Source organism: Streptopelia decaocto (assembly GCF_964273445.1).
Source record: "Streptopelia decaocto genome assembly, chromosome: 31".
Lineage (NCBI taxonomy): Eukaryota > Metazoa > Chordata > Aves > Columbiformes > Columbidae > Streptopelia > Streptopelia decaocto.
The window spans coordinates 79,363-151,451 of record NC_138686.1 but is presented as its reverse complement, the minus strand read 5'-3'; the positions used below and the strand labels follow the sequence as shown (position 1 = coordinate 151,451).

Here is a 72,089-nt window from a genome sequence, read left to right as displayed (position 1 = left end):
GACTTGGCCCCAAACTGAGGGACCTGCTGGGACCCTCCCCTCCCCCCACCGGGGACCAGCCCCCCAAGGTTGAGGCTTAAACTGGGGGGCCCGGACGCCTGGGTCCCTTTTTTTTAGGGGGGAGGGTCTTGTGGGACCCGGACGCCTGGGTCCCTTTTTGGGGGGGAGGGTCTTGTGGGACCCGGACGCCTGGGTCCCTTTTTTGGGGGGGTCCCCAGATGCCTGGGTCCCTTTTCAGGGATCGTGGGGGACTCGGACGCCTGGGTCCCTTTTTCTGGGTGGGGGGTCTTGTGGGACCCGGACGCCTGGGTCCCTTTTTTTGGGGGGCCCCGGACGCCTGGGTCCCTGCCGCAGGGCATGCTGGGAACCCTGACTCATGGGGCGCTGCCGTCACCTCCCCCCTTGACCTTCCGGGCTGGCCGGTTCCCCACCCTGGGGGGGGGACCCAGGCGTCCGGGGGGACCCAGGCGTCCGGGCGGCCCCACCCCACCCTGGGGTGTCTATAAGAACCCGGGGGGGCCCCTCCCAGTGCTCCCAGTGCTCCCAGTACTGGACACGGCTGCCACCGCCTGCAGGTAGGGCCCCCCCGGACGCCTGGGTCCCCTCCCGGACGCCTGGGTCCCTTTGTCTGGGGGTCACTGGTGAAAATGGGAGAGGGTTGGGAAGTGGCCCCGGATGCCTGGGTCCCCTCCCGGACGCCTGGGTCCCCCGGACACCTGGGTCCCCTGGACATCTGGGGCCCCTGGACACCTGAGTGCCCCCCGGACACCTGGGTCCCCTCCGGACGCCTGGGTCCCCTGGACACCTGGGTTCCCTGGACACCTGGGTCCCCTCCCGGATGCCTGGGTCCCTTTGTCTGGGGGTCATTGGTGAAACTGGGAGAGGGGTGGGAAGTGGCCCCGGATGCCTGGGTCCCCTCCCGGACGCCTGGGTCCCCCTGAACACCTGGGTCCCCTCCCAGACACCTGGGTCCCCTGGACACCTGGGTCCCCTCCCGGACGCCTGGGTCCCCAAATCTGGGTGGCACTTCGGGGGGACACTGACCCCGGATGCCTGGGACCCCTTTTTACTACAGGGTTGGGTGTCCCGGACGCCTGGGTCCCTCCCGGACGCCTGGGTCCCTCCTGGATGCCTGGGTCCCCTCTTTACTACGGGCTTGGGTGTCCCGGACGCCTGGGTCCCTCCCGGACGCCTGGGTCCCCTCTTTACTATGGGGTTGGGGATCCCAGACCCCTGAGTCCCCCCCAGACACCTGGGTCCCTCCCGGACGCCTGGGTCCCCTCTTTACTATGGGGTTGGTGTCCCGGACACCTGGGTCCCTCCCGGATGCCTGGGTCCCCTCTTTACTATGGGGTTGGGTGTCCCAGACGCCTGAGTCCCCCCCGGACGCCTGGGTCCCTCCCGGACGCCTGGGTCCCCTCTTTACTATGGGGTTGGTGTCCCGGACGCCTGGGTCCCTTCTTTACTACAGGGTTGGGTGTCCCGGACGCCTGGGTCCCTCCCGGACGCCTGGGTCCCTTCTTTACTACAGGGTTGGGTGTCCCGGACGCCTGGGTCCCCCCCGGACGCCTGGGTCCTCCCCGGACGCCTGGGTCCCCACCCTGACCCCCATCTGTCCCCTGTTCCCCCCCCCAGAATGAGCGACGGGCGCCCCACAGCCCCTAATCCGCCCCGGACGCCTGGGTCCCCCCCCCGGCAAGGGGACCCCGATGTCACCGTCCCCCCCATCCCAACGGCCCCATGGCCACCGCTGCCCAAATGGGAGGACGGGGACAGTGACGGGGACACGACCCCCCCCGAGGGGACATCGGGGACATCGGGGACATCGAGTGGCCAATGACGCTGGCAGGGGGAGGGGACACCGAACGATGTCACCGAAGTGTCACTGAGATGTCCCCAAAGAGTCACCAAAGTGTCAACGAAATGTCCCCAAAGTGTCACTGAGATGTCCCCAACGTGTCCTCAAGATGTCACCGAAGTGTCACCCAAATGTCATCAAGATGTCACCAAATGTCATCGAGATGTCACCAAAGTGTCACTGAGATGTCGCTGAAGTGTCACCAAAGTGTCCCCAAGATGCCAAAGTGTCACTGAGATGCCACCAAAACGTCACCAAAGCATCGCCAAGCTGTCACCAAAGTGGCACCAAATGTCATCGAGATGTCACCAAAGTGTCACCAAGATGTCGCCAAAATGTCACCAAAGTGTTGCCGAGATGACACCAAAATGTCATCAAAGTGTCACCAAAGTGTCCCCAGGAGGAGCCTTTGGTGTCACCGACCACCTCCGGACATCGTGGATGTCACCGAAATGTCCCCAAAGTGTCTCCAAGATGCCACCCAAGTGTCACTGAGATGTCCCCAAAGTGTCATTAAAGTGTCCCCAAGATGTCCCCAAAGTGTCACCCAGACGTCACTGAACAGGAGATGATGCTGCTCCTGCCGCCTTTACTGGGGACACTGGGGACATGGGGATGGGGACGTGGGGACATTGGGGACATTGGGGACATTGGGGACAATGGGACATTCGGGATGCGGTGACGTCACGGGATCATCTGCAGCTCCAGCGAGTGTCCCCAGCCTGGGAAGGGGACAAAGGGACGGACATGGGGTCACCAATGTCACCCCCATGTCCCCAATGTCCCCAACATCCCCCTCAATGTCCCCATGTCCCCAACATCCCCAATATCCCCCCATGTCCCCAATGTCCCCAAAGTCTCCAGTGTCCCCAACGTCCCGAAAATCCCCAGTATCCCCCAATGTCCCCACTGTCCCCAATGTCCCCACTGGCCCCAATGTCCCCAGTGACCCCAATGTCCCCAACATCCCCATAATGTCCCCCATAGTCCCCAATATCCCCAACATCCCCAATGTCCCAAATGTCCCCAACATCCCCCCATGTCCCCACTGTGCCCAATGTCCCCACTGTCCCCAATGTCCCCACTGACCCCAATGTCCCCAACATCCCCCTAATGTCCCCCAATAGTCCCAAATGTCCCCAAAATCCCCAGTATCCCCCAATGTCCCCACTGTCCCCAATGTCACCAATGACCCAAATGTCCCCAACATCCCCCCCAATGTCCCTATGTCCCCAACATCCCCAATATCCCCCCATGTCCCCAGTGTCCCCAATGTTCCCCGCGTCCCAAATGTCCCCAAAGTCCCCAGTATCCCCCAATGTCCCTAATGTCCCCACTGTCCCCAATGTCCCCACTGACCCCAATGTCCCCAACATCCCCCTAATGTCCCCCAATAGTCCCAAATGTCCCCAAAGTCCCCAGTATCCCCCAATGTCCCCACTGTCCCCAATGTCCCCAGTGACCCCAATGTCCCAAATGTCCCAAATGTCCCCAACATCCCCCCATGTCCCCAATGTTCCCCGTATCCCAAATGTCCCCAAAGTCCCCAGTATCCCCCAATGTCCCCACTGTCCCCAATGTCCCCAGTGACCTCAATGTCCCCCCTGTCCCAAATGTCCCCAACATCCCCCCCAAAGTCCCCAACATCCCCCCATGTCCCCAATGTTCCCCGTGTCCCAAATGTCCCCAATGTCCCCATTATCCCCCAATGTCCCTAATGTCCCCAGTGACCCCAATGTCCCAAATGTCCCCAACATCCCCCCAATGTCCCCCAATAGTCCCCAATGTCCCCCCATGTCCCCACTGTCCCCAATGTTCCCCACGTCCCAAATGTCCCCAAAGTCTCCAGTGTCCCCAACGTCCCCAAAATCCCCAGTATCCCCCAATGTCCCTAATGTCCCCAATGTCCCCAATGTCACCAGTGACCCCAATGTCCCCCGTGTCCCAAATGTCCCCAACGTCCCCCCATGTCCCCACTGTCCCCAATGTTCCCCGCATCCCAAATGTCCCCAAAGTCCCCAGTATCCCCCAATGTCCCCACTGTCCCCAATGTCCCCAGTGATCCCAATGTCCCCAGTGACCCCAATGTCCCCAATGTCCCCAACATCCCCATAATGTCCCCCAATAGTCCCCAATGTCCCCAACATCCCCAATGTCTCAAATGTCCCCAACATCCCCCCATGTCCTCACTGTCCCCAATGTCCCCAGTGACCCCAATGTCCCCAATGTCCCCAACATCCCCATAATGTCCCCCAATAGTCCCCAATGTCCCCAACATCCCCAATGTCTCAAATGTCCCCAACGTCCCCAACGTCCCCAACATCCCCAATGTCCCCAGTGACCCCAATGTCCCAAATGTCCCCAACATCCCCATAATGTCCCCCAATAGTCCCCAATGTCCCCAACATCCCCAATGTCCCAAATGTCCCCAACATCCCCCCATGTCCCCACTGTCCCCAGTGACCCCAATGTCCCAAATGTCCCCAACATCCCCCCATGTCCTCACTGTCCCCAATGTCCCCAGTGACCCCAATGTCCCAAATGTCCCCAACATTCCCATGTCCCCAACATCCCTCAATGTCCCCAACATCCCCCTGTCCCCAACATGGCAAATATCGCCCCACGTCCCCATTGTCCCCATTGTCCCCTCACCGTCACTCCCGCTGTCCCCGACGTCCCCGGACTCATCCCGGCTCCCGCTGTCCCCGATGTCCCCAAGGTCGGGTCTCGGTGCCACCACCCGGTGCCACCACTCACCCCATGTCCCCAATGTCCCTTGGGGACGTGTCCCTTGTTCTGGGACGTGTGTCCCCAACCCTTGGGGACCTCCTTTGGGTCCTTGGGGATGTGTCCCCTGTTCTGGGACATGTGTCCCCAACCCTTGGGGACGTCCATTGGGTCCTTGGGGACGTGTCCCCTGTTCTGGGACGGGTGTCCCCAACCCTTGGGGACACATCCCAGGTCCTTGGGGACACATCCCCAACCCTTGGGGACGTCCATTGGGTCCTTGGGGACGTGTCCCCTGTTCTGGGACATGTGTCCCCAACCCTTGGGGACGTCCATTGGGTCCTTGGGGACGTGTCCCCTGGTCTGGGACGTGTGTCCCCAACCCTTGGGGACACATCCCAGCTCCATGGGGACACGTCCCCAACCCTTGGGGACGTCCATTGGGTCCTTGGGGACACATCCCAGCTCCATGGGGACACGTCCCCAACCCTTGGGGACGTCCATTGGGTCCTTGGGGATGTGTCCCCTGTTCTAGGACATGTGTCCCCAACCCTTGGGGACGTCCATTGGGTCCTTGGGGACACGTCCCAGCTCCATGGGGACACGTCCCCAACCCTTGGGGGCGTCCATTGGGTCCTTGGGGACACGTCCCAGCTCCATGGGGACACGTCCCCAACCCTTGGGGACGTCCATTGGGTCCTTGGGGACACGTCCCAGTTCCATGGGGACACGTCCCCAACCCTTGGGGACGTCCATTGGGTCCTTGGGGACGTGTCCCCTGTTCTAGGACATGTGTCCCCAACCCTTGGGGACGTCCATTGGGTCCTTGGGGACACGTCCCAGCTCCATGGGGACACGTCCCCAACCCTTGGGGACGTCCATTGGGTCCTTGGGGATGTGTCCCCTGTTCTGGGACGTGTGTCCCCAACCCTTGGGGACACATCCCAGGTCCTTGGGGACACATCCCCAACCCTTGGGGACGTCCATTGGGTCCTTGGGGACACGTCCCAGCTCCATGGGGACACATCCCCAACCCTTGGGGACGTCCATTGGGTCCTTGGGGATGTGTCCCCTGTTCTAGGACCTGTGTCCCCAACCCTTGGGGACCTCCATTGGGTCCTTGGGGACATGTCCCAGCTCCATGGTGACACGTCCCCAACCCTTGGGGACACCCCTTGGGTCCTTGGGGACATGTCACCAATCCCAGGAGACGTGTCCCCAACCCTTGGGGACGTCCATTGGGTCCTTGGGGACGTGTCCCCTGTTCTGGGACGTGTGTCCCCAACCCTTGGGGACACATCCCAGCTCCATGGGGACACGTCCCCAACCCTTGGGGACGTCCATTGGGTCCTTGGGGACGTGGCCCCTGTTCTAGGACATGTGTCCCCAACCCTTGGGGACGTCCATTGGGTCCTTGGGGACGTGGCCCCTGTTCTAGGACATGTGTCCCCAACCTTTGGGGACGTCCATTGGGTCCTTGGGGACACGTCCCAGCTCCATGGAGACACGTCCCCAACCCTTGGGGACGTCCATTGGGTCCTTGGGGACACGTCCCAGCTCCATGGGGACACGTCCCCAACCCTTGGGGACGTCCATTGGGTCCTTGGGGATGTGTCCCCTGTTCTAGGACCTGTGTCCCCAACCCTTGGGGACCTCCATTGGGTCCTTGGGGACACGTCCCAGCTCCATGGGGACACGTCCCCAACCCTTGGGGACACCCCTTGGGTCCTTGGGGACATGTCACCAATCCCAGGAGACGTGTCCCCAACCCTTGGGGACGTCCATTGGGTCCTTGGGGACGTGTCCCCTGTTCTGGGACGTGTGTCCCCAACCCTTGGGGACACATCCCAGCTCCATGGGGACACGTCCCCAACTCTTGGGGACGTCCATTGGGTCCTTGGGGACACGTCCCAGCTCCATGGGGACACGTCCCCAACCCTTGGGGACGTCCATTGGGTCCTTGGGGATGTGTCCCCTGTTCTAGGACCTGTGTCCCCAACCCTTGGGGACACATCCCAGCTCCATGGGGACACGTCCCCAACCCTTGGGGACGTCGATTGGGTCCTTGGGGACGTCCCCATGTTGTCCCCACACCCGGGGGTGGCCCTGGGGACCCCGATGTCCCCGAGGGTGGTGGCGGCGGGAGGAGCCGCAGCAGCCGCAGCAGCGATGTCACCGTGTGTCCCCAATGGCTGGGGTTGGGGACAGGGATGGGCTGGGCGGGGCCTGGGGGGGGGCGGGGACATGGGGACGGTGATGGGGACACAATGGGCGCATGTGTCCCCATGGCCCCATGTCCCCCAATGTCCCCATGGCCCCATATCCCCCCATGTCCCCACATCCCCCCATGTCCCCCAATGTCCCCATGTCCCCATATCCCCCCATGTCCCCCAATGTCCCCATGTCCCCATATCCCCCCATGTCCCAACGTCCCCCCATGTCCCCCAATGTCCCCATGTCACCATATCCCCCACTGTCCCTATGCCCCATGTCCCCCCCGTATGCCCATTGTCCCCACTGTCCCCCATTGTCCCCATTGTCCCCAGTGTCCCCATATCCCCCCAGTATGGCCATTGTCCCCACTGTCCCCATCGTCCCCACTGTCCCCATTGTCCCCACTGTCCCCATTTTCCCCATATCCCCCCAGTATGGCCATTGTCCCCACTGTCCCCATTGTCCCCACTGTCCCCCATTGTCCCAAACGTCCCCATTTTCCCCATATCCCCCCAGTATGGCCATTGTCCCCACTGTCCCCCATTGTCCCCATTGTCCTCCATTGTCCCCATTTTCCCCATATCCCCAAATTATGGCCATTGTCCCCACTGTCCCCATTGTCCCCCATTGTCCCCACTGTCCCCATTTTCCCCATATCCCCCCAGTATGGCCATTGACCCCACTGTCCCCATTGTCCCCAATGTCCCCATTGTCCCCAATGTCCCCATTTTCCCCATATCCCCCCAGTATGGCCATTGACCCCACTGTCCCCATTGTCCCCATTGTCCCCATTGTCCCCACTGTCCCCCATTGTCCCCAATGTCCCCATTGTCCCCAATGTCCCCATTTTCCCCATATCCCCCCAGTATGGCCATTGTCCCCACTGTCCCCCATTGTCCCCACTGTCCCCCATTGTCCCCACTGTCCTCCATTGTCCCCATTTTCCCCATATCCCCAAATTATGGCCATTGTCCCCACTGTCCCCATTGTCCCCCATTGTCCCCAATGTCCCCATTTTCCCCATATCCCCCCAGTATGGCCATTGTCCCCACTGTCCCCATTGTCCCCCATTGTCCCCAATGTCCCCATTTTCCCCATATCCCCCCAGTATGGCCATTGTCCCCACTGTCCCCCATTGTCCCCACTGTCCCCACTGTCCCCATTGTCCCCACTGTCCCCATTTTCCCCATATCCCCCCAGTATGGCTATTGTCCCCACTGTCCCCATTGTCCCCACTGTCCCCCATTGTCCCCAACGTCCCCATTTTCCCCATATCCCCCCAGTAGGGCCATTGTCCCCACTGTCCCCCATTGTCCCCACTGTCCCCATTGTCCCAAACGTCCCCATTTTCCCCATAGCCCCCAGTATGGCCATTGACCCCACTGTCCCCATTGTCCCCATTGTCCCCACTGTCCCCATTGTCCCCATATCCCCATGTCCCTCCGTGTCCCCCTATGACCCGCATGTCCCCATATCTCCATGTCCCCCAATGTCCCCATGTCCCCCCATATCCCCAAATGTCCCCACTGTCCCCCATTGTCCCCAATGTCCCCATTTTCCCCACATCCCCCCAGTATGGCCACTGTCCCCACTGTCCCCCATTGTCCCCATTGTCCCCATATCCACACGTCCCCCCATATCCCCATGTCCCCCCATATCCCCAATGTCCCCATATCCCCCCATGTCCCCAGTGTCCCCTTGTCCCTATGTCCCCCTGTGTCCCCCTATGACCCCCATGTCCCCCTGTCCCCAAATGTCCCCCTGTCCCCCCATGTCCCGCTATGACCCCGATGTCCCCTCACCCCCCAGCAGCAGCAGTGTCCCCAAGGCCACCAGGCGTGTCCCCGTCACCCCCATGGTGTTGTCCCCACTGTCCCCTCCCTTGGCCCCATTTATAGTCCCCTGGGGACGTCCCCTGGGAGGGGACAAGGGACACGGTGACCCCGGGTGACAATGGGCACCTCCCAATGGCCCCAAACAGCCCCTGGTGGCTCCAGTGTCCCCCCAATGTCCCCAATGTCCCCAAATCCCCCCGGTGTCCCCAATGTTCTGATGTCCCCAGTGTCCCCAATGAATCCCCCAATGTCCCCAAGCCCCCCAACCCCCACAATGTCCCCATGGTGTCCCCTTGGTGACCACGGTCCCTTTGTTGGGGACAAGCCCGGACGTGCCTGTGGCCACAGCCCCATAACGGCCCCTCCCCTGCTGCCAAGGGACCCAGGCGTCCGGGTGTGCCCCCCCAAAGCCCTGTGAGTCCCCATGACCCCTCAAGGGACCCAGGCGTCCGGGACCCCTCCGTGACTCCCCTGTGACCCCCACAAGGGACCCAGGTGTCCAGGACCCCCCAGGACCCCCCATGACCACCCAAGGGACCCAGGCGTCCGGGACCCCACCCAAACCCCTTGTGGCCCCCCCAAGGGACCCAGGCATTCGGGTGTGCCCCCCCAAAGCCCTGTGAGTCCCCATGACCCCTCAAGGGACCCAGGCGTCCGGGACCCCTCCGTGACTCCCCTGTGACCCCCACAAGGGACCCAGGTGTCCAGGACCCCCCAGGACCCCCCATGACCACCCAAGGGACCCAGGCGTCCGGGACCCCACCCAAACCCCTGTGAACCCCCACAACCCCTTGTGGCCCCCCCCAAGGGACCCAGGCATTCGGGTGCCCCCAGCTGACCCCCAAAGGACCCAGGCATCTGGGTGGCCCCCCCATGACCACCCAAGGGACCCAGGCGTCCGGGTGCCCCAAGCTGACCCCCCCCCCCGCCCCGTGACCCTACAAGGGACCCAGGCGTCCGGGACCCCACCCAAACCCCTTTGAACCCCCACGACCCCTTGTGGCCCCCCCCAAAGGACCCAGGCATCCGGGTGGCCCCCCACGACCACCCAAGGGACCCAGGCGTCCGGGTGACCATGGTGGGGTTTTATTGTCACCCCCGTGTCCCCAACTGAACCCCCCCCCCCCCACCGCAGAGGCTCATGGGAAGGACGCTGCCCCCTGCTGGACCAGGAAAACTCGGATGTAGTGAACGGCCTGTGGGGGGAAGGGAAGGTCACGGGGGACCCAGGCGTCCGGGTGACCTCCCGTGACCCCCCTGTGACCCCACAAAGGACCCAGGTGTCCGGGACCCCCCATGCCCCCCCAATGGACCCAGGCGTCCGGGACCTCCCCCGTGACACCCCCTATAACCTCACAAGGGACCCAGGCATCCGGGACCCCCCATGCCCCCCCCAGTGGACCCAGGCGTCCGGGACCCCCCGTGACCCCCAAGGGACCCAGGCGTCCGGGACCCCCCATGCCCCCCCCAGTGGACCCAGGCGTCCGGGACCCCCCGTGACCCCCCAAGGGACCCAGGCGTCCGGGACCCCCCGTGACCCCCAAGGGACCCAGGCGTCCGGGACCCCTCATAACCCCCCAAAGGACCCAGGTGTCGGGGACTCCCCATGCCCCCCCAGTGGACCCAGGCATCCGGGACCCCCCGTGACCACCCAAGGGACCCAGGCGTCTGGGACCCCCCGTGACCCCCAAGGGACCCAGGCGTCCGGGACTCCCCGTGACCCGCCAAGGGACCCAGGCGTCCGGGACTCCCCATGCCCCCCCAGTGGACCCAGGCGTCCGGGAGCCCCCGTGACCCCCAAGGGACCCAGGCGTCCGGGACCCCCCGTGACCCCCAGGGGACCCAGGCGTCCGGGACTCCCCATGCCCCCAAGGGACCCAGGCGTCCGGGACTCCTCATGCCCCCCCAGTGGACCCAGGCGTCCGGGAGCCCCCGTGACCCCCAAGGGACCCAGGCGTCCGGGCGTCCCGTCTCACCGCCGCCAGCCCTGCGAGCAGCAGCCCAACCAGCAGGAGGCAGCCGACAGCCAATAGGATGGGGGGACAGCCGGGGGGCGGGGTCAGGGGCGGGGCTACGGGAAAAGGGGCGGGGTCACAAACAGAACACACCCTCAAGGGGCTGGCCCCGCCCCCTGTTTCCTGGCCCCGCCCACAGATCCAAGACCCCACTCCATAGTTCAGGCTCCCCCTCCTTGTCCCAGACCCCGCCCCCAGGTCCTGGCTCCACCCCTTGGTTTCAGGCTCCGCCCACAGCTCCCAGACCCCGCCCCACCCTTTTCAGGCCCCACCCCCTGTTTCCAGACTCCGCCCCATGTCCTGACCACGCCCCCTGATTCCAGCCCCCGCCCACAGTTTCTAGACCACGCCCCCCAGTCCAGGCCCCGCCCCCTGTTTCCAGACTCCGCCCCATTTCCCGTCCACGCCCCCTGATTCCAGGCCCCACCCACAGCTTCTAGACCACGCCCCCCCTCCAGGCCCCGCCCCCTCACCTGGGCCACCCCCTTGTTTCCCGCCCTCCTCAGGCGGGTCGGCCATGACGTCATCGGTGACGTCATCGGTGATACCACCAGTGACGTCATCGCCTGGCTGGGCTGGTTGCGGCCACTCCTCCTCGGCAATGACATCATCGGTGACATCATCGTCTTCAGGGGTGACATCATCAGTGATGTCACCAAGGGCGGGGGCTCGTGTGACATCATCTCTGACGTCACCCTCAGGAAGAACATCACTCTCGGGAATGACATCATCGGTGACATCATCAGCAGCATCACCCCCGAGACGGGAGGAAGTGACGGCGCTCTTGGCAACGACGTCACCGTCGCGGGGACAGGAAGTGATGTCACTGGTGATGTCACCGGGGACATCGGGGGTGGCCTCGTCAGCGGTGACATCATGGATGATGTCATCATTGGTGACATCATCAGTGACATCATCGTCCTCCCCGGGAGGGGCTGTCACCGTGATGGTGATGACACCAGTGACATCAGTGTCCCCAATGCCACCAGTGTCTCCAAGGGCTGGGACCTCCCTGTCCCCAATGTCCCCAATGGCCCCAGAGGTGGTGACGTCCCTGTCCCCAACATCTTTGTCCCCAATATCCCTTAGGACTGTGACATCTCTGTCCCCAATGTCCTTGTCCCCTGTGTCCCTTAAGACTGTGACATCTGTGTCCCCAAGGTCTTTGTCCCCAGGGGTGGTGACATCTCTGTCCCCAAGCTCTTTGTCCCCATAAGATGGGACTTCCCTGTCCCCAATGTCTTTGTTCCCAATGTCCCTCACACCTGTGACATCTGTGTCCCCAACGTCCTTGTCCCCAAGAGATGGGACATTCCTGGCCCCAAAGTCCTTGTCCCCAATGTCCTTTAGAGCTGTGACTTCCCTGTCCCCAATGTCCTCGTCCTCAATGTCCCTTAGCACCATGACATCTGTGTCCCCAAAATCCTTGTCCCCATAAGATGGGACATCCCTGTCCCCAACGTTCTTGTCCCCATAAGATGGAACATCCCTGTCCCCAATGTCCCTGTCCCCAATGTCCCTGTCCCCAATGTCCTTTAGGGCCATGACATCTGTGTCCCCAACGTCCTTGTCCCCATAAGATGGGACGTTCCTGTCCCCAATGTCTTTGTCCCCAATGTCCTTGTCCCCATAAGATGGGACGTTCCTGTCCCCAATGTCCTTGTCCCCAATGTCTTTGTCCCCAATGTCCTTTAGGGCCATGACATCTGTGTCCCCAAAGTCCTTGTCCCCAATGTCTTTGTCCCCAATGTCCTTGTCCCCATAAGATGGGACGTTCCTGTCCCCAATGTCCTTGTCCCCAATGTCTTTGTCCCCAATGTCCTTTAGGGCCGTGACAACTGTGTCCCCAATGTCCTTGTCCCCATAAGATGGGATATCCCTGTCCCCAATGTCCTTGTCCCCAATGTCCTTGTCCCCAATGTCTTTGTCCCCAATGTCCTTTAGGGCCATGACATCTGTGTCCCCAAAGTCCTTGTCCCCATAGGATGGGACATCCCTGTCCCCAATGTCCTTGTCCCCAATGTCCTTGTCCCCATAAGATGGGACGTTCCTGTCCCCAATGTCCTTGTCCCCAATGTCTTTGTCCCCAACATCCTTGTCCCCATAAGATGGGATATCCCTGTCCCCAATGTCCTTGTCCCCAATGTCTTTGTCCCCAATGTCCTTTAGGGCCGTGACATCTGTGTCCCCAAAGTCCTTGTCCCCATTGTCCTTGTCCCCATAAGATGGGATATCCCTGTCCCCAATGTCCTTGTCCCCAATGTCTTTGTCCCCAATGTCCTTTAGGGCCACGACATCTGTGTCCCCAAAGTCCTTGTCCCCATAAGATGGGACGTTCCTGTCCCCAATGTCCTTGTCCCCAATGTCTTTGTCCCCAATGTCCTTGTCCCCAAGAGATGGGACATCCCTGTCCCCAATGTCCTTGTCCCCATAAGATGGGACGTTCCTGTCCCCAGTGTCCTTGTCCCCAATGTCTTTGTCCCCAATGTCCTTTAGAGCTGTGACTTCCCTGTCCCCAATGTCCTTGTCCCCATAAGATGGGACATCCCTGTCCCCAGTGTCCTTGTCCCCAATGTCTTTGTCCCCAACATCCTTGTCCCCAATGTCCTTTAGGGCCATGACATCTGTGTCCCCAAAGTCCTTGTCCCCATAAGATGGGACATCCCTGTCCCCAATGTCCTTGCCCCCAACGTCCCTGTCCCCAATGTCCTTTAGGGCCATGACATCTGTGTCCCCAAAGTCCTTGTCCCCATAAGATGGGACATCCCTGTCCCCAAGGCCCTTGTCCCCAGTGTCCCTTAGAGCTGGGACATCTGTGTCCCAAATATCGTTGTCCCCAAGAGATGGGACATCCCTGTCCCCAACGTCCTTGTCCCCAATGTCCTTCTCCCTTGGGGTGGTGACATCCCTGTCCCCAATGTCCCTTAGGGCCGTGACATCTGTGTCCCCAACATCCTTGTCCCCATAGGACGGGACATTCCTGTCCCCAATGTCCTTGTCCCCAATGTCCTTGTCCCCAATGTCCTGGTCCCCGTGTCTGGTGTCACTTGTGACCAAGACGTCCCCATTGTCCCCGAAGTCCCCAATGTCCCCGTCGTCATCGGCCGCGGTGACAGTGATGATGACGGTGACACCGGGGGAGGCGGTTGTCACCTCCCCGGAGTGGGGACAGCGCTCGGCCATGGGACCTGGGGGGACACAAAGGGGACATGGGGGGACATGGAGGGGACACAAGGGGGGGACATTATGGGGGACACAAGGGACATAGGGGGATATGGAAGGGACACGGTGGGGACAAGGAGGGGACATATAGGGGACATTATGGGGATACCAAGACACAGGGGACATGGGGGTGACACCAGGAGTAATGGGGGGACGTTATAGGGACATTATGGGGGACACCGGGAACCCCAGGAGGGCACATGGGGGTGACAAAGTGGGGACAAGGCAGGGGACACAAGGGACATGGGGGGACATGGGGGTGACAAGGAGGGGACATTATGGGGGACACAGGGGACACAAAGGAGACATGGAGGGGCCAAGGAGAAGGCACAGAGGGGACAGTATGGGTGACATAGGGGACAATATAGGTGACATAGGGGACCCTAGGGGGGACACAATGGGGAGACGAAGGGGGCACAAGGGACATGGGGGGACATGAAAGGGACATGGGGGGGACAAGGAGGGGACACAGAGGGGACATTATGGGGGTGACAGGTACCTGGTGTGGCAGGAGGTGACGATCCCGGGGGTCACATCGCGGTGACGACGACGGTGACAGCGCCGGTGTCATTAAAAGTGACGGTCACATCGCGGTGACGACGACGGTGACAACATCGGTGTCACCTCCCGCTGATGCTTCCCGGGTCCCACCGGCACCAGGGGGCGGAGCCCGGACGCCTGGGTCCCTCCCGGACGCCTGGGTCCTCCCCCGGACGCCTGGGTCCCTCCCAAATGCCTGGGTTCCCCTAAATTCCTGGGTCCCTCCCGAACTCTTGGGTCCATTGGGGCACTCCTGGGTCCCTCCCGAACTCCTGGGTCCCCTCCCAGACGCCTGGGTCCCCCCGGACGCCTGGGTCCCCCCTGAAGTCCTGGGTCCCCACTTGACTTTGGGGTTCCCCCCGAACTCCTGGGTCCCTCCCGAACTCTTGGGTCCATTGGGGCACTCCTGGGTCCCTCCCGAACTCCTGGGTCCCCTCCCGGACGCCTGGGTCCCCCATGAACACCTGGGTCCCCCCTGAAGTCCTGGGTCCCCACTGGACTTTGGGGTTCCCCCTGAACTCCTGGGTCCCCCCATGAACTCCTGGGTCCCCCCCCCCAAGACTTCTGGGTCCCCTCCCGGACGCCTGGGTCCCCCCGGACGCCTGGGTTCCCCTAAATTCCTGGGTCCCTCCCGAACTCTTGGGTCCATTGGGGCACTCCTGGGTCCCTCCCGAACTCCTGGGTCCCCTCCCGGCCGCCTGGGTCCCCCCTGAAGTCCTGGGTCCCCACTGGACTTTGGGGTTCCCCCCGAACTCCTGGGTCCCCCCATGAACTCCTGGGTCCCCCCCCCCAAGACTTCTGGGTCCCCTCCCGGACGCCTGGGTCCCCCCGGACGCCTGGGTCCCCTCCCGGACACCTGGGTCCCCTCCCACCCCCCATCCCCAACCCTGCATCTCGTAACCCGTCGCTCTAATTAACAAACATGAAGCTGGGGACTCATTAGTGGGGGGGCCGGGTTTATTGGGGGGCAGGGTCCCCCCGGACGCCTGGGTCCCCTCCCCGGACGCCTGGGTCCCCGTCCAGCGCCCGCAGCGCTTGGGTTAATCGGGCGAGTTCCGCACGGAGAATGGCAACCTGGGGGGGAGGGGGGGTGACACAAAAAACCCTCGTTAACGAGGGCAGCGCTAACGAAGGGGGATGCTAATTAACCTTCCCCCCCTTAATTAGGTTAATGAGGCAGCCCCTGAATGTCTAGAACGATGATTAATTAGCTTAACAAAGGGGGTCTTACCTGCTGGTGCTTGGTGGACGAGGTGTCCCCGGACGCCTGGGTCCACTCCCCGGACGCCTGGGTCCCCCCGGACGCCTGGGTCCACTCCCCGGACGCCTGGGTCCCCCCGGACGCCTGGGTCCCCTGGATTCCGCGCAGGCGCCGCTCGAGGCCGAGGACGCGGGTTTGGATTTGGCTCCGAGCGGCCGATGGGTCCAACAGCCCCTATGGGGACAAAGGGGGGACCCCCCAGGGTCCCCCAATGCTCTGGGGGTCACCCCCAAATCCCCCAGGGTACCCCAGTTCGCCCCAGTGTCCCCCACTATCCCACAATCCCCCAGTTCCCCCCAGTGTCCCCCAATATCCCACAATCCCCAGTGTCCCCCAGTTCTTCCCAGTGTCCCCCAATCCCCAGGGGTCCCCCAATCCCCAGTGTCCCCCACTATCCCACAATCCCCCAGTTCCCCCCAGTTCTCCCCAGTGTCCCCCAATATCCCCCAATCCCCAGTGTCCCCCAATCCCCAGTGTCCCCCAATCCCCCCAGTGTCCCCCAGTTCTTCCCAGTGTCCCCCAATCCCCCCAGTGTCCCCCAGTTCTCCCCAGTGTCCCCCAGTTCTTCCCAGTGTCCCCCAATCCCCAGTGTCCCCCAATCCCCAGGGGTCCCCCAATCCCCCCAGTGTCCCCCACTATCCCACAATCCCCCAGTTCCCCCCAGTTCTCCCCCGTGTCCCCCAATATCCCCCAATCCCCAGTGTCCCCCAATCCCCCCAGTGTCCCCCAGTTCTTCCCAGTGTCCCCCAATCCCCCCAGTGTCCCCCAATCCCCAGTGTCCCCCAGTTCCCCCCAGTGTCCCCCAGTTCTCCCCAGTGTCCCCCAATCCCCAGTGTCCCCCACTATCCCACAATCCCCCAGTTCCCCCCAGTTCTCCCCAGTGTCCCCCAATCCCCAGTGTCCCCCAATCCCCAGTGTCCCCCAGTTCTCCCAGTGTCCCCCAATATCCCCCAATCCCCAGGGGTCCCCAAATCCCCAGTGTCCCCCAGTGTCCCCCAGTGTCCCCCACTATCCCACAATCCCCCACTTCCCCCCAGTTCTCCCCAGTGTCCCCCAATATCCCCCAATCCCCAGTGTCCCCCAATCCCTCAGTGTCCGCCAATCCCCCCAGTTCCCCCCAGTTCTCCCCAGTGTCCCCCAATATCCCACAATCCCCAGTGTCCCCCAATATCCCCCAATCCCCAGGGGTCCCCCAATCCCCAGTGTCCCCCACTATCCCACAATCCCCCAGTTCCCCCCAGTTCCCCCCAGTGTCCCCCAATATCCCCCAATCCCCAGTGTCCCCCAATCCCCAGTGTCCCCCAATCCCTCAGTGTCCGCCAATCCCCAGTGTCCCCCAATCCCCCCAGTGTCCCCCAGTTCCCCCCAGTGTCCCCCAATCCCCATGGGTCCCCCCAATTTTCCACAACCCCCAGTTCCCCCCAATCCCCTGGGTCCCTCCAATGACCCCCAATTCTCCCAGTTCCCCCCAGTGTCCCCCAATCCCCCAGGTCCCCCCAGTGTCCCCCAGTCCCCCCAGTGCTCAGTGTCCCCCAATGTCCCCCCCAGGACCCCCCAAACCTGGGTCCCCCCCCAACCGCACTCTCACCTGCAGCCCAATGAACACGTGGGTGTCGTTTCCCGCCGGCGCCCCCACCCACCCGGGGCCCATGGGAGGCTCCGCCCCCGGGGGGAGGAGCTTCAGAGACCCCGCCCCTGCCAGCGCCTGCAGAGTGGGACCCAGCGCCGACAGCCAATCAGGGCCCGGGGCGGGGCAGCGCACGGCCACTGTGGGAACAGGACAATGGGGGACGCGCCCACCGCCAACATGGCCGCCCCCCATGGGAGCCGCCATCTTGGACAGCGCAGGGCATGCTGGGAATTGGGGAGCTGAGTGGCGGCCATATTGGCCACCCCAGGCCATGGTGGGATGTGTCATTTGGCGGCCATATTGGTTGCCCCAAGACCTGATAGGACTACACACCTTGGCCGCCATATTGGTTGCCCTAAGGCCTGATGGGAAACCCAATCCCTAGCGGCCATATTGGCCACCCCAGGCCATGTTGGGATGTGGCGTTTGGCGGCCATATTGGTTGCCCCAAGGCATGCTGGGATGTGTCATTTGGCGGCCATATTGGTTGCCCCAACGTATGCTGGGATGTGTCATGTGGCAGCCATATTGGTTGCCCTAAGGCCTGATGGGAAACCCAATCCCCAGCGGCCATATTGGTTGCCCCAAGGCATGCTGGGATGTGTCATTTGGCGGCCATATTGGTTGCCCCAAGACCTGATAGGACTACACACCTTGGCAGCCATATTGGTTGCCCCAAGGTGTGCTGGGATGTGTCATTTGGCAGCCATATTGGTTGCCCTAAGGCCTGATGGGAAACCCAATCCCTAGCGGCCATATTGGCCACCCCAGGCCATGTTGGGATGTGTCATTTGGCGGCCATATTGGTTGCCCCAAGGCATGCTGGGATGTGTCATTTGGCAGCCATATTGATTGCCTCAAGGTCTGATGGGAAACCCAATCCCTAGCGGCCATATTGGCCACCCCAGGCCATGTTGGGATGTGTCGTTTGGCGGCCATATTGGTTGCCCCAAGACCTGATAGGACTACACACCTTGGCAGCCATATTGGTTGCCCCAAAGCATGCTGGGATGTGTCATGTGGCAGCCATATTGGTTGCCCTAAGGCCTGATGGGACACCAAATCTCTAGCGGCCATATTGGCCATCCCGGGGCATGCTGGGATGTGTCATTTGGCGGCCATATTGGTTGCCCCAAGACCTGATAGAACTACACACCTTGGCAGCCATATTGGTTGCCCTAAGGTCTGATGGGAAGCCCAATCCCTAGCGGCCATATTGGCCACCCCAGGCCATGTTGGGATGTGGCGTTTGGCGGCCATATTGGTTGCCCCAAGGCATGCTGGGATGTGTTGTTTGATGTGTCGTTTGGCAGCCATATTGGTTGCCTCAAGGTCTGATGGGAAACCCAATCCCTAGCGGCCATATTGGCCACCCCAGGCCATGTTGGGATGTGTCGTTTGGCGGCCATATTGGGCACCCCAGGGCCTGCTGGGACACGGATCCCCCCCCCCACCCCGTCGGCCATCTTGCCCCGTGACTCACCGGGGGGCCGGGCCCCACGCAGGCCGAAGACGTCGCGCAGGCCCCGCGCCGCACGCACCACCTCCAACATGGCCGCCACGTCCGCCTCCAACCGCGGGTCGCACCAATGGGCCTGGGGGGGGACACAGGGGGCGGGGATGTGTCATTTGGCAGCCATCTTGGCCACCCCAGGGCATGCTGGGAATTGGGGGGCTGAGTGGCGGCCATATTGTATGTTGGGATGGGTGGTTTTGCGGCCATATTGGATGCCCCAAGGCCTGATGGGAAGCCCAATACCCAGTGGCCATATTGGCCATCCCAGGGCATGCTGGGATGTGTCCTTTTATGTGATGCTTGGCGGCCATATTTGTCACCCCAAGGCCTGATAGGATGTGTCATTTGGCGGCCATGTTGGATGCCCCAAGGCCTGATGGGACACCCAACCCCTAGTGGCCATATTGGCCATCCCGGGGCATGCTGGGATGTGTCATTTGGCGGCCATATTGGCCACACCAAGGCCTGATGGGATGTGAGGTCTGGCGGCCATCTTGGTTGCCCCAAGGCACAAGAGCCCCCCAGGTGGGGACATGGGGGGACACATGGTGGGGTCAGGAGGGGACAAAACCCACCCGGGAGTGGACATGGGGACACAGTGTGGGGGGGTCAAGGGAACATAGGGGATCAGGGGTCACAACCCCCCCCACAAAGGGGATATTGGGATATGGGGGGGACAAGGGGACACGAGACCCCTGGGAGGGGATGTGGGGGGACATGGGGAGGACATAAGGACCTGAGACCCCCTGAGAGGGGACGTGGGGACATGGGAGGGACATTGGGACGTGGGGGGGTCAGGGGGACACAACCCCCCCTAAGAGGGGACATGGGGGTGACATGGGGACATGGAACCCCCCAGGAGACGACATGGGGGTGTCATGGGGACATAAAACCCCCCAGGAGGGGACATGGGGATGCAATGGGGGGGACACAAAACCCCTCTGGAACGCCCCCCCCCAAACCTCCCATCCCACAGGGGTCGCCGCGTGACTCACCACGTGGGCGTGGTCGGGGAAGGGGGCGTGGCCCAGGGTGGGCGGGGCCCCGGGGGGGCGGGGCAAGCGCTGCCAAAGCTCCTCGGCCAGAAACGGGGCGAACGGGGCCAGGAGCCGCAGCCCCAGATCCGCACACGTCAGCAGCGTCACCCGCACGTCCCGGACGGACAGACGCGGCTTCGACGCCTCCTGCGGACAGACAGACGGACGCGGGGTCAGGGGCGGACGGACGGATGGATATGGGGTCAAGGATGGACAGACGGATGGATATGGGGTGAGGGATGGATGGATGAATGGATATGGGGGGGAGAAAGGGGTTTGGGGACAGATGGACAGACAGACACGGTGGGGCTGATGGGGATGTAGAAGGTCATGGGGATGGCCATGGGGTCAGGGATGGACAGATGTACGGACACGGGGTCGAGGATGGATGGACATGGGGTCAGGGATAGACAGATGGATGGACACGGGGTCAGGGATGGACAGACGGATAGACCAAGGTCAGGGATGGACAGACGGATGGACCAAGGTCAAAGGTGGATGGACTGATAGACTTGGGGTCAGGGATGGACATGGGGTCAGGGATAGACAGACGGATGGACATGGGGTCAGGGATGGACAGATGGATGGACACGGGGTCAGGGATGGACGGACGGATGGACACGGGGTCAGGGATGGATGGACGGATGGACCAAGGTCAGGGATGGATGGACTGACAGACTCGGGGTAAGGGATGGACATGGGGTCAGGGATGGACAGACGGATGGACACGGGGTGAGAGAGGGACAGACGGATGGACAAAGAGGCTACAAGGAAGTTTGGGACAGATGGACAGACAGACACATGTGGTTGGGCTGGGGAAGGTGTAGAAGGCAGTGGGGGGACAGACAGACAGACACCATTGACCATGGGTTGGGTTCAACACTCAAGTAGCCACCAGAGGTTGAGTGGGACAGACAGACAGATGGACACACTCAACCACGGGTTGAGTTCAATGGTCAAAAAGCCATCAGAGGTTGAGCAGGACAGACGGACAGACGCCATTGACCATGGGTTGGGTTCAACAGTCAAGGATCTACCATGGGGTGAGCAGGATGGACAGACGGACGCCATTGACCATGGGTTGGGTTCAACGGTCAAGGATCTACCATGGAGTGAGCAGGATGGACAGACGGACAGACACCATTAACCACAGGTTGGATTCAGTGGTCAAGGTTCTACCATGGGGTGAGCAGGATGGACAGACAGACGCCACTGACCATGGGTTGGGTTCAATGGTCAAGGATCTACCATGGGGTGAGCAGGACAGACACATGGACACCATTGACCATGGGTTGGGTTCAACGCTCAAGTAGCCACCAGAGGTTGAGTGGGACAGACAGACAGATGGACACACTTAACCATGGCTTGAGTTCAATGGTCAAGGATCTACCATGGGGTGAGCAGGACAGACAGACGGACGCCATTGACCATGGGTTGGGTTCAACAGTCAAGGATCTACCATGGGGTGAGCAGGATGGACAGACGGACGCCATTGACCATGGGTTGGGTTCAACGGTCAAGGATCTACCATGGAGTGAGCAGGATGGACAGACGGACAGACACCATTAACCACAGGTTGGGTTCAATGGTCAAGGATCTACCATGGGGTGAGCAGGATGGACAGACAGACGCCACTGACCATGGGTTGGGTTCAATGGTCAAGGATCTATCATGGGGTGAGCAGGACAGACAGACGGACGCCATTGACCATGGGTTGGGTTCAACAGTCAAGGATCTACCATGGGGTGAGCAGGATGGACAGACGGACGCCATTGACCATGGGTTGGGTTCAATGCTCAAGTAGCCACCAGAGGCTGAGTGGGACAGACAGACAGATGGACACACTCAACCACAGGTTGAGTTCAATGGTCAAGGATCTACCATGGGGTGAGCAGGATGGACAGACAGACGCCACTGACCATGGGTTGGGTTCAATGGTCAAGGATCTACCATGGGGTGAGCAGGACAGACAGACGGATGCCATTGACCATGGGTTGGGTTCAACAGTCAAGGATCTACCGTGGGGTGAGCAGGACAGACAGACGGACGCCATTGACCATGGGTTGGGTTCAACGCTCAAGTAGCCACCAGAGGTTGAGTGGGACAGACAGACAAGATGGACACACTTAACCATGGCTTGAGTTCAATGGTCAAGGATCTACCATGGGGTGAACAGGACAGACACATGGACGCCATTGACCATGGGTTGGGTTCAATGGTCAAGGATCTACCATGGGGTGAGCAGGATGGACAGACAGACGCCACTGACCATGGGTTGGGTTCAATGGTCAAGGATCTATCATGGGGTGAGCAGGACAGACAGACGGACACCATTGACCATGGGTTGGGTTCAATGGTCAAGGATCTACCATGGGGTGAGCAGGATGGACAGACGGACACCACTGACCATGGGTTGGGTTCAATGCTCAAGTAGCCACCAGAGGTTGAGTGGGACAGACAGACAGATGGACACACTCAACCATTAGTTGAGTTCAGTGGTCAAGGATCTACCATGGGGTGAGCAGGATGGACAGACGAACAGACACCATTAACCACAGGTTGGGTTCGATGGTCAAGGATCTACCATGGGGTGAGCAGGACGGACAGACGGACGCCATTGACCATGGGTTGGGTTCAATGGTCAAGGATCTACCATGGGGTGAGCAGGACAGACAGACGGACGCCATTGACCATGGGTTGGGTTCAATGCTCAAGGAACAACCAGGGGTTGAGTGGGACAGACAGACAGATGGACACACTCAACCATGGGTTGAGTTCAAGGATCTACCATGGGGTGAGCAGGACAGACAGACGGACGCCATTGACCATGGGTTGGGTTCAATGCTCAAGGAACAACCAGAGCTTGGGCGGGACAGACAGACGGACCCCTAGCACCCCACAGACGGGACAGACGGACGGATGGACACACCAGGTAGACGTCGCAGAGGTTGCGCAGCCAGAAGGTCTGAATGGCCAACAGCGCCCCCTGCAGCTCCAGCGCCGCCAGCGCCCGAGACGCCTCCTGAGCCGAACCGGCCAATCGGGACAGGACCCAGCGCGACATCCAATCGGTGACCTGCACCTGGTAGAATAAAATCAAACATATACCCCGGGGCGGGTTTTGGGGACCCCGATACCTGTTGGGGGTCCCGTGTGCGGTCCCTGGGGGTTGGGGACATTGTGGGGATGTTGGGGACACCAGGGGGATTTTGGGGACTTTTGGGGGACACTGGGGGGACGTTGAGGACATTTTGGGGATATCTGGGACATTTTTGGGACATTTTAGGGGTGTTGGGGACCCCGTTACCTATTGGGGGTCCCAGGTCTTGGGGACACCAGGAGGTTTTAAGGACATTTTGAGGGGGGTTTTGAGGACTTTTTGGGGAGTTTGGGGACATTGTGGGTGTTTTGGGGACATCGTGGGTGTCTTGGGGACATCGTGGGGGTGTTGGGGACATCGTGGGGGTGTTGGGGACCCCGTTACCTGTTGGGGGTCCCGTGTCTGGTCCTCGGGGTGCAGGGTCCCCAATACAAAGCGCAGGGCGTTCCAGACCTTGTTGCAGAAGCGGCGCTGGGACAGGATGGAGGGGACGGACAGACGGACGTCGGAGCCTGCGAGGACAATTGGGGACATGGGGGACACGTTGGGGACACCTTGGGGACACCGAGGAAGGCTGGGGACACGAGGGACGCGTTGGAGACACGTAGAGATATCTGGGGACATGGGGGACAATTGGGGACATGGGGGACACGTTGGGGACATGGGGGACACCTTGGGGACACCTTGGGGACATCAAGGAAGGCTGGGGACACGAGGGACACGTTGGAGACACGTAGAGATATCTGGGGACATGGGGGACAATTGGGGACATGGGGGACACGTTGGGGACATCAAGGAAGGCTGGGGACACAAGGGACGCGTTGGAGACACGTAGAGATATTTGGGGACATGGGGGACACCTTGGGGACACGCTGGGGACACCAAGGAAGGCTGGGGACACAAGGGACGCGTTGGAGACACGTAGAGATATCTGGGGACATGGGGGACAATTGGGGACATGGGGGACAATTGGGGACATGGGGGACACATTGGGGACATCTTGGGGACACCAAGGAAGGCTGGGGACACGAGGGACGCGTTGGAGACACGTAGAGATATTTGGGGACATGGGGGACAATTGGGGACATGGGGGACACGTTGGGGACACCAAGGAAGGCTGGGGACACGAGGGACACGTTGGAGACACGTAGAGATATTTGGGGACATGGGGGACAATTGGGGACATGGGGGACAATTGGGGACGTGGGGGACACCTTGGGGACACCTTGGGGACACCAAGGAAGGCTGGGGACATGAGGGACGCGTTGGAGACACATATAGATATTTGGGGACATGGGGGACAATTGGGGACACGGGGGACACGTTGGGGACATGGGGGACAATTGGGGACATGTAGGGATCGTTGGGGACATGAGGGACAATTGGGGTCATGGGGATGGTGTGAGGGACATTTGGTGACACTTGGTGACATTACTGGGTACATTATGGACACAGGGCCCTTGCACAGGGACACAGGGGACAGTTGGGGACACTGCAGGTGACACTTGGGGACATTACCATGTACATTATGGACACAGGGCCATGCATGGGGACACAGGGGACGGTTGGGGACACTGCAGGTGACACTTGGGGACATTACCATGTACATTATGAGCACACAGGGGATGGCTGGGGACACCATTAGAGTCACGGGGTGGTGCGAGGGACATTTGGTGACACTTGGTGACATTACCATGTACATTATGGACACAGGGCCATGCATGGGGACACAGGGGACAGTTGGGGACACAGCAGGTGACACTTGGGGACATTACCATGTACACTATGTGCACACAGGGGGTGGTTGGGGACACCATGAGAGTCATGGGGTGGTGTGAGGGACATTTGGGGACACTTGGTGACATTACTTTGTACATTATGGACACAGGGCCATGCACAGGGACACAGGGGACAGTTGGGGACACAGCAGGTGACACTTGGGGACATTACCATGTACATTATGTGCACACAGGGGATGGTTGGGGACACCATTAGAGTCACGGGGTGGTGTGAGGGACATTTGGGGACACTTGGTGACATTACCATGTACATTATGGACACAGGGCCATGCACAGGGACACAGGGGACGGTTGGGGACACAGCAGGTGACACTTGGGGACATTACCATGTACACTATGTGCACACAGGGGGTGGTTGGGGACACCATGAGAGTCATGGGGTGGTGTGAGGGACATTTGGGGACACTTGGTGACATTACTTTGTACATTATGGACACAGGGCCATGCACAGGGACACAGGGGACAGTTGGGGACACAGCAGGTGACACTTGGGGACATTACCATGTACACTATGTGCACACAGGGGGTGGTTGGGGACACCATAAGAGTCATGGGGTGGTGTGAGGGACATTTGGTGACACTTGGTGACATTACCATGTACATTATGGACACAGGGCCATGCACGGGGACACAGGGGACAGTTGGGGACACTGCAGGTGACACTTGGGGACATTACCATGTACATTATGAGCACACAGGGGATGGTTGGGGACACCATGAGAGTCATGGGGTGGTGTGAGGGACATTTGGGGACACTTGGTGACATTACTGGGTACATTATGGACACAGGGTCATGCACGGGGACACAGGGGACAGTTGGGGACACAGCAGGTGACACTTGGGGACATTACCATGTACACTATGTGCACACAGGGGATGGCTGGGGACACCATTAGAGTCACAGGGTGGTGTGAGGGACATTTGGGGACACTTGGTGACATTACCATGTACATTATGGACACAGGGCCCTTGCACAGGGACACAGGGGACAGTTGGGGACACTGCAGGTGACACTTGGGGACATTACCCTGTACATTATGTGCACACAGCGCCATCCTCAATGCGTCGGCACCGCACTCGGGGATCCCATGTGGAAACTGCCTCCTCTGTTTGGACCAAACCATTCACTTTCCCCCCCATATCTACAACTTTGAGCCCCGAACCCCCAATTTTTGGGGCCACCAGGTCACTTTTGGGGCCCCCAGGTGATTTTTTGGGGTCCCCAAGGTGGTTTTTGGGGCTAAAAGAGGCGATTTGGGGCCGATTGTACCTGTCCCTCGGTGGCCAGCGCCAACTCGCGGGGGTCAAGGCCGCGTTGGTTCAGTCGATCCCGCAGCTCCTGGCCCATAATGGGAGACCCCACGGTAAATAAGGGGGGTGGGGGGGTCCCCACGGGGTCCCCACGGGGTGTCCCCGTTGTCACCGGTACCTGGGGGGTGGCCCCGGTGATGACGTCACGGGGGTCGATGACGTTCCCCAGGGATTTGCTCATTTTGCGGCCGTGGGCGTCGCGGACCAGGGAGTGCAGGAGGACCTGGGGACGTTTGGGGACATTTGGGGACGTTGGGGACAGTGGGGATATTGGGGACAATGGGGATAATGGGGACAATGGGGACAAGACAGTGGGGGGGACATGGGGACACTGGGGACAAGGGTGACACTGGGGACAGGGGGACATTGGGGATACTGAGGGGGATATGGGGACAATGGGGGACAGTGGGGACAGGGGGACATTTGGGACAATGGAGGACAATGGGGACAATGGGGATACGGGGGATACTGGGGGGGACATGGGGACACTGGGGACAAGGGTGACATTGGGGACAGGGGGACATTGGGGATACTGGGGGGGACAAGGGGACAGTGGTGACAATGGGGACATTTGGGACGATGGGGACAAAGGAGATACTGGGGGGACATGGGGACAATGGGGATACTGGGGGGGACATGGGGACAATGGGGACATTGGGGGGGACATGGGGACAATGGGGACAACGGGGATACTGGGGGGGACATGGGGACAATGGGGACAGGGGGACATTGGGGATACTGAGGGGGATATGGGGACAATGGGGGACAGTGGGGACAACGGGGATACTGGGGGGGACAATGGGAACAAGGGGGACATTTGGGACAATGGAGGACAATGGGGACATTGGGGATACTGGGGGGGACAATGGAGACAATAGGGACAACGGGGATACTGGGGGGCACAAGGGGACAGTGGTGACAATGGGGATACTGGGGGGGACATGGGGACATTGGAGACAATGGGGACATTGGAGACAATGGGGGGGACATAGGGACAATGGGGATACTGGGGGGCACAAGGGAACAGTGGTTACAATGGGGACATTTGGGACGATGGGGACAATAGGGATACTGAGGGGGATATGGGGACAATGGGGGACAGGGGGACAATGGGGATACTGGGGGGACAATGGGGACAAGGGGGACAGTGGGGACAATGGGGACGTTTGGGATGGGGACAATGGGGATACTGGGGGGAACAATGGGGACATTGAGGATACTGGGGGGGGACATGGAGACAATAGGGACAATGGGGACACTGGGGATACTAGGGGGACAATGGGGACAATGGGGGACAGTGGGGACAATGGGGACAGGGGGACATTTGGAACAATAGAGGACAATGGGGATACTGGGGATACTGGGGGGGACATGGGGACACTGGGGACAAGGGTGACATTGGGGACAGGGGGACATTGGGGATACTGAGGGGGATATGGGGACAATGGGGGACAGTGGGGACAATGGGGACAGGGGGACATTTGGGACAATGGAGGACAATGGGGACAATGGGGATATTGGGGATACTGGGGGGGACATGGGGACACTGGGGACAAGGGTGACATTGGGGACAGGGGGACATTGGGAATACTGAGGGGGATATGGGGACAATGGGGGACAGTGGGGACAATGGGGATACTGGGGGGACAATGGAGACAAGGGGGACATTTGGGACAATGGGTATACTGGGGGGGAGAAGGGGACAATGGGGACATTGGAGATACTGGGGGGACATGGGGACAATGGGGATACTGGGGGGGACATGGGGACAGTGGGGACAATGAGGGGGACATAGGAACAATGGGGATACTGGGGAGGGACATGGGGACATTGGGGATACTGGGGAGGGACATGGGGACATTGGGGATACTGGGGGGGACATGGGGCCACTTGGGGCCCCTGGGGGCCACTTGGGGACAGCATTGTCACCTGTGTGAAGGGCAGCTGGCCCGTGAGCTGCAGCCCCAGCATCACCATGCGCGCCACCCAGAAGAACAACAGGTCGCAATGGGGACATGGGGACAATGGGGACACTGGGGACACTGGGGGACAGGGGGACACTGGGGAAAGTGGGGGGACATGGGGACACTGGGGACAAGGGTGACATTGGGGACAGGGGGACATTGGGGATACTGAGGGGGATATGGGGACAATGGGGGACAGTGGGGACAATGGGGATACTGGGGGGACAATGGGGACAAGGGGGACAATGGGGACAAGGGGGACAATGGGGATACGGGGGGGACAAGGGGACAGTGGTGACAATGGGGACATTTGGGACAATGGGGACAATGGGGATACTGGGGGGGACATGGGGACATTGGGGATACTGGGGGGGACAAGGGGACAGTGGTGACAATGGGGACATTTGGGACAATGGGGATACTGGGGGGGACATGGAGACAATAGGGATATGGGGACAATGGGGGACAGTGGGGACAATGGGGATACTGGGGGGGACATGGAGAGAATAGGGACAATGGGGACACTGGGGATATTAGGGGGGACATAGGGACAATGGGGACATTGAGGATACTGGGGGGGACAAAGGGACAATGGGGACAAGGGGGACATTTGGGACAATGGGGACATTTGGGACGATGGGGACAATGGGGATACTGGGGGGGACATGGGGACAATGGGGACATTGGGGATACTGGGGGGGACATGGGGACAAAGGGGATACTGGGGGGGACATGGGGACAATGGGGACAATGAGGGGGACATAGGGACAATGGGGATACTGGGGCGACATGGGGACAATGGGGACAATGAGGGGGACGTAGGAACAATGGGGATACTGGGGAGGGACATGGGGACACTGGGGGCGATGGGGGGACACTTGTGGCCCCTTGGGGACATTGGGGACAGCATTGTCACCTGTGTGAAGGGCAGCTGGCCCGTGAGCTGCAGCCCCAGCATCACCATGCGCGCCACCCAGAAGAACAACAGGTCGCTCCCCGTCACCAGCAGAGAATTGGGGTAAAAGCGCCCCAAATCGGGGCTCTGGGGACACGGCGGGGGACACCGTGGTCACCGGGGGGGTCCCCAATGGCCACAATATCCCCCTGGCCCCTCCCAGTGTCCCCAGTGTCCCCAAAGTCCCCATTGTCCCCCTATTGTCTCCAATGGCTCCAAGTGTTCTCAATGTCCCCCCCATTGTCCCCCTGACTCCCATTGTCCCCAATGTCCCCATTATCCCACTGTCCCCACAATGTCCCCCATGTCCCCACATTGTCCCCAGTGTCCCCAAGTGTCCTCAAAGTCCCCAGTGTCTCCCTATTGTCCCCAGTGTCCCCAAGTGTCCTCAAAGTCCCCAGTGTCCCCCTATTGTCCCCAGTGTCCCCAAGTGTCCTCGATGTCCCCAGGTGTCTCCCTCTCCCCTGATTGTCCCCAATGTCCCCAGTGTCCCCCTGCCCCTCCATTGTCCCCAAGTGTCCTCAATGTCCCCCCAATGTCCCCAATGTCCCCAGTGTCCCCCATCCCAATGTCTCCAGTGTCCCCATTGTCCCCAAGTGTCCCCAAAGTCCCCAATGTCCCCCTATTGTCCTCAATGTCCCCAAGTGTCTCCCTCTCCCCTGGTTGTCCCCAATGTCCCCAGTGTCCCCCTGTCCCTCCATTGTCCCCAAGTGTCCTCAATGTCCCCCCAATGTCCCCAGTGTCCCCCGTCCCAATGTCCCCATTGTCCCCGAGTGTCCTCAATGTCCCCATTGTCCCCAATGTCCCCCACATTGTCCCCCTGTGCCCCCATTGTCCCCATGACCCCCATTGTCCCCAGTGTCCCCAAGTGTCCTCGATGTCCCCAAGTGTCTCCCTCTCCCCTGATTGTCCCCAATGTCCCCAGTGTCCCCCGTCCCAATGTCCCCATTGTCCCCAAGTGTCCTCAATGTCCCCATTGTCCCCCACATTGTCCCCCTGTGCCCCCATTGTCCCCATGACCCCCATTGTTCCCAGTGTCCCCAAGTGTCCTCAAAGTCCCCAGTGTCCCCCTATTGTCCCCAATGTCTCCAAGTGTTCTCATTGTCCCCCCAATGGCCCCAGTCACCCCCTGTCCCCCCATTGTCCCCAATGTCCCTCTGTCCCCACATTGTCCCCAGTGTCCCCAAGTGTCCTCAAAGTCCCCAGTGTCTCCCTATTGTCCCCAGTGTCCCCAAGTGTCCTCAATGTCCCCAAGTGTCCCCCTATTGTCCCCAGTGTCCCCCTATTGTCCCCAGTGTCCCCAATGTCCCCAAGTGTCTCCCTCTCCCCTGGTTGTCCCCAATGTCCCCAGTGTCCCCAATGTCTCCAGTGTCCCCAAGTGTCCTCAAAGTCCCCAGTGTCCCCCTATTGTCCCCAGTGTCCCCAAGTGTCCTCAAAGTCCCCAGTGTCCCCCTATTGTCCCCAGTGTCCCCCTATTGTCCCAAATGTCCCCAAGTGTCCTCAATGTCCCCATTGTCCCCCTGACTCCCATTGTCCCCAGTGTCCCCAATGTCCCTCTGTTCCCACAATGTCCCCCGTGTCCCCCTGTCCCCACATTGTCCCCAGTGTCCCCAAAGTCCCCAGTGTCCCCCTATTGTCTCCAATGGCTCCAAGTGTTCTCAATGTCCCCCCCATTGTCCCCCTGACTCCCATTGTCCCCAATGTCCCCCGTGTCCCCCTGTCCCCACATTGTCCCCAGTGTCCCCAAAGTCCCCATTGTCCCCCTATTGTCTCCAATGGCTCCAAGTGTTCTCAATGTCCCCCCCATTGTCCCCCTGACTCCCATTGTCCCCAATGTCCCCATTATCCCACTGTCCCCACAATGTCCCCCATGTCCCCACATTGTCCCCAGTGTCCCCAAGTGTCCTCAAAGTCCCCAGTGTCCCCCCATTGTCCCCAGTGTCCCCCTATTGGCCCAAATGTCCCCAAGTGTCCTCAATGTCCCCAAGTGTCTCCCTCTCCCCTGGTTGTCCCCAATGTCCCCAAGTGTCCTCAATGTCCCCCAATGTCCCCAGTGTCCCCCGTCCCAATGTCCCCAGTGTCCCCATTGTCCCCAAGTGTCCTCAATGTCCCCCCCAATGTCCCCAGTGTCCCCCGTCCCAATGTCCCCAAGTGTCCCCAATGTCCTCAAAGTCCCCAGTGTCTCCCTATTGTCCCCAGTGTCCCCAAGTGTCCTCGATGTCCCCAAGTGTCTCCCTCTCCCCTGGTTGTCCCCAATGTCCCCAGTGTCCCCCTGTCCCTCCATTGTCCCCAAGTGTCCTCAATGTGCCCCCAATGTCCCCAGTGTCCCCATTGTCCCCAATGTCCCCTCCATTGTCCCCCTGTGCCCCCATTGTCCCCATGACCCCCATTGTCCCCAGTGTCCCCATTATCCCACTGTCCCCCCAATGTCCCTATTGTCCCCAATGTCCCCCTGTCCCCACATTGTCCCAAATGTCCCCATTGTCCCAAATGTCCCCATTGTCACCTGGTGGGGCCACCCCAGCGCGGCAAAGGGGAAAAGGGCCGAGGAAAACCACGTGTCCAGAACATCAGGGTCTGGGGGCACAAATATGGGGGGTCCCCAAATATTGGGGGGTCCCCAAATATCTGGGGGGTCCATGGGGGATCCCCAAAGATTTGGGGGGACAGGAGGATCCCGAATATTTTGGGGGTTCAAGGGGGGTCAGGGGGACCCCAAACACCTTGGTGGTGACAAGGGGCAGTTTTGGGGGGTCTGCATCCCTCCCGAACGCCTGGGTCCCTCCCGAACGCCTGGGTCCCCCCTGGCCAGTGACAACATAGGGGTACAAGGGGAAGATTTTGGGGGGACAAGGGGAAGGTTTTGGGGGGACAAGGGGAAGGTTTTGGGGGGTCTGGATCCCTCCCGAACGCCTGGGTCCCTCCCGGACGCCTGGGTCCCCCCTGGCCAGCGACAACATGGGGGTACAAGGGGAAGATTTTGGGGGGACAATGGGCAAGTTTTGGGGGGTCTGGGTCCCTCCCGAACGCCTGGGTCCCTCCCGGACGCCTGGGTCCCTCCCGAACGCCTGGGTCCCCCAAGGCCAGTGACAACATAGGGGTACAAGGGGAAGGTTTTGGGGTGACAAGGGGCAGTTTTGGGGGGTCTGGGTCCCTCCCGGACGCCTGGGTCCCTCCTGGCCAGTGACAACATGGGGGGACAAGGGGAAGATTCTGGGGGGACAAGGGGAAGATTTTGGGGGGACAAGGGGAAGGTTTTGGGGGGTCTGGGTCCCTCCCGAATGCCTGGGTCCCTCCCGGATGCCTGGGTCCCTCCCGGACGCCTGGGTCCCCCCTGGCCAGTGACAACATGGGGGGACAAGGGGAAGATTTTGGGGTGACAAGGGGCAGTTTGGGGGGTCTGGATCCCTCCCGAACGCCTGGGTCCCTCCCGGACGCCTGGGTCCCTCCCGGCCAGTGACAACATGGGGGGGACAAGGGGAAGATTTGGGGTGACAAGGGGCAGTTTTGGGGGGTCTGGGTCCCTCCCGAATGCCTGGGTCCCTCCCGGACGCCTGGGTCCCTCCCGGACGCCTGGGTCCCCCTGGCCAGTGACAACATGGGGGGGACAATGGGAAGATTTTGGGGGGACAAGGGGAAGGTTTTGGGGTGACAAGGGGCAGTTCTGGGGGGTCTGGGTCCCTCCCGAACGCCTGGGTCCCTCCCGGACGCCTGGGTCCCTCCCGAACGCCTGGGTCCCCCTGGCCAGTGACAACATAGGGTGGACAAGGGGAAGATTTTGGGGTGACAAGGGGAAGATTTGGGGGGGTCTGGGTCCCTCCCGAACGCCTGGGTCCCTCCCGGACGCCTGGGTCCCTCCCGGACGCCTGGGTCCCCCCTGGCCAGTGACAACATGGGGGGGACAATGGGAAGATTTTGGGGGGACAAGTGGAAGGTTTTGGGGTGACAAGGGGCAGTTCTGGGGGGTCTGGATCCCTCCCGAACGCCTGGGTCCCTCCTGGACGCCTGGGTCCCCCCTGGCCTGTAACAACATGGGGGGGACAATGGGAAGATTTTGGGGGGACAAGGGGAAGGTTTTGAGGTGACAAGGGGCAGTTCTGGGGGGTCTGGGTCCCTCCCGAACGCCTGGGTCCCTCCCGAACGCCTGGGTCCCTCCCGGACGCCTGGGTCCCTACCTTGGTGCAGCCGCACGTCCTGCAGGGGGCAGCGCAGCGTGTGGGCGGCGGCCTCGCGGGCGGAGTCCTCGGTGGCTCCCACCACCCACAGCCCATCGGGGGGGGGCGACTCGGGACCCTCGGGACCCCCCGGCGCCGTCACCCGGAACGCGGGGACACGGTGACCCCAGCACAGCTGGCGCGACAGGCACCAGTCCCTGCAAAGGGGGCAGTGCCCGGACGCCTGGGTCCCGCTCGGACGCCTGGGATCCCTTCCGAACGCCTGGGTCCCTCCCGAACGCCTGGGTCCCTCCCGAACGCCTGGGTCCTCCTTGGAATATCTGGCTTCCCCCAGCACTCCTGGGTCCCTCCCGAACGCCTGGGTCCCCCCCGAACGCCTGGGTCCCTCTCGAACGCCTGGGTCCCCTCCCGAACGCCTGGGTCCCTCCCGAACGCCTGGGTCCCTCCCGAACGCCTGGGTCCTCCTTGGAATATCTGGCTTCCCCCAGCACTCCTAGGTCCCTCCCGAACGCCTGGGTCCCCCCCGAACGCCTGGGTCCCTCCCGAACGCCTGGGTCCCTCCCGAACGCCTGGGTCCCCCATGGGATATCTGGCTTCCCCCAGCACTCCTGGGTCCCTCCCGAACGCCTGGGTCCCCCCCGAACGCCTGGGTCCCTCCCGAACGCCTGGGTCCCCCATGGGATATCTGGCTTCCCCCGGCACTCCTGGGTCCCTCCCGAACGCCTGGGTCCCTCCCGAACGCCTGGGTCCCCCTTGGAATATCTGGCTTCCCCCAGCACTCCTGGGTCCCTCCCGAACGCCTGGGTCCCTCCCGAACGCCTGGGTCCCTCCCGAACGCCTGCGTCCCCCTTGGGATATCTGGCTTCCCCCAGCACTCCTGGGTCCCTCCCGAACGCCTGGGTCCCCTCTCGAATGCCTGGGTCCCTCCCGAACGCCTGGGTCCCTCCCGAACGCCTGGGTCCCTCCCGAACGCCTGGGTCCCCTCTCGAATGCCTGGGTCCCTCCCGAACGCCTGGGTCCCCCTTGGGATATCTGGCTTCCCCCAGCACTCCTGGGTCCCTCCCAAACGCCTGGGTCCCTCCCGAACGCCTGGGTCCCCTCACTCACCCCACATTGTCCATCCACGTCTTCCAGTTCTTCTCATGGAACTTGGGGATGAGCTGGAGCTTCCCGGACGTCACGGCCTGCAGGGGGCGGTGTGATGGACCCAGGCGTCCGGGCGGGACCCAGGAGTTCGGGAGGGACCCAGGAGTTCGGGAGGGGACCCAGGAGTTCAGAAGGGACCCAGGAGTTTTGGGGGCACCCAGGAGTGCCCCAAGGGACCCAGGAGTTCGGGAGGGGACCCAGGAGTGCCCCAAGGGACCCACAGGTCCAGGAGGGACCCAGGAGTTCAGGAAGGGACCCAGGAGTTCAGGAAGGGACTGAGGAGTTTTGGGGGCGCCCAGGAGTTCACGAGGGACCCAGGAGTGCCCCAAGGGACCCAGGAGTTCGGGAGGGGACCCAGGAGTTCAGGAAGGGACCCAGGAGTCCGGGAGGGACCCAGGAGTGCCCCAAGGGACCCAGGAGTGCCCCAAGGGACCCAGGAGTTCGGGAGGGGAACCCAAGTGTCCAGGAGGGACCCAGGAGTGCCCCAAGGGACCCACAGGTCCAGGAGGGACCCAGGAGTTCAGGAAGGGACTGAGGAGTTTTGGGGGCACCCAGGAGTTCACGAGGGACCCAGGAGTGCCCCAAGGGACCCAGGAGTTCGGGAGGGACCCAGGAGTGCCCCAAGGGACCCAGGAGTGCCCCAAGGGACCCAGGAGTTTTGGGGGCACCCAGGAGTTCACAAGGGACCCAGGAGTGCCCCAAGGGACCCAGGAGTTCGGGAGGGGACCCAGGAGTTCAGGAAGGGACCCAGGAGTTCAGGAAGGGACCCAGGAGCGCCCCAAGGGACCCAGGAGTCCGGGAGGGGACCCAGGAGTGCCCCAAGGGACCCAGGAGTGCCCCAAGGGACCCAGGAGTTCGGGAGGGACCCAGGAGTGCCCCAAGGGACCCAGGAGTGCCCCAAGGGACCCAGGAGTTTTGGGGGCACCCAGGAGTTCACAAGGGACCCAGGAGTGCCCCAAGGGACCCAGGAGTTCGGGAGGGGACCCAGGAGTTCAGGAAGGGACTCAGGAGTTCGGGAAGGGACCCAGGAGTGCCCCAAGGGACCCAGGAGTTCGGGAGGGGACCCAGGAGTGCCCCAAGGGACCCACAGGTCCACGAGGGACCCAGGAGTTCAGGAAGGGACCCAGGAGTTTTGGGGGCACCCAGGAGTTCACGAGGGACCCAGGAGTGCCCCAAGGGACCCAGGAGTGCCCCAAGGGACCCAGGAGTTCGGGAGGGGACCCAGGAGTGCCCCAAGGGACCCAGTAGTTCGGGAAGGGACCCAGGAGTTCACGAGGGACCCAGGAGTTCGGGAGGGGACCCAGGAGTTCGGGAGGGGACCCAGGAGTTCGGGAGGGGAACCCAAGTGTCCAGGAGGGACCCAGGAGTGCCCCAAGGGACCCACAGGTCCAGGAGGAACCCAGGAGTTCGGGAGGGACCCAGGAGTTCGGGAGGGACCCAGGAGTTCAGGAAGGGACCCAGGAGTTCAGGAAGGGACCCAGGAGTTCAGGAAGGGACCCAGGAGTTCAGGAAGGGACCCAGGAGTGCCCTAAGGGACCCAGGAGTTCGGGAGGGGAACCCAGGAGTCCGGGAGGGGAACCCAGGAGTGCCCCAAGGGACCCACAGGTCCAGGAAGGACCCAGGAGTTCAGGAAGGGACCCAGGAGTTCAGGAAGGGACCCAGGAGTGCCCCAAGGGACCCAGGAATTTTGGGGGCACCCAGGAGTTCACGAGGGACCCAGGAGTGCCCCAAGGGACCCAGGAGTTCGGGAGGGGACCCAGGAGTTCGGGAGGGGACCCAGGAGTTCAGGAAGGGACCCAGGAGTCCGGGAGGGGACCCAGGAGTCCGGGAGGGGACCCAGGAGTTCGGGAGGGGACCCAGGAGTTTTGGGGGCGCCCAGGAGTTCACGAGGGACCCAGGAGTGCCCCAAGGGACCCAGGAGTTCAGGAGGGACCCAGGAGTTCAGGAAGGGACCCAGGAGTTCAGGAAGGGACCCAGGAGTGCCCCAAGGGACCCAGGAGTTTTGGGGGCACCCAGGAGTTCACAAGGGACCCAGGAGTGCCCCAAGGGACCCAGGAGTTCGGGAGGGGACCCAGGAGTGCCCCAAGGGACCCAGGAGTTCGGGAAGGGACCCAGGAGTTTTGGGGGTGCCCAGGAGTTCACGAGGGACCCAGGAGTGCCCCAAGGGACCCAGGAGTTCGGGAGGGGACCCAGGCGTCCCCGTCGTCACCTCCCGCGCACGCTCGGCCATTTCTCGGCAGCGCAGGAACCATTGACTCTTCATCAGGTACTCGACGACGTCCCCGGAGCGGCTGCGGGGACACAGGGCTCAGTGGCACTTGGGGACACTTGGGGACACTTGGGGACACTTGGGGACACGGTACCTGCAGAGGGGGAGGGTCATGGGGTGGTCCTGGCTGTCCCGGAACAGCCCCCGATTGGCCAGAGCTTCCACCACCAGGGGACGAGCAGCGAATCGGTGGACGCCCTGGGGATAATGGGGACAATGGGGACATTGTGGGGACAATGGGGATGTGGCAATAATAGGGATAATGGGGACATTGGGGATAATGGGGACAATGGGGATATGGCAGTAATGGGGATAATGGGGACAATGGGGACAATGGGGACATCGTGGGGACAATGGGGATATGACAGTAATAGGGATAATGGGGACAATGGGGACAATGGGGACATGGCAGTAATGGAGATAATGGGGACAATGGGGATAATGGGGACAATGGGGACATCGTGGGGACAATGGGGATATGACAGTAATGGGGACAATGGGGACAATGGGGATATGGCAGTAATGGGGATAATGGGGACAATGGGGACAATGGGGACATCGTGGGGACAATGGGGATATGGCAGTAATGGAGATAATGGGGACAATGGGGACAATGGGGACAATGAGGACATCGTGGGGACAATGGGGATATGGCAGTAATGGAGATAATGGGGACAATGGGGACAATGGGGACAATGAGGACATCGTGGGGACAATGGGGATATGGCAGTAATGGGGATAATGGGGACAATGGGGACAATGAGGACATCGTGGGGACAATGGGGATATGGCAGTAATGGGGATAATGGGGACAATGGGGACAATGAGGACATCGTGGGGACAATGGGGATATGGCAGTAATGGGGACAATGGGGATAATGGGGACAATGGGGACATCGTGGGGACAATGGGGATATGACAGTAATGGGGACAATGGGGACAATGGGGACATCGTGGGGACAATGGGGATATGGCAGTAATGGAGATAATGGGGACAATGGGGACAATGGGGACAATGAGGACATCGTGGGGACAATGGGGATATGACAGTAATGGGGACAATGGGGACAATGGGGATAATGGGGATAATGGGGACAATGGGGACAATGGGGACAATGGGGACGTTGTGGGGACAATGGGGATATGGCAGTAATGGGGACAATGGGGACAATGGGGACAATGGGGACATCGTGGGGACAATTTGGGGACCCAATTGGGGGATGTGGTTTGGCCCAGAGACACAGTTTGGGGCCAAGGGCCAGGGCTGGGGACATGGGGACACTTTGGGGACACTTTGGGGACACTTTGGGGGGCGGTACCTGCAGCCAGCCCCGGTCTGGGGGACACAAGGTGCCATCGTCCCCGATGACGGTGACAACGGGCAGCCCGTGGGAACGGGCCAGCAGCAGGTCCTGGGGACTGTGACCGGGGGTCACCTTCACCGCACCTGGGGACAATGGGGACATTGGGGACAATGGGGACATTGGGGACAATGGGGACATTGGGGACAATGGGGACATTGGGGATAATAGGGATATAGGGACACAGGGGGACATTGGGATATGGGGACATGGGGACAATGGGGACAATAGGGATATAGGGACACGGGGGACATAGGGATATGGGGATATGGGGACATGGGGACAATGGGGACATCCCTGTCACCTTCACTGCACCTGGGGACAATGGGGACATTGGGGTCAATGGGGACATTGGGGACAATGGGGACATTGGGGATAATAGGGATATAGGGACACAGGGGGACATTGGGATATGGGGACATGGGGACAATGGGGACAATAGGGATATAGGGACACGGGGGACATGGGGATATGGGGACATGGGGACAATGGGGACAATAGGGATATAGGGACACAGGGGGACATGGGGACGATGGGGACATCCCTGTCACCTTCACCATATCTGGGACAAGGGGATATGGGGACAATGGGGACAGAGGGATGATGGGGATAATGGGAACAAGGCGGATATAGGGGTAAGGGGGATATGGGGACAATGGGGACATTGGGGTCAATGGGGACAGGGGGATAATAGGGATATAGGGACACAGGGGGACATGGGGACAATGGGGACATCCCTGTCACCTTCACCATACCTGGGACAAGGGGATATGGGGACAATGGGGACATAGGGATGATGGGGATAATGGGGACAAGGGGACAATAGGGATATGGGGACAATGGGGACAGGCCTGTCACCTTCACCGCGCCTGGGACAATGGGGACATGGGGACAATGGGGACAGGGGGACAATGGGGACACCCCTGCCACTGTCACCTTCATCGCACCTGGGACATAATGGGGGCATGGGGACAATGGGGATAATGGGGACACGGGGGGATATGGGGATGTTGGGGACGTGGGGACAGGGAGACATGGGGACATCCCTGTCACCTCAACACCCCGTCACTGTCACCTTCACTGCACCTGGGCCATGGGGACACCCCTGTCACTCCTGTCCCCGGTGTCCCCTTGTCCTCAGTGTCCCCGTTCCCTGTGTGTTCCTCCATGTCCCCAAGTGTCCTCCTGTCCCCCCTTGTCCCCCTGTCCACATGTCCCCATGTCCCCAAGTGTCCCCCTGTCCCCAATGTCCCCATCCCCATTGTCACTAGTGTCCCCAGTTCCCCCCATCCCCATTGTTCCCAGTGTCCCCAGTTCCCCCCATCCCCAGTGTCCCCAGTTTCCCCCCAGTGTCCCCAGTTCCCCCCATCCCCAGTGTCCCCCCACTGTCCCCGGTGTCCCCAGTGTCACCAGTTCCCCGGTCGGGCTCCACACTGGGGTCGGTGATGAGCGGCAGCAGCTGCCCCGTGATTGGATGACGCAGGCGGCGCCCATGCAGGTGCTGCAGGGGGCGGGGTCAGTGCAAGCCCCACCCCCTTCAGAAGCCCCGCCCACTCCACACTGCCCCTTTAAGACCAGCCAGGTCTCTTCCCCCCCCCAAGGCCACGCCCCCATCTCCAAACCCCACCCCTTCCCAAGAAACACAACCACTGAACAAACCCCGCCCCCCTTGTCTCCAGACCACGCCCCCTTGTCTCCAAACCCCGCCCCTTTCACAGCAGCAATGCCCCTTGCTTTTAAGCCACGCCCCCTTTCCAAGCCACGCCCCCTCTTCCAAGCCCCGCCCCATCTCCAAACCCCACCCCTCTGGAAGCCCCGCCCCCTTATCCCCTTGTCACCAAACCCCGCCCCTTTCACAGCAGCAATGCCCCTTGTTAAGCCACGCCCCCTTTTTCCCAAGCCACGCCCCCTTTTTCCCAAGCCACGCCCCTTCTCACAACCCCCGCCCCTGTCTCCAAACCCCACCCCCTCTGGAAGCCCCGCCCCCTTATCCCCTTGTCTCCAAACCCCGCCCCTTTCACAGCAGCAATGCCCCTTGTTTTTAAGCCACGCCCCCTTTTTCCCAAGCCACGCCCATTCTCGCAACCCCCGCCCCATCTCCAAACCCTCTGGAAGCCCCGCCCCCTTATCCCCTTGTCTCCAAACCCCACCCCTTTCACAGCAGCAATGCCCCTTGTTTTTAAGCCCCACCCCCTTTTCCAAGCCACACCCCCTTTTCCAAGCCCCGCCCCCTTATTCCCAACCCCAGTCCCAAAGCCCCGCCTCCTGTCCCCAAACCCCACCCTCCACCTCCAAACCCCGCCCACTGTCCCCAAACCCCGCCCTCCACCTCCAAACCCCGCCCACTGTCCCCAAACCCCACCCACTGTCCCCAAACCCCGCCCCCTGCCTCCAAACCCCGCCCCCTGCCTCCTAAGCCCTGCCCCCTGCCTCCCAAGCCCCGCCCCCCTGCCTCCCAAGCCCCGCCCCTCACCGTGTAGCGGGGGTCACTGGGGTTCACGGCCACGGCCACGTCCCCCAGGATGGTCTCGGGACGAGTGGTGGCGACAGGGACCTCCAGGTCTGGGGACACATTTGGGGACACTCAGGGACATGGGGGACACCTGGGGACATGGGGACACCTGGGGACACTTGGGGGCCACTCACCGTCCGTTCCCTCCACGGGGTAGGCGAAGGTGACGAGGACGCCGAAGGTGACAGGTTGGGGACACCCGGGGACACGCAGGGACGTGGGGCCCGAGAGCGCCCGCCACTCCACCTGGGGACATTGGGGACAGCTGGGGACACTTTGGGGACACTCTTACCTCCATGTCCACCAGTGCACATTGCAGGGACAGTTTGGGGACAATTGGGGACATTTGGGGACATTCTCACCTCTATGGCCACCAGCGCACATTGCAGGGACAGTTTGGGGACACTTTGGGGACATTCGGGGACATTCTCACCTCTATGGCCACCAGTGCACATTGCAGGGACAGTTTGGGGACACTTTGGGGACATTCGGGGACATTCTCACCTCTATGGCCACCAGCGCACATTGCAGGGACAGTTTGGGGACACTTTGGGGACATTCGGGGACATTCTCACCTCTATGGCCACCAGCGCACATTGCAGGGACAGTTTGGGGACATTTGGGGACAGTCTGGGGACACTTTGGGGACATTTGGAGCCACTCCCACCTCCACATCCACCAGTGCCCATTGCAGGGCCACTTTGGGGACACTTTAGTGACAATTTGGGGACATTTGGGGACACTCTGGGGACACTTTGGTGACATTTGGAGCCACTCTCACCCCCCACATCCACCAGCGCCCATTGCGGGGCCACTTTGGGGACATTTGGGGACACTTGGGGACACTTTGGGGACACGCTCACCTCCATATCCACCAGTGCACATTGCAGGGACAGTTTGGGGACACTTTGGGGACATTCGGGGACATTCTCACCTCTATGGCCACCAGCGCACATTGCAGGGACAGTTTGGGGACATTTGGGGACAGTCTGGGGACCCTTTGGGGACATTCGGGGACATTCTCACCTCTATGGCCACCAGTGCCCATTGCAGGGCCACTTTGGGGACACTTTAGTGACAATTTGGGGACACTTGGGGACACTCTGGGGACACTTTAGGGACACTCTGTGGTCACTTTGGTGACATTTGGAGCCACTCTCACCCCCACATCCACCAGCGCCCATTGCGGGGCCACTTTGGGGACATTTGGGGACACTTGGGGACACTTTAGGGACACGCTCACCTCCATATCCACCAGTGCACATTGCAGGGACAGTTTGGGGACATTTGGGGACAGTCTGGGGACCCTTTGGTGACATTTGGAGCCACTCCCACCTCCACATCCACCAATGCACATTGCAGGGTCCCTTTGGGGACACTTTAGTGACAACTTGGGGACACTTTAGGGACACTCTGGGGACACTTTAGGGACATTTGGAGTCACTCTCACCCCCACATCCACCAGCGCCCATTGCAGGGCCACTTTGGGGTCACTTTGGGGACATTTGGGGACACTTTGGGGACATTCGGGGACATTCTCCCCTCTATGGTCACCAGTGCACATTGCAGGGACAGTTTGGGGACATTTGGGGACAGTCTGGGGACCCTTTGGGGACATTCGGGGACATTCTCACCTCTATGGCCACCAGTGCCCATTGCAGGGCCACTTTGGGGCCACTTTAGTGACAATTTGGGGACACTTTAGGGACACTCTGGGGACACTTTAGGGACACTTTGGGGTCCCTTTAAGACCACTCTGTGGTCACTTTGGTGACATTTGGAGCCACTCTCACCCCCCACATCCACCAGCGCCCATTGCGGGGCCACTTTGGGGACATTTGGGGACACTTGGGGACACTTGGGGACACTTTGGGGACATTCTCACCTCTATGGCCACCAGTGCACATTGCAGGGACAGTTTGGGGACACTTTGGGGACATTCGGGGACATTCTCACCTCTATGGCCACCAGTGCACATTGCAGGGACAGTTTGGGGACATTTGGGGACAGTCTGGGGACACTTTGGGGACATTTGGAGCCACTCCCACCTCCACATCCACCAATGCACATCGCAGGGTCCCTTTGGGGACACTTTAGTGACAATTTGGGGACACTTTAGGGACACTCTGGGGACACTCTGGGGACACTCTGTGGTCACTTTGGTGACATTTGGAGCCACTCTCACCCCCCACATCCACCAGCACCCATTGCGGGGCCACTTTGGGGACACTTTGGGGACATTTGGGGACACTTTGGGGACATTCTCACCTCTATGGCCACCAGTGCACATTGCAGGGACAGTTTGGGGACATTTGGGGACAGTCTGGGGACCCTTTGGGGACATTCAGGGACATTCTCACCTCTATGGCCACCAGTGCCCATTGCAGGGCCACTTTGGGGACACTTTAGTGACAACTTGGGGACACTTGGGGACACTCTGGGGACACTTTAGGGACACTCTGTGGTCACTTTGGTGACATTTGGAGCCACTCTGACCCCCCACATCCACCAGCACCCATTGCGGGGCCACTTTGGGGACATTTGGGGACACTTGGGGACACTTTGGGGACATTCTCACCTCTATGGCCACCAGTGCACATTGCAGGGACAGTTTAGGGACATTTGGGGACAGTCAGGGGACACTCTTACCTCTATGGCCACCAGTGCACATTGCAGGGACAGTTTGGGGACATTTGGGGACAGTCTGGGGACACTTTGGGGACATTCAGGGACATTCTCACCTCTATGGCCACCAGTGCACATTGCAGGGACAGTTTGGGGACATTTGGGGACAGTCTGGGGACACTTGGGGACATTCAGGGACATTCTCACCTCTATGGCCACCAGTGCACATTGCAGGGTCCCTTTGGGGCCACTTTAGTGACAGCTTGGGGACACTTTAGGGACACTCTGGGGACACTTTGGTGACATTTGGAGCCACTCTCACCCCCACATCCACCAGCGCCCATTGCGGGGCCACTTTGGGGACATTTGGGGACACTTGGGGACACTTTGGGGACATTCTCACCTCTATGGCCACCAGTGCACATTGCAGGGACAGTTTGGGGACACTTTGGGGACATTCGGGGACATTCTCACCTCTATGGCCACCAGTGCACATTGCAGGGACAGTTTGGGGACATTTGGGGACAGTCTGGGGACACTTTGGGGACATTTGGAGCCACTCCCACCTCCACATCCACCAATGCACATCGCAGGGTCCCTTTGGGGACACTTTAGTGACAATTTGGGGACACTTTAGGGACACTCTGGGGACACTCTGGGGACACTCTGTGGTCACTTTGGTGACATTTGGAGCCACTCTCACCCCCCACATCCACCAGCACCCATTGCGGGGCCACTTTGGGGACACTTTGGGGACATTTGGGGACACTTTGGGGACATTCTCACCTCTATGGCCACCAGTGCACATTGCAGGGACAGTTTGGGGACATTTGGGGACAGTCTGGGGACCCTTTGGGGACATTCAGGGACATTCTCACCTCTATGGCCACCAGTGCCCATTGCAGGGCCACTTTGGGGACACTTTAGTGACAACTTGGGGACACTTGGGGACACTCTGGGGACACTTTAGGGACACTCTGTGGTCACTTTGGTGACATTTGGAGCCACTCTGACCCCCCACATCCACCAGCACCCATTGCGGGGCCACTTTGGGGACATTTGGGGACACTTGGGGACACTTTGGGGACATTCTCACCTCTATGGCCACCAGTGCACATTGCAGGGACAGTTTAGGGACATTTGGGGACAGTCAGGGGACACTCTTACCTCTATGGCCACCAGTGCACATTGCAGGGACAGTTTGGGGACATTTGGGGACAGTCTGGGGACACTTTGGGGACATTCAGGGACATTCTCACCTCTATGGCCACCAGTGCACATTGCAGGGACAGTTTGGGGACATTTGGGGACAGTCTGGGGACACTTGGGGACATTCAGGGACATTCTCACCTCTATGGCCACCAGTGCACATTGCAGGGTCCCTTTGGGGCCACTTTAGTGACAGCTTGGGGACACTTTAGGGACACTCTGGGGACACTTTGGTGACATTTGGAGCCACTCTCACCCCCACATCCACCAGCGCCCATTGCGGGGCCACTTTGGGGACATTTGGGGACACTTGGGGACACTTTGGGGACATTCTCACCTCTATGGCCACCAGTGCACATTGCGGGGACAGTTTGGGGACACTTTGGGGACATTCAGGGACATTCTCACCTCTATGGCCACCAGTGCACGTTGCAGAGACAGTTTGGGGACATTTGGGGACAGTCTGGGGACACTTTGGGGACATTTGGAGCCACTCCCACCTCCACATCCACCAGCGCCCATTGCGGGGCCACTTTGGGGTCACTTTAGTGACAATTTGGGGACACTTGGGGACACTCTGGGGACACTTTAGGGACACTCTGGGGACACTTTAGGGACATTTGGAGCCACTCTCACCCCCCACATCCACCAGCGCCCATTGCGGGGCCACTTTGGGGACATTTGGGGACACTTTGGGGACACTTTGGGGACATTCTCACCTCTATGGCCACCAGTGCACATTGCAGGGACAGTTTGGGGACATTTGGGGACAGTCTGGGGACACTTTGGGGACATTTGGAGCCACTCCCACCTCCACATCCACCAGTGCCCATTGCAGGGCCACTTTGGGGCCACTTTGGGGACATTTGGGGACACTTGGGGACACTTGAGGGACACTCTCACCTCTATGGCCACCAGTGCACATTGCAGGGACAGTTTGGGGACAGTCTGGGGACACTTTGGGGACATTCAGGGACATTCTCACCTCTATGGCCACCAGTGCCCATTGCAGGGACAGTTTGGGGACATTTGGGGACAGTCTGGGGACACTTTGGGGACATTTGGAGCCACTCCCACCTCCACATCCACCAGTGCCCATTGCAGGGCCACTTTGGGGACACTTTAGTGACAATTTGGGGACACTTTAGGGACACTCTGGGGACACTTTAGGGACACTCTCACCCCCCACATCCACCAGCGCCCATTGCGGGGCCACTTTGGGGACATTTGGGGACACTTGGGGACACTTTGGGGACATTCTCACCTCTATGGCCACCAGTGCACATTGCAGGGACAGTTTGGGGACACTTTGGGGACATTCAGGGACATTCTCACCTCTATGGCCACCAGTGCACATTGCAGGGACAGTTTGGGGACATTTGGGGACAGTCTGGGGACACTTTGGGGACATTCGGGGACATTCTCCCCTCTATGGTCACCAGCGCACATTGCAGGGACAGTTTGGGGACATTTGGGGACAGTCTGGGGACACTTTGGGGACATTTGGAGCCACTCCCACCTCCACATCCACCAATGCACATCGCAGGGTCCCTTTGGGGACACTTTAGTGACAATTTGGGGACACTTGGGGACACTCTGGGGACACTTTAGGGACACTCTGGGGACACTTTAGGGACACTCTGTGGTCACTTTGGTGACATTTGGAGCCACTCTCACCCCCACATCCACCAGCGCCCATTGCGGGGCCACTTTGGGGACATTTGGGGACATTTGGGGACACTTTGGGGACATTCTCACCTCTATGGCCACCAGCGCACATTGCAGGGACAGTTTGGGGACACTTTGGGGACATTCGGGGACATTCTCACCTCTATGGCCACCAGTGCACATTGCAGGGACAGTTTGGGGACATTTGGGGACATTTGGGGACACTTGGGGACACTTTGGGGACATTCTCACCTCTATGGCCACCAGCGCACATTGCAGGGACAGTTTGGGGACACTTTAGTGACAATTTGGGGACACTTAGGGACACTCTGGGGACACTTTAGGGACACTCTGGGGACACTTTAGGGACATTTGGAGCCACTCTCACCCCCCACATCCACCAGCGCCCATTGCGGGGCCACTTTGGGGACATTTGGGGACACTTGGGGACACTTTGGGGACATTCTCACCTCTATGGCCACCAGTGCACATTGCAGGGACAGTTTGGGGACATTTGGGGACAGTCTGGGGACACTTTGGGGACATTTGGAGCCACTCCCACCTCCACATCCACCAATGCACATTGCAGGGTCCCTTTGGGGACACTTTAGTGACAACTTGGGGACACTTTAGGGACACTCTGGGGACACTTTGGTGACATTTGGAGCCACTCTCACCCCCACATCCACCAGCGCCCATTGCGGGGCCACTTTGGGGCCACTTTGGGGACATTTGGGGACACTTGGGGACACTTGGGGACATTCTCACCTCTATGGCCACCAGTGCACAGTGCAGGGACAGTTTGGGGACATTTGGGGACACTCTGGGGACACTTTGGGGACATTTGGAGCCACTCCCACCTCCACATCCACCAGTGCCCATTGCAGGGCCACTTTGGGGCCACTTTAGTGACAATTTGGGGACACTTGGGGACACTCTGGGGACACTTTAGGGACACTCTGGGGACACTTTGGTGACATTTGGAGCCACTCTCACCCCCCACATCCACCAGCGCCCATTGCGGGGCCACTTTGGGGACATTTGGGGACACTTGGGGACACTTTGGGGACATTCTCACCTCTATGGCCACCAGTGCACATTGCAGGGACAGTTTGGGGACATTTGGGGACAGTCTGGGGACACTTTGGGGACATTTGGAGCCACTCCCACCTCCACATCCACCAATGCACATCGCAGGGCCCCTTTGGGGACACCTTAGTGACAACTTGGGGACACTTGGGGACACTCTGGGGACACTTTAGGGACACTCTGGGGACACTTTGGTGACATTTGGAGCCACTCTCACCCCCCACATCCACCAGCACCCATTGCGGGGCCACTTTGGGGTCACTTTGGGGACATTTGGGGACACTTGGGGACATTTGGGGACAGTCACCTCCACGTCGGCCAGCGCGCTCCTCAGGGCGCAGCTCCAGCTCACCAGTCGCCGGTCGCGCCGGATCAAGCCGTCCCGGTGCAGCCGGACAAACGCCGCGGTCACCGCCCCCGAGAAATCCTGGGACGTTGGGGACAACGTTGGGGACATTGGGGACAACATTGGGGACACCCCTGGGGACATTGGGGACACCCCTGGGGTCAGCCCTGGGGACACTGGGGACATTGGGGACAACACTGGGGACATTGGGAACAACATTGGGGACATTGGGGACACCTCTGGGGACACTGGGGACATTGGGGGGGACATTGGGGACACCCCTGGGGTCATCCCTGGGGACACTGGGGACATTGGGGACAACACTGGGGACATTGGGAACAACATTGGGGACATTGGGGACACCCCTGGAGACACTGGGGACATTGGGGGGGACATTGGGGACACCCCTGGGGTCATCCCTGGGGACACTGAGGACATTGCGGATAACACTGGGGACATTGGGGACACCCCTGGGGTCATCCCTGGGGACACTGGGGACATTGGGGACACCATTGGGGACATTGGGGACACCCCTGGGGTCATCCCTGGGGACACTGGGGACATTGGGGATAACATTGGGGACACCCCTGGGGACACTGAGGACATTGCGGATAACACTGGGGACATTGGGGACACCCCTTGGGTCATCCCTGGGGACACTGGGGACATTGGGGACACCATTGGGGACATTGGGGACACCCCTGGGGTCATCCCTGGGGACATTGGGGACATTTGGGGACACACTTGGGGACACACTTGGGGATTATCCCACCCTGGTGCAACCCCATAAACACCTCGGTTGTCACCCATGAGAAGCCCTTTGGTGACAAGTGACACTTGGGGACATTGGGGACACTTGGGGACACCCCTGAGGACATTTGGGGACACATTTGGGGACACACTTGGGGATTATCCCACCCTGGTGCAACCCCATAAACACCTCGGTTGTCACCCATGAGAAGCCCTTTGGTGACAAGTGACACTTGGGGACATTGGGGACACTTGGGGACATTGGGGACACCCCTGGGGACATCTGGGGACACATTTGGGGATTATCCCACCCTGGTGCAACCCCATGAACCCCTCAGTTGTCACCCATGAGAAGCCCTTTGGTGACAAGTGACACTTGGGGACACTGGGGACACTTGGGACACTTGGGGACACCCCTGGGGACACTTGGGGACACCCCTGGGGACACTTGGGGACACATTTGGGGATTATCCCACCCTGGTGCAACCCCATGAACCCCTCGGTTGTCACCCATGAGAAGCCCTTTGGTGACAAGTGACACTTGGGGACATTGGGGACACTTGGGGACACCCCTGGGGTCATCCCTGGGGACACTGGGGACATTGGGGAGGACATTGGGGACATTGGGGACACCCCTGGGGTCATCCCTGGGGACACTGGGGACATTGGGGACACCATTGGGGACATTGGGACACTCCTGGGGACACTGGGGACATTGGGGACAACACTGGGGACATTGGGAACAACATTGGGGACATTGGGGACACCCCTGGGGACACTGGGGACATTGGGGGGGACATTGGGGACACCCCTGGGGTCATCCCTGGGGACACTGAGGACATTGGGGACACCATTGGGGACATTGGGGACACCCCTGGGGTCATCCCTGGGGACACTGGGGACATTGGTGACACCTTTGGGGACATTGGGGACACCCCTGGGGACACTGGGGACATTGGGGACACCCCTGGGGACACTGGGGACATTGGGGGGGACATTGGGGACACCCCTGGGGTCATCCCTGGGGACACTGAGGACATTGGGGATAACACTGGGGACATTGGGGACACCATTGGGGACATTGGGGACACCCCTGGGGTCATCCCTGGGGACACTGGGGACATTGGGGACACCATTGGGGACATTGGGGACACCCCTGGGGACACTGGGGACATTGGGGACACCCCTGGGGACATTGGGGGGGACATTGGGGACACCCCTGGGGTCATCCCTGGGGACACTGGGGACATTGGGGACAACACTGGGGACATTGGGGGCACCATTGGGGACATTGGGGACACCCCTGGGGTCATCCCTGGGGACACTGGGGACATTGGGGACACCATTGGGGACATTGGGGACACCCCTGGGGACACTGGGGACGTTGGGGACACCATTGGGGACATTGGGGACACCCCTGGGGTCATCCCTGGGGACATTGGGGACATTTGGGGACACACTTGGGGACACACTTGGGGATTATCCCACCCTGGTGCAACCCCATGAACCCCTCAGTTGTCACCCATGAGAAGCCCTTTGGTGACAAGTGACACTTGGGGACACTGGGGACACTTGGGACACTTGGGGACACCCCTGGGGACACTTGGGGACACCCCTGGGGACACTTGGGGACACATTTGGGGATTATCCCACCCTGGTGCAACCCCATGAACCCCTCGGTTGTCACCCATGAGAAGCCCTTTGGTGACAAGTGACACTTGGGGACATTGGGGACACTTGGGGACACTGGGGACACTTGGGGACACTGGGGACACTCACGGGGTCCATGGTGAAGGTGCAGCGGCTCCAATCCAGCGACGCCCCCAGCGCCCGCAGCTGCTGCAGGATCTGGTCCCCGTGCCTGGGGACACGGTTGGGGACAGGGTTGGGGACACGGGGGGTGACAATGGGGTGACAGTGGGGTGACAATGGGGTGTCCCCGTGTCCCCTCACCGGTGTTTCCAGTCCCAAACGGCCTCCAGGAACTGGGCGGGGGGAAGGTCCTGGCGCCGCAGCCCCCGCTGCTGCCACAGCCAGCGCTCGACCACCGCCTGGGGACAATGGGGACACCTTGGGGACACATTGGGGACATGGGGACACATTGGGGACATCATTGGGGACACAATGGGGACATCAATGGGGACAGCTGCTGCCACAGCCAGCGCTCAACCACCGCCTGGGGACAATGGGGACACGTTGGGGACATGGGGACACACTGGGGACATGGGGACACGTTGGGGACATGGGGACACACTGGGGACAGCAATGGGGACAGCAATGGGGACAGCAATGGGGACAGCAATGGGGACAGGTGCTGCCACAGCCAGCGCTCGACCACCGCCTGGGGACAATGGGGACACATTGGGGACATGGGGACACCTTGGGGACATGGGGACACGTTGGGGACATCATTGGGGACATCAATGGGGACATCAATGGGGACACCAATGGGGACATCAATGGGGACATCAATGGGGACACCAATGGGGACATCAATGGGGACAGCTGCTGCCACAGCCAGCGCTCGACCACCGCCTGGGGACAATGGGGACACGTTGGGGACATGGGGACACACTGGGGACACACTGGGGACATTGGGGACACACTGGGGACATCAATGGGGACATCAATGGGGACATCAATGGGGAAAGGTGCTGCCACAGCCAGCGCTCGACCACCGCCTGGGGACAATGGGGACACGTTGGGGACATGGGGACATGTTGGGGACGTGGGGACACACGGGGGACATGGGGACACGTTGGGGACATCATTGGGGACATCAATGGGGACATCAATGGGGACATCAATGGGGACAGGTGCTGCCACAGCCAGCGCTCGACCACCGCCTGGGGACAATGGGGACACGTTGGGGACACGGGGACACGTTGGGGACATCAATGGGGACATCAATGGGGACATCAATGGGGACAGCTGCTGCCACAGCCAGCGCTCGACCACCGCCTGGGGACAATGGGGACACGTTGGGGACATGGGGACACATTGGGGACACACTGGGGACACACTGGGGACACACTGGGGACATTGGGGACACACTGGGGACACACTGGGGACATGAGGACACGTTGGGGACGGGGGACACATTGGGGACACAATGTGGACACAATGGGGACATTGGGGACACGTTGGGGACACGTTGGGGACACGTTGGGGACACAATCTGGACAGGGGGACACATTGGGGACAGGGGGACACATTGGGGACAGGGGGACACACGGGGGACAGGGGGACACACGGGGGACACACTCGGGACATTGGGGACACACTGGGGACACATTGGGGACACACTGGGGACACACTGGGGACATTGGGGACACACTGGGGACACACTGGGGACACACTGGGGACACACTGGGGACATTGGGGACACACTGGGGACACATTGGGGACACACTGGGGACACACTGGGGACAGGGGGACACAGCCAGCGCTCCACCACCACCTGGGGACACATTGGGGACACAATGGGGACACAATGGGGACACAATCTGGACAGGGGGACACATTGGGGACAGGGGGACACATTGGGGATACTGGGGACACATTGGGGACATTGGGGACACATTGGGGACACAATGTGGAAAGGGGGACACATTGGGGACAGGGGGACACGTTGGGGACACATTGGGGACACGTTGGGGACACATTGGGGACACACTGGGGACACACTGGGGACACACTGGGGACACGTTGGGGACACGTTGGGGACACGTTGGGGACACACTGGGGACACACTGGGGACACACTGGGGACACATTGGGGACACACTGGGGACACACTGGGGACACACTGGGGACACAGCCAGCGCTCCACCACCGCCTGGGGACACAATGGGGACACATTGGGGACACACTGGGGACACACTGGGGACATTGGGGACACATTGGGGACAGGGGGACACGTTGGGGACATTGGGGACACGTTGGGGACACGGGGGTGACCTGCGTGGCGATCCCCGCGTGGTCGGTCCCCGGCAGCCACAGCACCGTCCAGCCCTGCATGCGGCGCCTAAACCACGGGGCACCCCAAAAATGGGGGGGGGACCCCAAAAATGGGGGGGGACACCCCCCCACGACCCCCCCCCAAACCCCCTGGTGACCCCAGACCCCATAATAATGCCCCAAATTTACCCCCCAACCCCAAATACACCCCAGGACCCCCAATAATGACCCAAATCTGCCCCCCCCAACCCCAAATACACCCCCAGGACCCCCCAATAATGACCCTAATTAACCCCCCCCACCTCCAATACCCCCCATAATGACCCCAATTACCCCCCCCAGCCCCAAATACACCCCCCAGACCCCCAATAATGCCCCAAATCTGCCCCCCCAACCCCAAATACACCCCCAGGACCCCCAATAATGACCCTTATTAACCCCCCCCACCTCCAATACCCCCCATAATGACCCCAATTACCCCCCCCAGACCCAAATACACCCCCAGGACCCCCAATAATGCCCCAAATCTGCCCCCCCAACCCCAAATACACCCCCAGGACCCCCAATAATGACCCTAATTAACTCCCCCCACCTCCAATACCCCCCATAATGACCCCAATTACCCCCCCAGACCCAAATACATCCCCCAGAACCCCCAATAATGACCCAAATCTGCCCCCCCAACCCCAAATACACCCCCAGGACCCCCAATAATGACCCAAATCTGCCCCCCCCAACCCCAAATACACCCCCAGGACCCCCAAAATGACCCAAATCTGCCCCAATAATGACCCCAATTAACCCCCCCACCTCCAATACCCCCCAATAATGCCCCAAATACCCCCCATAATGACCCCAATTACCCCCCCAGCCCCAAATACACCCCCCAGACCCCCAATAATGCCCCAAATCTGCCCCCCCAACCCCAAATACACCCCCAGGACCCCCAATAATGACCCAAATCTGCCCCCCACCTCCAATAAACCCCAATAATGCCCCAAATCTGCCCCAAATACCCCCCATAATGACCCCAATTCCCCCCCCCCCAGCCCCAAATACACCCCCCAGGACCCCAATAATGACCCTAATTAACCCCCCCAACCCCAATACCCCCCAATAATGCCCCAAATACCCCCCATAATGACCCCAATTACCCCCCCCAGCCCCAAATACACCCCCCAGACCCCCCAATAATGACCCAAATACCCCCCCCAGCCCCAAATAAACCTCCAATAATGCCCCAAATTTAACCCCCAGCCCCCCCAAAATGCCCCAAATCTGCCCCCCCAACCCCTAATAAACCCCCCAGGACCCCCCCATATTGTGTCCCCCCCCCACTGACCATCTGGCAATGGCGTCCTGCAATGTCACCCCCAGCGCGTGACCCAGGTGCAGGGAGCCGGTGACATTGGGGGGGGGCAGCACCATGCTCAGCGTTGGGGACCCCCCCTCCGGATTTTGGGGGGGGTGAAGAAGCCCCCCCGCTCCCACCAGCCGGCCCAGGCGGCCTCCACGTACCGGGGGCTGTAGGAGGGGGGCAGCGGCACCCCCGTGGCTGCACCCCAAAAATAGGGGGGGTCACCCCCAAAGTGGGACTGACCCCCCCAAAGTGGGACTGACCCCCCCAACCCCACCAAAGTGCAATAGACCCCCCCAAAATGGGACTGACCCCCCCAAAATGGGACAGACCCCCCCAAAGTGGGACAGACCCCCCCAAAGTGGGACAGACCCCCCAGACCCCACCAAAGTGATACAGACCCCCCCAAAATGGGACAGACCCCCCAGACCCCACCAAAGTGATACAGACCCCCCCAAAATGGGACAGACCCCCCCAAAATGGGACAGACCCCCCCAAAATGGGACAGACCCCCCCAAGTGGGACAGACCCCCCCAAGTGGGACTGACCCCCCAGAGCCCACCAAAGTGATACAGACCCCCCCCAAAATGGGACTGACCCCCCCAAAGTGGGACTGACCCCCCCAACCCCACCAAAGTGCGATAGACCCCCCCAAAATGGGACTGACCCCCCTCAAAGTGGGACAGACCCCCCAGACCCCCCCAAAGTGATACAGACCCCCCCAAAATGGGACTGACCCCCCCAAAATGGGACAGACCCCCCAGACCCCACCAAAGTGATACAGACCCCCCCAAAATGGGACAGACCCCCCCAAAGTGGGACTGACCCCCCAGACCCCACCAAAGTGATACAGACCCCCCCAAAATGGGACTGACCCCCCCAAAGTGGGACAGACCCCCCCCAAAATGGAACTGACCCCCCCCGATCTCCCCAAGTGGGACAGACCCCCCCAAAATGGGAGAGACCCCCCCAAAATGGGACAGACCCCCCAGACCCCACCAAAGTGATACAGACCCCCCCAAAATGGGACTGACCCCCCCACAGTGGGACAGACCCCCCCAAAATGGGACTGACCCCCCAGACCCCACCAAAGTGATACAGACCCCCCCAAAATGGGACTGACCCCCCCAAAGTGGGACACACCCCCCTCAAAGTGGGACTGACCCCCCAAGTCACCCAGAGCCCCCCCAAAGTGTCCCACCCCCCACCTTTCTTGCCGTCGGGCCCCAGTGGGTGCTCGTATTCCACCACAGGTTTGGGGGTCCAGGCCTTGGGGGGGGGCGGCGGCACCTGCACAGGGCCACAAAACCAGTACAAACCAGTACAAACCAGTACTAACCAGTACTAACCAGTACTAACCAGTACTAACCAGTACTAACCAGTACTAACCAGTACTAACCAGTACTAACCAGTACAAACCAGTACAAACCAGTACTAACCAGTACTAACCAGTACTAACCAGTACAAACCAGTACTAACCAGTACTAACCAGTACAAATTAATAAATCCAACAGGATACAATACATACCAATATAATCTAACGCACACCCCTATAAACCAGTATAAACCAGTACAAACCAGTAAGAACCAATAGAACTCAATACTGACCAATATAATGTAATACACACCAGTATGAACCAGTACTAACCAGTACTAACCAGTACAAATCAATAAATCCAACAGGATACAATATTGACCAATATAATCTAATGCACACCCCTATAAACCAGTATAAACCAGTACAAACCAGTAAGAGCCAATAGAACACAATACTGACCCGTACAATCTAATATACACCAGTATAAACCAGTATGGACCAATACCATCCAATACTGACCAATCCAACCTAATACACACCAGTATAAACCAGTATAACCCAGTACACACAAACACGTTATCTCCAAAACCCTCCAGCTCTCCCCAGTTGCCCCCAACTCACATCCCAGTCCCCCCAGTTCATCTCCCAGTGTCCCCGTGTCCCCAGTTCAGCTCCCAGTCCCCCCCAGTGTCCCCAGTTCAACTCCCAGTCCCCCCCAGTTGCCCCTAATTGTCTCCCAGTGTCCCCAGTGTCCCCAGTTCATATCCCAGTGTCCCCCAGTTGCCCCTACTCGTCTCCCAGTGTCCCCAGTTCAGCTCCCAGTGTCCCCAGTTCATCTCCCAGTGTCCCCCGGTGTCCCCAGTTGCCTCCCAGTCCCCCCCCAGTTGCCCCAATCGTCTCCCAGTGTCCCCAGTTCATCTCCCAGTGTCCCCCAGTGTCCCCAGTTCATCTCCCAGTCCCCTTCAGTTGCCCCCAACTCATCTCCCAGTGTCCCCAGTTCATCTCCCGGTGTCCCCAGTTCATCTCCCAGTGTCCCCCAGTGTCCCCAGTTCATCTCCCAGTCCCCCCCAGTTGCCCCAATCGTCTCCCAGTGTCCCCAGTTCATCTCCCAGTGTCCCCAGTTCAGCTCCCAGCCCCCTCAGTTGCCCCCAACTCATCTCCCAGTCCCCCCAGTTCAGCTCCCAGTGTCCCCCGGTGTCCCCAGTTCACTTCCCAGTGTCCCCCAGTGTACCCAGTTGCCTCCCAGTCCCCCCCAGTTGCCCCAACTCATCTCCCAGTCCCCCCAGTTCAGCTCCCAGTGTCCCCCAGTGTCCCCAGTTGCCTCCCAGTCCCCCCCCCAGTTGCCCCAATCGTCTCCCAGTGTCCCCAGTTCATCTCCCAGTGTCCCCAGTTCATCTCCCAGCCCCCTCAGTTGCCCCCAACTCACCTCCCAGTCCCCCCAGTTCATCTCCCAGTGTCCCCAGTTCAGCTCCCAGTGTCCCCAGTTCAGCTCCCAGTGTCCCCCAGTCCCCCCAGTTCAGTTCATCTCCCAGTGTCCCCAGTGTCCCCAGTCCCCTCACCTGCTCGCCGCCCCGCTCCTCCCTCTCCCTCCGCAGCCGCTGCCGCTTCACCTTGTGCTCCCGGGCGCGCAGCCGCGTCCTCTCGGGGTCCCGCGGGGGCTCCCCGGGGGCGGCCCCGCTGCTCCGGGCCCGGGGGGTCCCCAAATTACCCCCCAAATAGCGGGGGGACGCGGGGCGGACAGCGCGGAGCAGCGTGGGCGCAGCCATTGCGGCCGCGTCACATGACCGCCCCCCCCACCCCGCCGAGGACCCGGGCCTTGGGGGCGTGGCCTCGCCTTGGGGGCGTGGCCTCGCTTCGGCGCGCCTTTTTTCCCCGCGCTCTCAACTCAGAGTCACAGAATCAAGATGTTTGGGTGAATTTTCTGTCTTCTCAGAGAATTTTCTGTCTCCTCACAGGATTTTATCGTTTTTTTTCCTACAGGGCTTTGTCTTCACGGTTTTTTTTTGTCTCTTCACAGGTTTTTTTGTCTCTTCACAGGTTTTTTTGTCTCTCCACAGTTTTTTTTTTGTCTCTTCACATGTTTTTTTGTCTCTTCACAGGTTTTTTTTGTCTCTTCACAGTTTTTTTTTGTCTCTTCACATGTTTTTTTGTCTCTTCTCTTTTTTTTTGTCTCTTCACAGGTTTTTTTGTCTTTTCACGGGGTTTTTTTGTCCCTTTACAAGGGTCCCCCCCCAAGCCCCATTAACAGACGCGGCTTCACCGCCACCTTCGCCGCTCCAGAGCGGATCGCAAAGCTCCACCCTCATTGGTTGATTTCGGCAGCCAATAGGAAGCCTCACCGCGTCCGGCGGCCAATGGGAGGCGGCGTTTGTGATGCCGTTGGCTTCTATTCACACACATGGAGGAGCGTTGAGTTGCAACGAGGGACGCGCTGAAACGGGGGGAACCGAACCAAAATAAACCAGAAACTTTAATCTTTAGCAGCAGCAGGGAGGAAAAAGGCAAAAAAACCCCTGAAATACCTCTTATTTTTATCCTTTTTTCCCTTTATTTTTAAAAAGGTGTTTTTCTGGGAAATACTTACACCAAGACTTCAATAAAACACAAACTCCGTGTTAAATTTTGGCTCAATTCAAGCACTTTTTGGTCCTTTCCAAGGGGGATCTCAGCCTACAAGGGGCTTCAGCAGCAGCAGGAGAAGCCGCCACCGTCTTAAACATAAGTGCGTTGCAGAAAATAACCTTTTCTGCTTTATTTTTGCTATCTGTATGTATATAAACTGATATTTATGTCGTATTTAAGTTTTAATTTGTCAAGTGCTTGTGGGGCGTTGAGAGTGCGGGGCTTCCTGAGGCAATTGGCTTCCACTTGGTTTCTAGGGCAATTTTCAGGCTTTTAGTGGAACCTCTTGTGTTCCAGCTTGATCCCATTACCCCTTGTCCTATCATTGTTTGCCACCCAGAAGCGCCTGGCTCCATCCTCGTGCCACTCACCCTTTATACATTTATAAACATTAATAAGGTCCCCCCTTAGTCTCCGTTTCTCCAAACTAAAGAGCCCCAGCTCCCTCAGCCTTTCTTCATAAGGGAGATGCTCCCCTCCCTTAATCATCTTGGTTGCCCTACGCTGGACCCTCTCCAGCAGTTCCCTGTCCTGCTGGAACTGAGGGGCCACAGCTGGACACAATATTCCAGATGTGAAAAATGCAGTTGTGATTCGTGCTAAGATGTTTAATATTTACAGGTAGAACCAAATGAGGCTCAGGCTCTGAACTTGGAAAAGGCAAAGGTGGTTAAGTTCTATGTAAAAAGTTATGAAACTTGTTTAGGAAGTTATACTGATAGAGCGAACTAACATTTTAAGGGTTAAGCAACTATATAATAAGGGCCTACTAACAAGCTAACGTTTTAAACCACATAATTAATATCTAGTTTAGAGCTGTATGTAAATAATTGTGCTAAAAAAAGCAGGACTTCATTAAATGCCGAGATAAGAAGTTTTACAGCACCAGCTGCAACCTTGAGGAGACAAGATCCCCAAGATTTACAGCAAAAAGGGGGCGCCAGTCTGGTTTCAGTCGGTTTGGTAGCTCGGGTTCCAGCCAGTCCCCCCTAATGAGGCAAAGGTACAAAGTCCACTGTGACGAAGCTGACGGAGCTTCATCCAAAGACCCCTAAAGACCCCTCCTCAAATTCACCAAGTGACCCTGCGCAGGCGAACAGGGGAGGGTCAAGGAGGGGAGTATGTGAATGGTTCTCTGAGACTCATTTTAATAAAAAGTGGGAAAGGTCATGAATATGTACAGGCGTTTCTGGGGTCATGATGAATATGTAATACCATACTGTATTTAAGCACACTTCTTATTGTTAAAGGTGTGCGTGTTGGGCGGAGCGAATCCCCTGCGCACCCAGCGCTGTTTTGCTTGTGCTCTAATGAACACGTGTTTACGGAATACAAGGAACTGGATTAAATGTTGGTTATCCATAGAAAAAGCCTAAGTTATTTATTTCACAGGTGTGGTCTCCCCAGGGCAGAGCAGAGGGGCAGGAGAACCTCTCTGACCTACTGACCACCCCCTTCTAACCCACCCCAGGTCCCATTGGCTTCCTGGCCACAAGGGCCCAGTGCTGGCTCATGGTCACCCTGCAGTCCCCAGGACCCCCAGCTCCCTTTCCCCTCCGCTGCTCTCTAATATGTAATCTCCCAACCTATACTGGAACCTGGGGTTGTTCCTGCCCAGATTCAACACTCTACACTTGCCCTTGTTCTATTCCATTAAATTTCTCCCCGCCCAGCTCTCCAGCCTGTCCAGGTCTCTGATGGCAGCACAGCTTCCAGTGTCCCCACTCCTCCAGCTTAGTGTCACCAGCAAACTCGCTGATAGTCACTCTATTCCATCGTCCAAATCGTTAATGAATATATTGAATAATATCGGCCCCAGCACTGCCCCCTGAGGCACTCCACTAGATACTGGCCTCAACTGGACTCTGCCCATTGACCACAACTCTCTGGCTTCTCTCCTTAAGCCAGTTTGCAACCCACCTCACTACTCTATTGTCCAGACCACACAACTTAGCTGTGAGGATGCTGTGGGAGACTGTATCAAAGGCTTTACTGAAGTCAAGGTGACCACATCCACCGCTCTGCCATCATCCGTCCACCTTGTCACATCCACCTTCCCATTTAGCGAGCGACACCCACATTTTGGGGAGAAAAAAGCCCCTTTTGGCGCCGGCGGGAAGCGCAGCGGCGAGCGGGCTGACTGGCTCGCGTCCGCCAGGACTGACCCCCCCAAAATGGGACTGACCCCCCCAAAGTGGGACACACCCCCCTCAAAGTGGGACAGACCCCCCAAGTCACCCAGAGCCCCCCCAAAGTGTCCCACCCCCCACCTTTCTTGCCGTCAGGCCCCAGTGGGTGCTCGTATTCCACCCCAGGTTTGGGGGTCCAGGCCTTGGGGGGGGGCGGCGGCACCTGCACAGGGCCACAAAACCAGTACAAACCAGTACAAACCAGTACAAACCAGTACAAACCAGTACTAACCAGTACTAACCAGTACTAACCAGTACTAACCAGTACTAACCAGTACTAACCAGTACTAACCAGTACAAACCAGTACAAACCAGTACAAATTAATAAATCCAACAGGATACAATACCGACCAATATAATCTAACGCACACCCCTATAAACCAGTATAAACCAGTATAAACCAGTATAAACCAGTATAAACCAGCACTAACCAGTACTAACCAGTACAAATTAATAAATCCAACAGGATACAATACCGACCAATAATCTAACGCACACCCCTATAAACCAGTATAAACCAGTACAAACCAGTAAAAACCAATAGAACCAATGAAACACAATACTGACCCGTATAATTTAATACACACCAGTATGAACCAGTACAAACCAGTACAAATCAATAAATGCAACAGGATACAATACCGACCAATATAATCCTCAGGAACACGAAGGGCCACGGTAGAGGCTCCACGCCACCCTGGTGCTTCCCTTTTAGCGGGGGACACCCTCGTTTTGGGGAGAGAAAAGCCCCTTTTGGGGAGAGAAAAGCCCCTTTTGGCGCCGGCGGGAAAGCGCAGCGGCGCGACTCGCTTGCGTCCGCCAGGAGGGCGCGAGCGCGACGCACGGTCACGCGGCTTGCGTCCGCTATATAAGGCGCCGCCGCCGGGGGGGCGCGAGCGCGACGCACGGTCACGCGGCTGCGGCCGCTATATAAGGCGCCGCCGGGGGGCGCTCCGCGGCAGTCGGCGCTTGACAGCGGAGCGGGGAGGAGCTGAGCGGAGCGGGCGGAGCGGAGGGGGGCGGCGCCGAGCATGCCGCGCCGAAGGGGCGTTTTACCGCCGGCCGCTTCGACGGCGCTGGGCGCGCTGCCGCGGAAACGCGGCCGCTCCTCGCTGTCGCAGCTTATTCTCCGCGCCGTCGCCGCTTGCACGGCGCGCAAAGGCGCCTCGTTGGTTTTCATCAAGAAAGCGCTCGCCAACGAGGGGTACGACGTGGCGCGCAACAGCGGCCGCTTGAAGGCGGCGGTCGGCGCTTTGCTCAGCAAAGGGCTCCTGCGGCGGGTTACGGGAAGCGGAGTCGCCGGCTCGTTTCGCATCGGTAAGGAGCGAGTGGAGGGAGGCGGGAGGGCGGGCGGGGAACCGCGGCAACGCCCCCCCGGGAAGAAGAAGAACAAGAAGAAGAAGAAGCGGGCGAGACGCGCTGTCAAAAGCTCCGCGCAGCGGCTGAAGAAGCCGAAGAGGCGGCCGAAAGAAGCGGCGGAGGAAGGCGGGGGGGCGGCGGGGTTTTGAGGTGGATGGAGCGGTGAAGCTTGAACCCAAAGGCTCTTTTAAGAGCCACCGGAGGGGGGTCAGCAGAGGAGCTGGTCACGGGTGGGTGGGGGGGGATTTAAAGAGCTGAAACGAGGGTGGCTGATGTGTCGTGGATGGTGCGCCGAGGGGGGGCGAAGTGATAATGGGAGGGGTTAATAAAATTAATAAAATCAATAAAAACGGGAATAAAATGGAACGGGGTGGAGGGGGGGGTTGCGCCCAATCACAAAAGAGCTGCACCGAGGGACAAGGGGGCGTGACCCATATGGGGGGGGGGGGTCGCGCCCAATCACAAAAGAGCTGCACCGAGGGACAAGGGGGCGTGACCCATATGGGGGGGGGGGGTCGCGCCCAATCACAAAAGAGCTGCACCGAGGGACAAGGGGGCGTGACCCATATGGGGGGGGGGGTCGCGCCCAATCACAAAAGAGCTGCATCGAGGGACAAGGGGGCGTGACCCATATGGGGGGGGGGGTCGCGCCCAATCACAAAAGAGCTGCACCGAGGGACAAGGGGGCGTGACCTATATGGGGGGGGGGGGGTCGCGCCCAATCACAAAAGAGCTGCACCGAGGGACAAGGGGGCGTGACCCATATGGGGGGGGGGGTCGCGCCCAATCACAAAAGAGCTGCATCGAGGGACAAGGGGGCGTGACCCATATGGGGGGGGTGGTTGCGCCCAATCACAAAAGAGCTGCATCGAGGGACAAGGGGGCGTGACCCATATGGGGGGGGGGGGTCGCGCCCAATCACAAAAGAGCTGCACCGAGGGACAAGGGGGCGTGACCCATATGGGGGGGGGTGGTCGCACGTGGCTGCGGCGGTTCTCAATCAGGTCCGCTCTCGGCCGGGAGGTGGGCGGGGCGTGGGGTGGCCAATGAGGTTCGTCCTCATGGAGGTGGGTGCGCTGCGGTTTGATTGGGCGAGGGAAGCGTGAGGGAAATAGACATTAATAACTAATTAATTAAGGGGTTAATTAATAATGGATTAGGAAATGTGCCCTGGGGCTGCTGCCCAAACACGGCGGGAAATGGGGGAAAAGCACAAAACAACCAAATCGCGAAAACAAATGAAAGGTTTAAGAGAAAAATAAAATATAAAATAATATAAAAAATAAAAAATATAAAGGTACAAGTGTTAAAAATATAAATAATCCTAAAAAATTGAAATTAAAGACTAGAAATTAAAAGGGATTAAAAAGAGAAACTAAATGTAAAACAAAAGTATAAAAATAAGTGAAAGCAAAGATTAAAAATATTTAAAAATATATTTAAAAATGGATTGAAAATAAAAGATGCAAGGAAAATTAAAGTTAGAAATGAACTAAATATAAAATAAATATAAAATTAAAAAATAATTATAAAATAAAAAATAAATATAAAATTAAAAAATAAATATAAAATTAAAAAATAAATATAAAAATAAAAAATAAATATAAAATTAAAAAATAAATATAAAATTAAAAAATAAATATAAAATTAAAAAATAAATATAAAGCTAAAAAAATAAGCCGAAGCTAAAACTAAAAATAATACAAACAGAAAACATGAAATTAAAAATAAGGTTAAAAATAGATATTAAAAAAACCTTTAAATGTAAACCAAATATAGGAAGTATTATAAGTAGAAAACCAAACAATATAGACCAATAAAACCAAAACTACAAAAAAAAATTAAAAAGGGTAAAAATAAAAATGTACATTAAAAAAAATGTAAATAAAAATGTACATTAAAAAAATTTAAAAACCGAAATGTACGATAAAGATTAAAATAAAACCAAAACAACGTGGTGGTTCTGTTGGTGTCGGGTTCCGTTGTTCCTGGGTCTCGAACTCGCGTCTGAACCTCCCCCCCCCCCCCCCCCAGTCGCGCGGGAAACGCCCCGATCGCGCCGGCGGGAACATTTTCCCTCCAAAATCCCCAAATTAGGGAAATCACGGGACACAACTCCCGCTACCGCCCGCGCCACGCCCGCCTGTTGTTGTGGGGCGTTGTGCGCATGCGCGTAGCGAGGAGTGGGCGGGGCCTCCGCCATCTTGCCCCGCTGCCTGAGCGGAGGCGCCTTCGGCTCTTAAAAGGGGCACGGCCGCTGGTGGGGCCCATCGACCGGCTATGGAGAGCGGCCCGGCCGAGCAGGTGGGCGGGGGGGCGGCAGCGCTGGGCACGCACCGGGGGGGGGGGCGGGGGCCTCGGGCTTCCCCTTTCCCGCGGGGTTTCCCTTCGCCGCCGCAGCGGCCGTTTTAAGGCCCCGGCGGCGGGATCGAGCCCGCGGTGGTAACTGACGCGGGGGGGGGGGGGGGGGGCTCGCGGGAGAAATGGCGGGAGGTTTGGAGGAGGGGGCGTGGCTTAGAGAAAGGGCGGGGTTTCCGCTGGCGGGAAGGGGCAGCGTGTCCAACATTGTGTCCCCCCCATAGACCCAGGACACCCCCATGGTCCCTCTCCCAATGTCCCCTTGTGTGTGTCCCCCCTCCACCTGTCCCTGTGTCCCCCCCCATGCCCCTCCTGACCCCCTTTTAGACCCCCCCCCACCACGTCCCCAACTGCCCCCCTATATCTATGTCCCCAATGTCCCCAATTATCCCCCATCCCCCCCATGTCCCCCCATATTGCCAACGTCTCTATGCCCCCCCCCATCTCCCTGCCCATCCCCCCACCCCCATTGTCCCCGTTGTCCCCAGGTCCCCCCCGAGCTCTCCCGCCGCCAGCGCCGCCGCCAGCTGGACGCCCGGCGCAGCCGCTGCCGCATCCGCCTGGGGGGGCACCTGGAGCGCTGGTGCCGCCTCAAGGACCAGCTGGGCTTCACGCTGCACTCCCAGCTCGCCCACTTCCTGCTCGACAGGTCCGCACCCCCAAAACCCCCCAAAACCCTCAAAAATCCCTCCAGGAGCCGTTGGGCTTCACACTCACCCAGCTCCTGCTCAACTGGGCTGGACTGGGGCTCTAAACCCCTTAAAAGCTCCTTAGAATCCCCCTTAAAACCTCCCTCAAAACCCCCTTAAAAGTTCCTTAAGCCCCGCCCCCAAACCTCCTTAAAAATTCCTTAAGCCCCGCCCCCAAACCTCCTTCAAACCGCCTTAAAAATTCCTTAAGCCCCGCCCCCAAACCCCCTTAAAAATTCCTTAAGCCCCGCCCCCAAACCACCTTAAAACCACTTTAAAAATTCCTTAAGCCCCGCCCCCAAACCTCCTTAAAACCGCCTTAAAAATTCCTTAAGCCCCGCCCCCAAACCGCCTTAAAACCGCCTTAAAAATTCCTTAAGCCCCGCCCCCAAACCTCCTTAAAACCGCCTTAAAAATTCCTTAAGCCCCGCCCCCAAACCCCCTTAAAAATTCCGTAAGCCCCGCCCCCAAACCGCCTTAAAAATCCTTAAGCCCCGCCCCCAAACTCCCTTAAAAATTCCTTAAGCCCCGCCCCCAAACCCCCTTAAAAATTCCTTAAGCCCCGCCCCCAAACCTCTTAAAAATTCCTTAAGCCCCGCCCCCAAACCGCCTTAAAAATTCCTTAAGCCCCGCCCCAAACCCCCTTAAAAATTCCTTAAGCCCCGCCCCCAAACCCCCTTAAAAATTCCTTAAGCCCCGCCCCCAAACCGCCTTAAAAATTCCTTAAGCCCCGCCCCAAACCCCCTTAAAAATTCCTTAAGCCCCGCCCCCAAACCGCCTTAAAAATTCCTTAAGCCCCGCCCCCAAACCACCTTAAAACCTCCTTAAAAAATTCCTTAAGCCCCGCCCACAAACCTCCTTAAAACCTCCTTAAAAATTCCTTAAGCCCCGCCCCCCAAACCCTTAAATCCCCCTTAAAAGTTCCTTAAGCCCCGCCCCCAAACCGCCTTAAAACCCCCTTAAAAATTCCTTAAGCCCCGCCCCAAACCACCTTAAAAATTCCTTAAGCCCCGCCCCCAAACCCCCTTAAAAATTCCTTAAGCCCCGCCCCCAAACCGCCTTAAAAATTCCTTAAGCCCCGCCCCCAAACCCCCTTAAAAATTCCTTAAGCCCCGCCCCCAAACCGCCTTAAAAATTCCTTAAGCCCCGCCCCCAAACCACCTTAAAACCTCCTTAAAAAATTCCTTAAGCCCCGCCCACAAACCTCCTTAAAAACCTCCTTAAAAATTCCTTAAGCCCCGCCCCCCAAACCCTTAAATCCCCCTTAAAAGTTCCTTAAGCCCCGCCCCCAAACCACCTTAAAACCGCCTTAAAAATTCCTTAAGCCCCGCCCCAAACCACCTTAAAAATTCCTTAAGCCCCGCCCCCAAACTCCCTTAAAAATTCCTTAAGCCCCGCCCCCAAACTCCCTTAACAATTCCTTAAGCCCCGCCCCCAAACCTCCTTAAAAATTCCTTAAGCCCCGCCCCCAAACCTCCTTAAAACCGCCTTAAAAATTCCTTAAGCCCCGCCCCAAACCCCTTAAAAATTCCTTAAGCCCCGCCCCCAAACCCCCTTAAAAATTCCTTAAGCCCCGCCCCCATACCGCCTTAAAAATTCCTTAAGCCCCGCCCCCAAACCCCTTTAAAAATTCCTTAAGCCCCGCCCCCAAACCTCCTTAAAACCACTTTAAAAATTCCTTAAGCCCCGCCCCCAAATCACCTTAAAAAAATCCTTAAGCCCCGCCCCCAAACCTCCTTAAAAATTCCTTAAGCCCCGCCCCCAAACCTCCTTAAAACCGCCTTAAAAATTCCTTAAGCCCCACCCCAAAGCCCCTTAAAAATTCCTTAAGCCCCGCCCCCAAACCTCCTTAAAACCACCTTAAAAATCCTTAAGCCCCGCCCCCAAACCTCCTTAAAAATTCCTTAAGCCCCGCCCCCAAACCTCCTTAAAAATTCCTTAAGCCCCGCCCCCAAACCACCTTAAACCGCCTTAAAAATTCCTTAAGCCCCGCCCCCAAACCACCTTAAAAATTCCTTAAGCCCCGCCCCCAAACCCCCTTAAAAATTCCTTAAGCCCCGCCCCCAAACCGCCTTAAAAATTCCTTAAGCCCCGCCCCCAAACTCCCTTAACAATTCCTTAAGCCCCGCCCCCAAACCTCCTTAAAAATTCCTTAAGCCCCGCCCCCAAACCTCCTTAAAACCGCCTTAAAAATTCCTTAAGCCCCGCCCCCAAACCCCCTTAAAAATTCCTTAAGCCCCGCCCCCAAACCTCCTTAAAACCACCTTAAAAATCCTTAAGCCCCGCCCCCAAACCTCCTTAAAAATTCCTTAAGCCCCGCCCCCAAACCGCCTTAAAACCGCCTTAAAAATTCCTTAAGCCCCGCCCCAAACCACCTTAAAAATTCCTTAAGCCCCACCCCCAAACCACCTTAAAAATTCCTTAAGCCCCGCCCCCAAACCACCTTAAAAAATCCTTAAGCCCCGCCCCCAAACCTTCTTAAAAATCCTTAAGCCCCGCCCCCAAACCTCCTTAAAAATCCTTAAGCCCCGCCCCCAAACCTCCTTAAAAATCCTTAAGCCCCGCCCCCAAACCTCCTTAAAACCGCCTTAAAAATTCCTTAAGCCCCGCCCCCAAACCACCTTTAAAATTCCTTAAGCCCCGCCCCCAAACCTCCTTAAAACCACCTTAAAAATTCCTTAAGCCCCGCCCCCAAACCTCCTTAAAAATTCCTTAAGCCCCGCCCCCAAACCTCCTTAAAACCGCCTTAAAACCCATTAGATCCCCCCCACCCCCCTTTAACCCCAGTTTAACTCTGGTCTTTCCCGCAGGTTCAGCTCCTCGGCCACGCCCCCAGGTACGTGGCCCCACCCCCCACATTTTGGGGCTAAAACACGCGAGTTTGGGCAAAGAGAAGAGAAACATGAACCACAACGGGGGGAATTTGGGGAGATCATTGACATTTGGGGGAGAAATTGGAGCCACTTGGAGCCAATTTCTCCCCCCAATTGAAATTTCAATTTCATCTTTTCCCCTAAAATCCTGGATTTTCCCCCAAAATTGGGAATTGTTGCAAAAAACTTGAATTTTCATTGAAATTTGGAGGTTTTGCTAAAATTTGGGATTTTCACAATTCCAGATTTTTCCCAAAAGTTTGAGATTTGCCCCAAAAATTTCAAATTGCCACTAAAATTTCAAATTTTCTCCCAAAAGTTCAATTTCCCCCTAAAATTTCAAATTTACCCAAAATTGTGATTTTCCCCTAAAATTTCAAATTTACCCAAATTTCATTTTTTTATCAAAAATTTCAAATTTCCCTGAAAATTTTGAATTTCCCCCAAAATTTCAAATTTTCTCCCAAAATTGCAATTTTCCCCTAAAATTTCAAATTTACCCAAATTTCATTTTTATCAAAAATTTCAAATTTCCCCTAAAATTTCAAATTTTTATCTTAAATCTCGAATTTCTCCCAAAATTTCAAATTTCTCCCAAAATTGCAATTTTCCCCTAAAATTTCAAATTTACCCAAATTTCAATATTTTATCAAAACTTTCAAATTTTACCCAAAAATTTCAAATTTACCCAAATGTTGATTTATCAAAAATTTCAAATTTTCCCCTAAAATGTCAAATTTACCCAAAGTTGCAATTTTCCCCTAAAATTTCATTTACACAAATTTCAATTTTTTAGTGAAAATTTCAAATTTTTATCTTAAATTTCAAATTTTCCCCTAAAATTTCCAATTTTCTCCTAAAATTTCCAATTTTCATCTTAAATTTCAAACTCTCTCCTGAAATTTCAAATTTACCCAAATTTCAATTTTTTCTCGAAAATTTCAAATTTTCCCCTAAAATTTGAAATTTTCTCCTAGAACTTCTAATTTCTATCTTAAATTTCAAATTTCCTTTGAAATTTCAAGTTTTCTCCCAAAATTTCAAGTTTTCTCCCAAAATTTCAATTTTCCCCTAAAATTTCAAATTTACCCAAATTTCAAATTTCCCCTAAAATTTCAAATTTCCCCAAAAATTTCGAATTTCCCTAAAATTTCAATTTTTATCTAAAATTTCAATTTTTATCTAAAATTTCAATTTTTATCTAAAATTTCAAATTTTATCTTAAATTTCAAATTTCTCCCAAAAGTTCAAATTTTCTCCCAAAATTTCAAATTTACCCAAATTTCAAATTTTCTCCTAAAATTTCAAATTTTTATCTTAAATTTCAAATTTCCCCCAAAATTTCAAGTTTTCTCTCAAAATTTCAAATTTCCCCAAAATTTCAATTTATCGAAAATTTCAAATTTTCTCCTAAAATTTCGAATTTTCCCCAAAATTTCGAATTTTCCCCAAAATTTCGAATTTCCCCTAAAATTTCTAATTTACCCAAATTTCAATTTTTTATCAAAAATTTCAAATTTCTCCCAAAATTTCAAATTTCCCCCAAAATTTCAAGTTTTCTCCCAAAATTTCAATTTTCCCCTAAAATTTCAAATTTACCCAAATTTCAATTTTTATCAAAAATTTCCAATTTTCCCATAAAATTTTGATTTTTCCCCTAAATTTTCAAATTTTCTCCTTAAATTTCCGTTTTTTATCTTGAATTTCAAATTCCCCCAAAATTTCAAGTTTACCCAAATTTCAATATTTTATCAAAAATTGCAAATTTTCCCTGAAAATTTCAAATTTACCCAAATTTCAATTTCTCTCAAAATTTCAAATTTTCTCTCAAAATTTCAAATTTCCCCTAAAATTTCAAATTTACCCAAAATTTCAATTTTCCCCTAAAATTTCAAATTTACCCAAATTTCCAATTTTCCCCTAAAATTTCCAATTTTGATCTTAAATTTCAAATATCCCCCAAAATTTCAAATTTCCCCCAAAACCAAATTTCCCCCAAAACCAAATTTCCCTCAAAATTTCAAATTTTCCCCAAAATTTCAATTTTCCCCTAAAATTTCACATTTACCCAAATTTCAAATTTTCTCCTAAAATTTCAAATTTTTATCTTAAATTTTGAATTTCCCCCAAAATTTCAATTTTCCCCTAAAATTTCAAATTTACCCAAATTTCAAATTTTCTCCTAAAATTTCAAATTTTTATCTTAAATTTTGAATTTCCCCCCAAATTTCAAATTTTCTCCCAAAATTTCAAATTTACCCAAATTTCAATTTTTTATCGAAAATTTCAAATTTTCTCCTAAAATTTCCAATTTTTATCTTAAATTTCAAACTTTCTCCCAAAATTTCAAATATCCCCCAAAATTTCGAATTTTCTCCCAAAAGTTCAATTTTCTCCTAAAATTTGAAATTTACCCAAATTTCAATGTTTTTATCGAAAATTTCAAATTTTCCCCTTAAATTTCCAATTTTCTCCTAAAATTTCCAATTTTCATCTTAAATTTAAATTTCAATTTTTTATTGAAATTTCCAATTTTCCCCTAAGATTTCCATTTTTTATCTTAAATTTCAAACTTTCCCCAAAATTTCAAATTACCCAAATTTTAATTTTTTATCAAGAATTTCAAACTTAACCCTAAAATTTCCAATTTTCCCCTAAAACTTCCAATTTTTCTCTTAAATTTCAACCTCTCTCCTAAAATTTCAGATTCCCCCAACATCCCAAATTTCCCCCCAACATCCCAAATTTCCCCCCAACATCCCAAATTTCCCCCCAAAATCCCAAATTTCCCCCCAAAACCTCCAAATTTCCCCCCAAAAAACCCAAATTTCCCCCAATAAATCCCAAATATTCCCCCAAAATCCCAAATTTCCCCCCAAATTGTGCCCGATTCCGCTTTGTGTTGCAGCGGCTCCGGCGCCGGGGTCCCTGCAGCGCCTGGTCGCCCTTTCCCACGGCCACGGCCGCTCCTGCTCCTTCATCCCGGCCATTCGGACCCCAGTGGGACCCCCAATGGGACCCCCAATGGGACCCCCAATGGGACCCCCAGAGTCCCTGGAGTGGGTCTGCACGGCCGGGCACAGCTTCTCCTGGCGCCTCTATGACATCACCAACGACATCACCAACGACGTCACCACCTCCCGGCGCCCCCAGGCCACCGGGGGGCGCTCGGCCGCCCAATCGGACGCAAGGGACGAACCGCGAGACGACGCCGATGTCGCCGCCAATGATGCCGGTGAGTGGATTTCACCCCAAAATTGGGATTTGGAGCCGGTTCGGCGCCCAAATTTCAAGCCTTGGAGGCATTTTGGCCGGTGTCACCGTGGCCTATCATGGCCAACCAATGGCCTACCATGACCAACTGTGTCCAACCATGGCCAACCAATGGCCAACCAATGTCCTACCATGACCAACTGTGTCCAACCATGGCCAACCAATGGCCAACCAAGGCCTACCATGGCCAACCAATGGCCAACCAAGGCCAACCAATGGCCTACCGTGGCCAACCATGGCCTACCACGGCCAACCATGGCCAACCAATGGCCAACCATGGCCAACCAATGTCCTGCCATGGCCTACCATGGCCAACCATGGCCAACCACGGCCAACCAATGGCCTACCATGACCAACTGTGTCCAACCATGGCCAACCAATGGCCAACCAATGTCCTACCATGGCCAACCAATGTCCTACCATGGCCAACCAATGACCTACCATGGCCAACTACGGCCTACCACGGCCAACCAATGGCCAACCATGGCCAACCACATTAACCAATGGCCAACCACGGCCAACCAATGGCCTACCATGACCAACTGTGTCCAACCATGGCCAACCAATGGCCAACCAAGGCCTACCATGGCCAACCAATGTCCTACCATGGCCAACCAATGGCCTACCATGGCCAACCATGGCCAACCAATGGCCAACCAAGGCTAACCAAGGCCAACCAATGTCCTACCATGGCCAACCATGGCCAACCAATGGCCTACCGTGGCCAACCAAGGCCAACCATGGCCAACCAATGGCCAACGTTGTCCTATCGTGTCCCCCCCAGGTCACCCGGAGCCACCGCAGCCGGACGGGGACGGGAGGTGAGTTGGTGGCACCCACAGGTTCTCCATTGGGTGCTCACAGGGTTAACGAGGAGCTCCCGTAATTAACGGGGGGGTTCCTGTAATTAACGAGTGGGTTCCTGCAGCGCGGAGGGGGCGGAGCCTCGGGAGGAGGATGATGTTGGCGATGACATCGGTGATGACGTCAATGATGACGTCAATGATGAGCTCGCCTACGCCGATGACCCGCGCGATGAGAACTACCAGCCGGCCATTGGCAGGTGAGGTGCGGCCGCGGCCAATCGGGGTCCTGCTATGGTCAACCGTGGCCAATCACCTTCAGCCGTGGCCAGTTGTGGCCAACCAATGGCCAACCAATGGCCTACCATGGCCAACTACATTAACCAATGGTCTACCATGGCCAACCAATGGCCTACCAATGGCCAACCAATGTTCTACCATGGCCAACCATGGCCAACCACATTAACCAATGGCCTACCATGGCCAACCAATGTCCTACCATGGCCAACCAATGGCCAACCAAGGCCTACCATGGCCAACCAATGGCCTACCGTGGCCAACCATGGCCAACCAATGGCCAACCAAGGCCTACCATGGCCTACCATGGCCAACCAATGTCCTACCATGGCCAACCAATGTCCTACCATGGCCAACCACATTAACCAATGGCCAACCACAGCCAACCAATGTCCTACCATGACCAACTGTGGCCAACCGTGGCCAACCAAGGCCAACCTAGGCCTACCATGGCCAACCATGGCCTACCATGGCCAACCACATTAACCAATGGCCAACCACGGCCAACCAATGTCCTACCATGACCAACTGTGGCCAACCATGGCCAACCATGGCCAACCAATGGCCTACCATGACCAACTGTGTCCAACCAATGTCCTACCATGACCAACTGTGTCCAACCATGGCCAACCAAGGCCTACCATGACCAACCAATGGCCAACCAAGGCCAACCACATTAACCCATGGCCAACCACGGCCAACCAATGGCCAACCAATGGCCTACCATGACCAACTGTGTCCAACCAACATCCTACATTGTCCTATCATGTCCCACCACATCCAATCATCTCCCGTCTCCTCCCGCAGCGACTCGCAGCCCAAACGCCGACAAAACCAACCAAGAACCCGCAAGAAAGT

General features: G+C 57.9%; 2 protein-coding genes across 2 annotated transcripts in view; one reads left to right on the top strand and one right to left on the bottom strand.

Annotated features, from left to right (window-relative positions):
- Positions 1-15,317: 15,317 nt before the first annotated feature.
- LOC309450869 (valine--tRNA ligase, mitochondrial-like) lies at positions 15,318-54,734 on the bottom strand. The gene is made up of 26 exons (XM_082074042.1): positions 54,659-54,734; positions 53,436-53,648; positions 52,094-52,160; positions 50,088-50,185; positions 49,914-49,995; positions 47,346-47,465; positions 40,582-40,693; positions 40,409-40,497; positions 39,346-39,436; positions 37,894-38,021; positions 36,669-36,772; positions 36,515-36,596; positions 34,267-34,343; positions 33,160-33,356; positions 31,491-31,561; positions 28,946-29,071; positions 26,184-26,288; positions 26,025-26,093; positions 25,782-25,860; positions 23,340-23,467; positions 22,785-22,937; positions 19,814-20,002; positions 18,786-18,897; positions 17,261-17,439; positions 15,643-15,846; positions 15,318-15,485 (listed from the first exon to the last, which is right to left on the bottom strand). Exons 2-26 carry the CDS (start codon positions 53,519-53,521, stop codon positions 15,369-15,371), a joined length of 2,865 nt encoding a protein of 954 aa, XP_081930168.1. The 5' UTR covers positions 53,522-53,648; positions 54,659-54,734; the 3' UTR covers positions 15,318-15,368.
- An 8,389-nt stretch (positions 54,735-63,123) lies between these two features.
- The window catches only part of LOC309450870 (zinc finger protein 692-like), a 16,953-nt gene continuing 7,987 nt past the window's right edge, over positions 63,124-72,089 (top strand). The window contains exons 1-7 of the mRNA XM_082074043.1: positions 63,124-63,242; positions 63,785-63,945; positions 66,796-66,821; positions 69,767-70,093; positions 70,916-70,952; positions 71,060-71,194; positions 72,039-72,089. The exon at positions 72,039-72,089 is cut by the window's right edge and continues 102 nt beyond it. Coding sequence (XP_081930169.1) covers positions 63,219-63,242; positions 63,785-63,945; positions 66,796-66,821; positions 69,767-70,093; positions 70,916-70,952; positions 71,060-71,194; positions 72,039-72,089 — 761 coding nt within the window. The 5' untranslated portion in view covers positions 63,124-63,218. The remainder of the gene's footprint in view (positions 63,243-63,784; positions 63,946-66,795; positions 66,822-69,766; positions 70,094-70,915; positions 70,953-71,059; positions 71,195-72,038) is intronic.

Bases quoted from the DNA above. Each gene is read 5' to 3' on its own strand.
- LOC309450869 (XM_082074042.1), bottom strand. From the start codon at position 53,521: ATGGTGCTGCCCCCCCCCAATGTCACCGGCTCCCTGCACCTGGGTCAC. The intron at 23,468-25,781 runs GTAATGTCCCCA...TTGTCCTCGCAG, and splicing joins GTGTGCACATAATGTACAGG to GCTCCGACGTCCGTCTGTCC. The intron at 15,486-15,642 runs GTAAGACCCCCT...CCTCCCCCCCAG, and splicing joins CGTCCACCAAGCACCAGCAG to GTTGCCATTCTCCGTGCGGA.